At 41.4% G+C, this 72089-nt stretch overlaps 1 non-coding gene across 1 annotated transcript; it reads left to right on the plus strand.

The window, feature by feature from the left end:
• Positions 1–10441: 10441 nt before the first annotated feature.
• On the plus strand, positions 10442–10549 carry LOC120227309. Its single transcript, XR_005527223.1, has one exon. It is a non-coding gene; the product is annotated as a U6 spliceosomal RNA (small nuclear RNA).
• The last annotated feature ends 61540 nt before the right edge of the window (positions 10550–72089 follow it).

The following is a 72089-nucleotide window of genomic DNA, read 5'->3' on the forward strand; positions in this document are numbered from 1 at the left end:
AGTAATAAAAATTTAAAAAATAAAAAAAACAACCCACTTAGCCTCACCAATGGTGAGGCAAGAATGGGAGGAAACAGGTAAAATTGGTCCTGGCCAAGGTCAAAGGTGTCTTATCTGATCTACAATTTCAATCACAATTTGCATTTGCTTAAAAGACTTTTAAGTGTCCTTGTAACTGGTTCTCATAACACTCATAAGAAGATAGAAAGGATAGGTTCCCTTTTCATATCCGAGGAGGATGGTTTGGGTTTACCCAGGATCATAGGACAGTACGCACGGGAATGTTAATTTCTTAACATTAATCTCAGGTCATTCTTCTTGAGCTGGGGTACTTCCTACTACTCCATACTTGCTTGGGGAATTAGGTATTTTCTCTGAGGCCCTTTCTGCCCTAATACTTTCTGCTCTTACTTGTGGAGAATCTGCTTCTCGTTGGTCCCTCTTCAATGACTCGGTAACCTAGGCCCACTTAATGCCTATTCTCTGTAAATAAGATCTTCCTCTTGAGCTTGCAAACTCCCCAGGGCTGCACTGACATCCATGTATCATTTGGCCTTGGAGGGTCTCCAAAATCTCTCTTCAGCTGATTCTACCTGAACAGTCTCCCTGCCTGAAATTTCTGGTCATTGCCCCATCCAAGGTAAGCCAGCAGAAGCAGAGTGAGAAGAAGGATATAATCTGGGAGCTGCTTAACCAGATGCACACTAACATTCCTGGCAAATACATGCTTTTTCCTTCCAGCCGCAGGCCGGCCCTGGTAGAAATAATTTAGATTTTTCTTGCTGAGCTCACGGATTATCTGTCCATCGTTCCCATCTGCACCAATAAAATAATGCTCAAGAGGAATTTCTCATTTGTACCCAGTTTTGCTGGGTCTCCTCTTTCATGCTTTCCCTCTCTCGTTATTGAGTGCTGTTTCTCTCAGGCTGTCTGAAATCTTCTCAATCGATGAATCTGCCAATTTCTCCCTGCTGTTGTATTTGGGAGCTTTGGCTAGTAAACAGGTCAGGGTGTGTCATATCAAAGATGCTGTTCGATATGCAGGCTAGTGAATATGCCTGCATTGTGACCATTGTGTCCCTTCTTTGTACTATGTTTACATCTAGGGGGAAATTATCACCACGTTAGCTTTTTTCTAGCTCACACTCATCATAATTTTTTCCTGACCACTTGGAGACAGAGAAAGGGTAAGAGTGGTGAGGATTTATTGCTCTTTCTTGATATGTGTGAATAAATTGCATCATTCCAGTGAGATCTGGACTCCTATAACAGACTCCCCCTGCCTGCCGGCTTGGCTGTGTTCTCTGTTCTGTGGACAACAAAGGATGACAGGTTGTAAGTTCCAGCATCAGGAGAGAGCAACTGGCTTCCGTTGGCAACCTTGCTTGTTAACTGGCAGCTCCCAGAAACAAGCCTCCCTGGGTCATCTGAGGACAGGCAGGGGGTGATGAGTTTGAAAGTAGAAGACGCCACAGAGAGAGGGTTGAAATGAATTCTGAAGCACTGCTGCACCTAGCCTCCCTCTCCCCCTGCACTTCCCTCCAGAGCTCATCCCCACCTTTTAGCCCTGTCCTGGTAGAAGGGTCAGATTGTAAGAAACATAATAAGAAGTTATCTTCTCAGAAAATGCCTTTCCATCCTCTACGGCAAACCTAGCTAGCTTGGAAGTTTCTGACACTAGTAATAGAAAACCCCCATCTATTTGGTTCTGTTCTGTGGCAGACTCCCAGGTGCTCCATTTTAATCCAATATTCCAAACCTAGTTAGGTTACAAATAGGGGATCGAGGGATGCCTGGGTGGCTCAGTTTGTTAAGCCTCCGACTTTGCCTCAGGTCCTGATCTCACAGTTGGTGGGTTTGAGCACCACATCGGGCTCTGTGCTGACAAGCTCGGAGCCTGGAGCCTCCTTCAGGTTGTCTCCCTCTCTCTCTGCCCCTCCCCAACTCTCTCTCTCTCTCTTTCAAAAATGAATAAATATTTAAAAAGAAACAAATAGGAGATTGGTTATTATTTAAAAAATTGTTTTAACATTTATTCATTTTTGAGACAGAGCATGAGTGGGGGAGAGACAGAGAGTGAGGGAGACCAGAATCTGAAGCAGGCTCCAGGCTTTAAGCAGTCAGCACAGAGCCTGACATGGGGCTCGAACCCATGGACTGCAAGATCATGCCCTGAGCCAAAGCCAGACACTTAACTGACTGAGGCACTCAGGCACCCCAGAGTGATTATTTTTAATAAGTGCTTTTTCAATAAACACTTCATTTTGGAAATAATTTAGGTTTACAGAAAAGTTGCACGTACACACATACCCTTTGCTCAGTTTAGAAACTGATATCAATTTTAATACTTGGCTGAGTTTAGACTAATGCTTTAAATAGGACCAAAGCAGACTTTTAGGATTTTTTAGTTCTGCCTAATTAGCAGCAACATCTCTGTTCCTCAGTGCTAGCATCCCACTGAGTGCCTCACTCCTAAGGTTCAAGGGGAAGCCTGACCAGCACAGGAGGAATAAAGCAGTCCCAGCTACATGCTCTGGCCCTCAGCCCCACGTTTCCCTTATGGACAGCTTAGCCAGCCCTTTGGCCCTAGACCTGAGCAAATGTACATGGGACCTCTGCCTCATTTCACAAGTGTCCCCATCAGCATACTCAGGTCAAAAACTATGTGCTTACTCCTCAGCTTAGGGACAACTCCGCCCCTTGACCTTGATTTTTATCTGTCTTTTCTATGGCTCCGAAGGGCTCTGCCTGGCTCCTGCTACTTGCCTGTATGTATTCCTGAAGCTGCCTGTGGGCCTGGGTCACTACTCACCTGAAATAAGGCCTGTCAGTACCATGCTTTCCAGGCTTCATGTCTTGGCTGCTGGACTAAACTTTCTCTCGGTCCTTACCCTCAAAGAGTGAACTAATCAAGGCCTTTGTCCAGACCCCTCCAGGGCTTCTCCAAGCTCCTGAAACTGACAAAGCCATGCTTGATCACATCATGAGCCATGACGATACTAACTTTGTTGCATCATTTTTATATAAACATTTACAGCCTATTACCGTTTAGGCTCCATCACTGAGGTTTATGGGGATGAGTTCACAGTCTAGCAGAGGAAACAGGCAAGAACAGTCTCATGCAGCAGAGGCATTGATATGAGGAGGCTCACCCAGGGTGAGTGAATAGGTTGGACTCAATTCCCTCAGGGAGACACATAGGAAGGAAAGCAGATTTGACAATAACAGTAGGCACACCTGAGTGGCTCAGCCGGTTAAGTGTCTGACTTCGGCTTGGGTCATGATCTCACAGTCCTTGGGTTCAATCCTGGAGTCGGTCTCTGTGCTGACAACTTGGAGCCTGGAGCATACTTAGGATTCTGTTTTTCCCTCTCACTCTGCCTCTACTCCACTTTCCCTCTTTCTCTTTCTTTCTCTCTCTCTCTCAAAAATAAATGAACATTTAAAAATTTTTAGAAGAAAAGAACAATAAGCGGTATCATTTTGGACATCTGATATTTAAGTCACCATGGCACCTCTAGATGAAGGTGTCCATTATGCGTCAGATATAAAAGCTTGGGGAGAGAAGAGAAACATGGGCTAAATTTTTGGGGTTATCAGATATAGAGGTAAATTGAATCCTAAGGCTAATCGGAGGTCATAAATAGAAGGAAAAGGGGCTCGAAGGGGGTCTGGAAGAAACCAACCTTTAAGGGACAAAGGGAACAATACTGTGTTATTTCAAAAAGCATTCCTCTGACTTGGAGGATGAAAGGAACAGGGCAAGAGGTGTATATTCGCATCCTCTCTTGCCTGAACCTTAGCCTGCTTCCAGTAGTGTAATTTGCCCAGGCAGGCAGCAGTTTGGTATCTGTCCATGCTGCTGACTAGCATGGAGAAGTCTAGAGCCATGGCCTCTGCTACTAAGGTATGAGAGGACTCATTCTCCAAGTTGTTCTAGATATCCACTGAAGAAGAAACTGAGGAGCAACTAGACACATCCACAGGCCCTGAATAGATTTCACTATACTGAATATGGGGATAAGGTATGGGTCATTAAGTGGCATTCTGAGAAAAGCAATCTGTGCTCCTGAGACAGAGGTCCCCAGGAATCATCAAAGAGTAACTGGAACTGGTAACAGCAGATTGAAACTGGTAAGTGCCCAGGTCCCCAAAGAGCTTCTAAGACAATTAGGACCTCCAAATAGCTTGGCTAATAAAGGATAAACTCCAGAGTCTGTACTTAAAAGCTAGAGAAACAAGTATGTGTGATCTATATCCGAGAGAGAGAGAGAAATGTGTAACTGTAATAATAACACCCAGAAGCACAACAGACACATTGAAACGTCCAAATTATTTTCTGTGTTGAATGAACCTAGCTGTGATTAATAACAAACATTGTTTTAAAGCTCCAGAATACAGAAAAAAGTGGCACGATTATGGCACTGTCGATCCTGTTTGCTCCCTGTTTTCAAGGCTGGTTTACAATATATATGTGAATGTTAGTTGTTTCCCTGGGGAATTTGAGAACACAGTACAGGTTGCTCTTGGATGTCCTATCTGAAAACATTTCTTTAAAAACTCTTAAGTCCCCGGCAACAGATCAGATGTACGCACTAGGCTCTCAAACCACTTCTGCCCATCTGACCTGGAGGAGGCTCTCCTAGAGGTATTTTTAAGTTGCACAGATGGGTTATTGTATGAGTGCTGAGTTATCTAAAGACTGCAAGCAAAGACTCCCTTTATCCCGTTAATAGAGAAGCCCAGAGCCTTGATAAGACGCCCTGTATTTATGCGACTAGATATCCCAGAACAAGTTCACCCAGAGACAAACTATAGGAACAGACCAATCCCTGCTGACAGAGAGACCCACTGGTGCTGTAGACGGCACGGGGGGGTTGGGGAGCAAGTTGGAAACCAGAAGGAACTCTGAGAATTATATGCAAACATCTCCTTTCTGGAGTGCAGGGTTTTTTGTTTTTGTTTTTGTTTCTCATCAGTCTGGAAAGCTTTCATGTTCTTTGTCCCAACACATTGCTGCAATCTTGTTCCCTGAGAATATGGAAAGAAGACCCATTCTCTCATTTGATTTTCTTAGCATTCCTATAAAGAACAGATATCAACATGCCCAATTTTTAGAAGGAAAAGCAGAAACTTCATTTATTCATCCAGCAAATACTTATCAAACACCTTGTAAGTACCAGCACCTACTATGTGATGAACGTAAGATATGATCTTCTGCAGTTTGCAAATCTGAGGGAAGTAGATAAGATAATAAGCAAGTAAATGAGTAAACACTTGTTTTTAAAGTTTATTTATTTTGAGGGGCGCCTGGGTGGCTTAGTCGGTTAAGCGTCCGACTTTCACTTAGGTCATGATCTCACGGTTCGTGGGTTCGAGCCCCGCGTCGGGCTCTGTGCTGACAGCCAGCTCAGAGCCTGGAGCCTATTTCAGAGTCTGTATCTCCCTCTCTCTGACCCTCCCCTGCTCACGCTGTCTCTCTCTCTCTCTCTCCTAGAAATAAATAAAAATATTTAAAAAAAAAGTTTATTTATTTTGAGAGAGAGAGCAAGCGCAAATGGGGAAGGGGCAGAGAGAGGGGGAGAGATGGAGAATCACAGGCAGGCTCCACACCGTCAACACAGTGCCCGATGTGGGGCTCCAACTCAGAAACCATGAGATCATGACCTGAGCCGAAATCAGACGCTCAACTGACTGGGTCATCCAGGCGTCCCAATGAGCAAACACTTTCAAACTCTAATAATACTAAAGGACTGTAGTATAGTATAGACTACAGACTGTATTATGTGTTCAAATTCTTTGCTGGTCCTCTTTTTTGGGCCATCCCCTATGGGGTATCTCCCTGAACATCTCCCATCCCTGTACAAAGTATTTTCTTACTTCACCACGATCAAGCTTGGATGTGTGATGTGCTCTGACCAATGAATTGACATGTTCTATGCCACATCTAGGCAAAAGTTTAACAAACCACTGTGTGGTTTTGCCATTGCTTTTTTTCCCTCTGGCTCAAGAATTAAATGTCCTAGATTGAGTGTCCCTGCCTTTCCTTCCTAGCCCTAAACGAAGACAGCTTTCCCACAGCCAATGTGAATGAGACAAGGATGAGAAAGAAGTCCTTTGTTGATCTGGGGACCGCGATTTGGGGACTACTTATAATTGTAGCTCATCCTAGTAAAATCTGATTCATACAAAGGCTATGTTTGTGTACGGGGTGGGGAGTGGTAGGGGGGATTCTGTGATGGTCTCAGAGAGCTTATCTTAGGAGCTGATGGTTTTATTGACTGGTCTGAGGTCACTGTGTCCCTAACATAATAACTAAATTTTCCCAAGCCTATTTAGGCCATTCCTCCCCACAAATGACACTATATTTGCAGGAGGGCTGGATTCTGAATAAAATTCACACAGCATATAATGGAAAGATGCAGAACTGAATTTCTATGTAGATTCATGAAAATTCCAAATGATTTCTCAAACACTTATATTTGGATTAAGTCTAAAGCATGTTTTGCCACAAGCTCCTTGTTCCTTAATTTTAAATCTGTATGGATCTTCAGGAACATGGAATCCATATGTTTCTCATTCATTTACACTTACCTCATCAAAACACAGTTTGAAAGAATCGCTTGATGTTTTCAGCTTGTGAAATTATATTTTCCTTCCCAAACTGGCCAACTGCCTTTCCTGCGGTCTCCACCTCCAAGGAAGAAAATACATTCATCCTTTTGGGGTGTAGTGGAGGTCCCCAGTTCACATTGCTCCTCTGTCTTGGCCACAAAGAAAAGTCTTCAAAATGTGGCATCTTATCATGACCACGTTGCAATCTGCCAAATTAATCTGCAATGTCCAGCCATTGGAACAAGCCATATTTCTTTCAAGAAAATGAAAGATTCAAAGCCCACTGTCCAACATTTCCCCAGGCACCTACTTTTTTCACTGATACCCAATTCTTTTCTTTGTAACCAGGTCAACTTCAATATTTTATATCTTATTTCTAACTGATAAGAGAAGTAATTTTAGAAGATTGCTTCTTGACTATTTAGGAAAAAATAAACATTTTTAACATGGCATACCTAGCCCTTTGTCCTTCACACTGAGTTATTATTTTATTCTCTCTTCCTCAGTGCCAAGCCACTGTGATTCCTCAAACATGACCTGTTTCTTCTCCTTTGCAAATGCTGTTCTTACTAGCTGGGATGCCGTTAATCCCCTAGACTACCAGGTCCTTCCTACTCTTCCTTCCAGATTCTGCTAAAAGGTTTCTTCTCCTGTGATCTCCATGCAATTAGGTGCTTCAGCTCCAGTGCTCCCACATGGCCAGGCACATACCTCCATTAGCATGTATCTCATGGTGTTATAATTATTTATATGCGGAGTGATCTCCTCCAATAGATTTTGTCCTATTTGAGGGCAAGAAACAGGCCTTATTTGCCCTTGTTTCCATCTCATTGCCAGAATAAAATGCCTCAACCACCATTCACTGGTTAAATAAGTGGTTAAATATGTGCTTGGCTAAATGATACTTAATATGCATTATGATATCTTCACTGCAGTGAGAAAAAAATGTATATATATATTCTGGATTGGGGAGGTGGGGTTCAAAGTGTCACATATAATAAAAAAATGTCAGAATTTAGCATTTTTTCAAATTAATACAAAAAAAGAGAGGGAGAGAGAATATTCCTACTGAGGTGAAAGCAGAAAGAGAGGAGGAAAGCAAGCCAATTATCCAGGGAATTCAGACAGTGTAACATAGTCTGGATAGAGTGGGGAGTCAATCCTCAACAGCTTTCTAGGTCTGCAATGTTCCACCTAATTATGCTTTTATAACTTTTCTGAGGTTTTTCTTTGTCCCTCCCCCCCACACTTCTGTAAGCCTTGTTGCTAACCCAGTTTAAATATCTGAAAGTGCTGAACAACAATTGGACTGAAGGCATACTTTCTGGGGAAGGTAGGGTAAGAGCAGGCAGTTTTTTTCATGAGTTTTCACATAAAAATTATATATATATGTAAAACATGTTTCACATGTATATCCATACACACATATACAGATATGCAAATATATTTCATATATGTGGTTATACATAAATATGTGTATGTATTATATGGGTATATATTTATATATCTTTTATATATATTTATATTATTATATTATACATAATATTAATTATATTATACATTATACATATTGTATATAATATGCATTATATTATACATTTATATTATTACATTATACATAAGTATGTATATATATTATATGTGTGTATATATTTATATATATATATGAGAGAGAGAGAGGTAATATTGTATGTGTGCTTATGTGTGTGTGTCCATGTTCATTTAACCTTGGATGTGAATATATTTTCAAACCAATTTAAATCCAAATTGCCTAATTACCACGTTGCCTTAATGGAAAATTCTAGATTTACTTTGTGTGGAAGGCAAAAAATTAATGAATGAAGCACCCACTATTACAATAATAAGAAGCACAATAAAAACTGGTTGGATTCAAGACTTAGTATTTCGAGTAGCAGAAAGAAGACGTCAATGACTCTGTTAACGAAAAATTAAGCAAATAATTCAAACAAACTATAAGTGTGCTCTTTTGAAACAATGAAACAGTCAAAACTCCCCTCCTACCTCTCCTTGACTCAAATCTTTGAGACTCTAACAGATTTTTTTTTTTTTGCTTGTTTTGTTAAAACTATGGATGGAGGAAAGGGGCGCCTGGGTGGCTTAGTCGGTTAAGCGTCCGACTTTTGCTTAGGTCATGATCTCGCGGTTTGTGGGTTCGAGCCCCGCGTCGGGCTCTGTGCTGGCTGCCAGCTCAGAGCCTGGAGCCTGTTTCAGTCTGTGACTCCCTCTCTCTCTGAACCTCCCCTGCTCACGCTGTCTCTCTTTCTCTCTCTCCTAGAAATAAATAAAAATATAAAAAATTATTAAAAAAAGAACTATGGATGGAGGAACAGTAGGGGAAAACAGGGATGGGGGGAAGGATAAACTTCATTGGGCATTTCAGAGTCGGAAAATCTGGACTCACATTAAAAGTGTAAGCACTGAGAAGTATGAAGCAGTGATTCTTATCTCCTAAAGAGTTTTACAGTCATCAATGCTCGGAGGAAGCTGATGAACTCGGAGTGGGTGACCTTAATAGATATAACTGTGTATGGGTTCATTGTACCATGAAATTAAATTTTAAATCTGAATTGATGAACAAAAATGCTGGTTTGATATTTTCGAACAATAGTTTCAATAGTTTTGTAACTCTTTCCTTTCCATGAGAACTGATCTGAATTTGGGACTGCACAAGAGAGCTCCCCACTTCTAAAGACTGGGTCTGAGCTTTACTATGAATGAGTGAATTTAGAATATGTGGGGGATAATGGAGATGATGCTCCACCGGAAAGGTTCCACATGTCTTTATTTCTTTTCTCCTTCTTGCTCCTTTGCAGAGACTGTGTCCACTCTTCCCTCTTGTTTGTGCCATTGGTTCCCACCCATTGTCTACAGAGCCCTGTTCTGTTAATATCCCCAACAATGGCATGCCCTCAATCCCCTCCACTCTTCCTCAGTTCAGGTGTCTCCCTTTCTAGCCCATGGAAATGTCCTATTTCTCCTCCTTTCTTTCATAAGAAAGATGATTTAGAGAGGGGTCTATATTTGCTCTTCACTCTTCCATCACCTACGTATTCATTTGTTGACCCCACGTAACTTAGCTTTCTCTATAATCACCTAGGTAATGCCAAATCCCATGGTCTTTTAGTAGCCCTTGTCTTACCTGCTCTCTCTTGGCATTGGGCATTGTTACCCACGGCCGCCTTCTTGAATATCTCATATCTGGCTTCTAGGAGAAAGATTCCTCCTATTCTCCTGTTGACTCGGTTTTCCTATTTGCTGTGTTTTCCAGCATGCTCCCCAAGAGGCATTTATCTTACTCTCCTGCCTCCTGCCCTATTCCCTCACCCTCAGTGGTCTCCTCCTTTTTTCTGGCTCTAATCATCACTGCTTCATATAACCTCCAAATCTATACTCTCTACTTGGCCCCTCATCTGAGCATTTGCCCCATATTCTTATTTACCATTTTAATACTTCCACATGTATGTCCTTCTGAACATCTCAGAATCAGTGTGATTAAAAACCAAATTATCACCTATTTCTTCATACCTGTATCTCATCCTGACTTCCCAATAAAGGAAGAATAAGACAAATGGAAATAAAATTCAGAAACTTCCAAGTTCTGAGCAGCAAAGATCTGGAGTGGGGGAGGGGAGCAATATTGACGAATCTGTGCCAATCCCTCTATAGGGCATTTTGAAGAGCATCTCTTTGTTTGTATTTTCACTCACTTACTATTCATCTGCTCCCCCATTTTTCATTCATTTATTCATCCATCCATCCATCTATCCCTCCCTTCCTTTCCTCATTCATTTAAAAAGTGTTAACAGTGCTCGATTTGGCAGCACGTACATGAAAACTGGAACGATACAGAGATGGATTAGCATGGCCCCTACGCAAGGATGACATGCAAATTCGTGAAGGGTTCCATATTTTTATTTGTTACTTTGCTGCATTTGTTCCTTGATAGCTGTTTTGTGTATAAGTATGATAATCTGTTTATATCTTTTTGTATATCGCTGATACTGAATTGGGTAGAAAAATAAACTGACAGTTTCCCTAAATGGGACTACTAATTAAAATATGTGTATCCTCAAGGTAAAAAAAAAATAAATTAAATAAATAAAAACCATTAACTGAGCGCCTGGGTGGCTTAGTCGGTTAAGCGTCCGACTTTCGCTTAGGTCATGATCTCGCGGTTCGTGGGTTCGAGCCCCGCGTCGGGCTCTGTGCTGACTGCCAGCTCGGAGCCTGGAGCCTGTTTCAGTCTGTGACTCCCTCTCTCTCTGACCCTCCCCTGCTCATGCTGTCTCTCTCTCTCCTAGAAATAAATAAAAAAAAATTAAAAAAACAAAACAAACAAACAAAAAAACATTAACTATGCCCCTAATTTTGTCAGGAATATAAACATGCATAAGACTCATAATCTCTGGCTTCTTGGAATTTCATAAGAAGAGACAAGAATTGCATACAACTTTTCAGATCATGATAGAAATAGTCAAAATTTGGAACACGGAGTAAAATATGGCCAGCATCATCAAGGAGAGAGAAATTCAAGAAATCTTCAAAAGCAGGTGGCACAAGACACATCTTAAAATATGAGTTGGTGTTCATCATGTGCACAGGCCTAAGATACTGCATGAACAAACACCGAGGTCTGAAATAGCCTTGTGTCCTGAAGAGGTAGAGGGTGGAAGACACTGAGAGCTGGAATCAAAAATTAGGCGAGCCCAAAAGGTGAGAATGTTTGTACTTACCATGCATAAGAGTTTGAGTTTTATCTTGAAGTCCTTGGGGAATCACTGAACAGCTTAGGATGGTCAGTTGCCAGTTGGGGAGGAGCAATTTTATCTTCTCCTTGAGCTCCTTCTACCATCACTCCAGCCTGTTCTAGCATTGACTGTTCAGACTTTAATCTCTGACGCAGGCAAGAATACAGCCTCCCTGCCTTGCCTCTCCTTCTCCCAACTCTTGGGACAGCTGGATTCATTTCCAGTTGTCAAATAGAGCTTTACTAAATGCTAAAGGGAAATTGTTGGAGAAATGTCATCTGTAAAACAATAGTCTAGTTTCCTAAGTACAGATGTATGAGTCTAACATTCTGTTAGAAAGAGCTGAGATTTGCTTGGTTTCCAAATCTCTTTCTACTATTTACACCACTCTTATCACTGGTACTACTTCTTCTACACCACCATGGCTACTATCTCCCCAAGCACCATTCTAGCAGCTAACATATCATAAATACATATTTTGTGCCAGTCTCCGTGTTGGTTGTTTTATTGATAATGTTTTTGTTTAATCCCAACTACAATAAATAAATAAAATCAAGGAAACATTTATCAATGTTTCATTTTACAGATGAGGAAACTAAAACTCAGACAGAAGGAAAGGATCTCCTCCAAGATCATAGAACAAATGAGTGGCAGAACAAATAGTCCATATCAGCAGGTATTAGCAGGTTCAAGGCAACCAGAACCACTCAAACAGAGGAGCCTGGCTCATTGTAGCTCATACTGAATACTTACTGGACACACTCACACTCTTGTTCCCTCTGCTGCTGAGTGTCTCCTCTTCTTTCTAGAATAGAAATAGAGCCCAATAGAGCCCAATAGAGCAATAGAGCACTTGCCCAATAGAGCACTTGACTGGAATCGGAGACTAACACTTCTCATCTCAAAGCACTTCCTCAGAGCTGAGATTCTTGTAATTCTCTTGAACAGAGCATTCTGTGGTGAAGGATGGAGTGGAAGAGGTGTTGATCTGACATGCAGTCGCTTGTATGTGGCCCAAGGCAAAAATAATAGATGAGATTCAGACGTGTGTTACTTCTTGTTATTCCTTTGGATTAAAGGCTTTAGGCAGAGAGGGAAGTAGTAAAAAGACAACAGCGTCTTTTTCTTGTGTAGTTTGGAGAGGGTTTTTCATGCATTGTTGAAGCTTTTGTTTTGTTTATTTCCAATAATTTAACCAAAAAAAATGTAAAACAAAATAATCGATCAGTTCTGGATGTAGTGTAACACTGCCAATGCAAGGGATTCCAGAGGCCACATGCCTATCTCCAGACCCTACTCTCCAGGGACTCTCCAAGGAGGTCCGGAGGGGGGCTGTCCCTTTCCTCAGTAAATTAATCATCATCAACGTTTTCGAAGCACGTGCATGTTCTGGGCACCTCTTCAACTGTTTTATGTATCTCACACTAACCCTCCAGGAAAGAAATGATCATCCCCATTTTTTAGATGAATACTTTCAAATTTTGATAGTTTGGAAACTTAATACCACAGAGCTGAATTTCAAACCTAGATGGAACTGACTTCCTTGGCTGGCTTAGCATCAGCAAGTTGCTAAGTTATATACAGTTACATGAACCTTCCTTGCTATTCAAGACTCAATGCTGCTGTTTCCCATTAAAACACCTGTATTCTGTCTTTTGCTCCTTTTGTTTGTTATGTTAAGTCCCCACCCAGGCCACCTGTAGGACACCTGTACACCCACTGCCTGTAGATTTAGACTCTGCCTGTATCTTTATATGTGATTTGGAATCTCCCAGCACTGACATCAATCTTTTAACACCCCTTCATCAATATTCTCTGCCTCTTGTCCATCTTTCTAGTTTGACTTGAAATTAAAAATATTGACTGCAGCCTCACACTCTAAATTCATGGAATCGCACAGCCTCTCTTTCAAGTCAAAGCCTCGCAAGAGCATTCTACACTCTCCAGCAAGGACTTTGTCTTGTATTCTGGGCTACCCACTGTACCCAAATTGGAACCATTTCTTATCTTCCTGCCTTATTCAGCAGATACCCCTTACTGGCCCAGACAAAGAAAGCAAAGAAATGGACAATGTGGCAATGTTAATGAGAAATCAGAGATTTTGAAAAAAAAAAAAAACAACAACACACAATGATAAAGAACTGTCAACAATTTTGTTCCAGAAGCAATGACTTCACTTGCAGGGTTCATAGCTATTCAAATTGGAAGACTCAAAAGTCTGCCTTCCCTGCTGTGTGTGTATATCTGTAATTATTTACTTGAACATGGAGATGGAATCTTTAGAGAAGCAATTACCATGCAGAGCAGACAGCTCTTCCTTACCAAATTCAAATGGTGTGGAGTAACCATTGCAAATTGGCCTGATTTCCTACATCATCTCAATGCCCCAACTCTTCTTGGTGCTCAAATGCAAAGCTGCTCAAGGAAGATGAAGTATCTGCCCACCTCTCTGCCAAGAGAATAATTATTTATAGGCTTAAGAGCTCTCTGAAGCATCAGCAATAATAATGGTTTATATCATCATCACCACAATAATGGTAGTGTCTTATTTGGCCCTTCACAATGTGATCCCAAACATGTTTCCACACCTAGTTTATACTTTGATCCTTATGAAAACCATCCTGTGAGTTGAGCATTGCTGACCCCAATTTTTATATTAGGAAATAGAGGCTCAATAGGAAAAAAAAAAAAAAAAAACTACATATAATGGAACCAGTGTTAGCTTCAGGCTTCCTGACTTCTAGGTAAGGCTTATTCCATCACATCAGGCTTGGTCAGGGCTTGAAGACATTTATGTGGACAGGCAGTGTGGTTCAGATAAAAAGTTTTGGACGTAGATTCCCTGGGGTTCAAATTTTAGCTTTGGCCTTTGCTATTTGTTTGGCCTTGGAAAAGTTAATTGACATTCCATTATCTCACCTGTAAAATGGAGCTAAAATGCCTATTTATGATACTTATGTAAAATTTAAAAAAAATGCCTATGGAGTACTCAGGCTGAATACAATGCTTGATACAAAGTAAGTGCTCAATAAATCAGAATTGTATCACTGTTCAGAAATATAAAAATCTTTGCAGTCCCTGGATGGCTTATTCAGTTAAGCATCTGACTCCTGATTTCAGCTTAGGCCATAATCTCATGGTTTGTGAAGCCCTACGTGGGACTTTGCACTAACAACGCAGAGCTTGCTTGGGATTCACTTGCTCTCACTATCTCCCTTTGCCCTTCCTCCACTCATGCTCTATCTTTCTCAAAATAAATAAACTTAGAAAAAGAAATATAAAAATCTCTGAAAATAAAAAAAATATTAAATAACTTATTTTACTGTAAAGCCCAAGCTAAATGGACCTGAAATTACTTTTGTACTTCTTTTTTGTCTTTTAACAAGTGTTTTTAATTCTGGATTACCCAATGTAGTGTGAATATATGTGCATTTTGCTGCAGAAGTATTACTGCTTTTCCTGTTACAGACTCCCTGGGTATATGACATAGTATTCAGTCTATATACCATAGCACCCTTCCAAAATTCAAAGCATTCTGTATTCTGAAACACACTGTTTGCGAGGGTATTGGCAAATAACTGTGGGTCTGCACTTCCACACTGATGGTACTAGCATTAGTAAAAGCTACTAGTATTTCTGTTATGCCTGATCCCCTCAGTATTTGTTATGTGTACCTACTAGGGGTTGATTGGCTTGCCAGTCAATGTGGAGTTCTGAAAGCCTGGAACCAGAATAAAAATATTTCAAAGGGTTAGCCAGAGGGATGGTTGAACTTAAGTGGGTTGGAGAGAGGTAAGACTCAAATGTCTGAGAAAGCAAGCAAGGACTGTGAGTGTAGGAACCAGAAGGACTTGTACCAGTGTAGGCTTTCCAAGAAGCAGACAGCAGGGCAAAAGTAAATGTGTAAGAGATTTATTGGAGGAAACACTTGTATAGGGTAAGGGATGGAGAGCACAAATGCATGGGGGAGTGGGGGGCCGGTTTTCAGATTGTTATTCTGGTCTGACACTTGTAGAGGAAAAAGAGCAAAAAGGAAAGGTAGGAAGGCCTTGAGCCTTCCTGAACTGGGCTCAGGTTGCAGCCCAGCATGGGGAAGGTCTCAACCTGGCTGATGGGGAGCCCTGAGCACAAATTTGTTAGGAAAGAGCTGCACTGGGAAGAAACAGCCCAGCGCTAGTGCCTTCCCTGTAGAAACTGTGGCCTTGGCACCAACTGTACAGAGGATCCAAAGTTGCTGCAGCTCGAGGTCGTCAGATATGCTTCTCACAGCAGATCTCTTGAAGGCAGGCCAGAATGGCTCATCAATATGGCTACCGCAAAAGCCAAATTTTGTCAGAGGAAGCATTCTGAGTCTGGCAGAAATGCATCAGAATCAGAGCAAAGTAGAAACAAGTATAATAAATTGGGAATATTATTATAATAGTACCAAAATTATCAGGCGATTGCTAAAGAGCAGAGGGGATGTATATTCACACGTCACCTCTCTGGATAGTGGGTTTGTGCATGGTCCCAGCTAGCTTAGGTTCAGGGCAGAGAGTTTCCGATGCCTTAGGAATTGTCTCCATTTCACCCTACCAGACCCAGAAAAGAGAAGAAATCATTGTTATCCACCTAATTCACTGTGCTCCTGGAGGGTATTCACACCACACTACCTTCTTTCAGTCTTTACAAATGCTGCTCATGGAATTCCAATATGAGCCCTATGCACAGAAGACCCCCGGCAGGTACAGTCCATGGTCAAGTACGGAGGCTGGAAATTGTTGCTTTCCAGGTCTGAAAGCTCCTCTCAAGATAGAAGACAGTCTTTATCTCTTTCTCTTCTTTGGCCTTCTCTACCATACTGTGACTTCACCAGAATGCTTATTTAAGAATTTAAGCTGACAATGGAGTATTACTCAGCAATCAAAAAGAAAGAAATCTTGCCAGTTGCAACAACATGGATGGAACGAGAGGGTATTATGCTAAGCGAAATTAGTCAGTCAGAGAAAAACAAATATCATATGATTTCGCTCATATGGGGAATTTAAGACACAGAATAGATGAACATAAGGGAAGGGAAGCAAAAATAATATAAAAACAGGGAGGGGGACAAAACATAAGAGACTCTCAAATATGGAGAACAAAGAGAGGGTTTACTGGAGAAGTTGTGGGAGGGGGGATGGGCTAAAAACGTAACAGGCTTTAAGGAATCTACTCCTGAAATCCTTGTTTATCTATATGCTAATTAACTTGTACGTAAATTTTTAAAAATTAAAATAAAATAAAATAAAGGATAGGGTCAAATGGATAACTCAGTAAGTTAAACAAAAAAGAATTTAAGCTGAATATTTTTAAACTGGTCCTCATGTAGGGCAAGGAAACTTCTTGGAGTTGGCAGACAATACAATTCAAAGCACTGGAAATCTGAGTCAATAGGTGTTTTCTTCAAAGATCAATACTAATATATTTAGTGCTCTTGAACTTTATTAAATATGCATTGGTTCTTTTTATTCTCAGCTTAAAATCATTCTAAATGTATTTTGCATGCAAAAAAGTATTTAGAGCTGATGAGCAAGTATAGTGTCAGACTGCCTCAAGGCCCTGTCTCCAAGCACATGGTGCGCACCCTAGCTCAGTTTCAAGAGTCAGTACTGAGCTGACTTCATATGGCTCTTGGCACCCCTCCTTATAGCATACCCTCCTGTTGACCACCATGAGGTCACATGCCCTCCTAATGCCAATGGCAGTTGAGACTGTGCATTGAGCCCAGACTATGGCATTCTAGAAGTATCTGGACACTGTCATTTTAAAAGTAGGACTTTAAGGAATGAAATTCATCACGCACTTCTACAGGCCCCATGTGGCTCTCTTTACAGCCCATGTCTGGTTCTCAGCTCACCTTTCAGGAGAACAGCTCACGTCTATTTGAGCTAAAGAATACATGACTTTTTAATTACAGAAGTTCGGGTGAGTAACAAATGTATCTAAAAACTAAAGAGGACATATCTCATAATCTTTGAGACCTCTTTGAAGGCAAAATTTTAAGAGATTCCTTTAAAAAAATTGTTTTAATGTTATTTTTAAGATGGTGGGAGGAGGGGCAGAGAGAGAGAGAGAGAGAGGGAGACAACAGAATCCGAAGCAGGCTCCAGGATCTGAGCTATCAGCACAGAGCCCGATATGGGACTCGGGCTCATGAACCTTGAGATCATGACCTGAGCCAAAGTCTGACGCTTAACCGACTGAGCCACCCAAGCACCCCAAAATTTCTAAGAGACTTCTAAGTAAATATTTGGAAGGATGTTTATGCAGGAGTTTAAAAAAATACTAAATCCAAGTTGTTCAGTCCCTGCCAGGCTTCCATCAATAGATTTGCAGAAGTTTGTGCTCTGACATACAGATGTAACTGTTTGAGTTTTACTTAGAATGATTCTTTTTTTCCTGGTATACAATGTATAATGGCTTCTGTCCCTTGAAGGAAAGGGAGATGTATCCCCATCAATCTCTAGATTTCATGATAGGGCATGAAATTTGGAGTCATGGATTTGTGGTCAAATTCTGCATACCACACATCATAGGTGCAAGAAATATGGGGCTCAGATGGTTGATATGAAGCCCAAATGTGTCCATTGATACAAAATGCTTGTTAATAGAATGTGATGGGGGAAAATGGCAATTCCCCCAATCACCCAAAGACCAAAACCAGCATGGATCTTGTCATCTCTGTGATTCTCCTTAATTTAGAAGAATGAGTCTATTGGGATCTACGGAGTCATGAGAGACACAGGTAACCAAGGAGAAGCAAATGGTGTCCCCTAATCCCAGAGAATTATCTACTCAAAGGTGAAAATCATCACTCTTTTCAAGTGTGGCACACCTCTCTAAGAGGGAAAGCAGGCTTTGCACACAGAAGGAGGAAAACATTCTCCATGTAAACCTGGCAGTTGCATTAACACATGGTCCTGGAGACAGATTACATAATCCTGGAGACGATAGCCAAGAGTGAGCATCAGCTCTGAGAGATTCACAGAGAAATAATGCTAAAGTTTAAGAACCATTATACTGTCTCTGGAAGAATGCCCAGAGACTCACCTGAAAGCATAGAAGGAGCTAAATTAGAACAGGTTCAGGGCACCTGGGTGGCTTATTCGGTTAAGTGCCAACTTCGGCTCAGGTCATGATCTTGCGGTTTGTGAATTGGAGCCCTACGTCGGGCTCTGTGCTGACAGCTGGGAGCCTGGAGCATGCTTTGGATTCTGTGTCTCTGTCTGCTCTCCCCTTCTCCCGCTAGCCTGTCCTCTCTCTCTCTCTTTCAAAAATAAATAAACATTTAAAAAAAAACCTAAAAAAACGATTTGATGCTATCTGCTAAGTTTGATGGCAAATTGCCCAAAAGCCCTTCATTTCCACTCCCAGAGAAACTCTCTTGTGTACAAGGAGATACAAACAAGAATGCTCCTTAGCTCACTGTCTCAAACAGGAAACAAAGAAAAAGGACACCCTAAATGTACCTTTCCAGAAGGATGGGTAAATAAATTGTGAACTACTCACTCAACAGAATGAATGAACTAGAATTATACTTATCAATATGGATGAATTCTCACAAATATATTGAGCGACAAAAGCAAGCTGCAGAAGAATACATTTATGTGAAGTTTAAAAACATACAAAACAATTCCATGTGTTGTTTAAGAATACATACCTATGTAGAAAAAGTCAAGAATGCATAGGAACGACGCACACCAAATTCAGATAACAGTTTCTTCAGGAAGGGAATGAGAAGCATGTAGTAGGCAGATATGTGTGGGGCTTCAACTTTGTTAGTGATGTTTTACTTATTAAACTAAGTGGTGGTCATGGGCAATTGTTTATTATTGTTTATACCTTTTAAATTTATTTTTAAAAATTTATTCATTTATTTTGAGAGAAAGAGACAGCGAGCGAGCATGTGAGCTGGGGAGGGAGAGAGAGAGAGGGAGAGAGAGAATCCCAAGCAGGCTCCAGGCTGTCAGCACAGAGCCCAATGTGGTGCTCAATCGCATGACCTGTGAGGTCATGGCCCAAGCCAAAATCAAGAGTCTGACACTCAACCAGCTGAGCCACCCAGGCACTCCTACGCCTTTTTAAATATGGTTTCATAATAAAAAAGTTAAGGAGAATGTAATGGAAGAAAATATCCTATTTAAAATACAAGGGAAGAAGTTAAAATACCTAAGAATTTAAAATAATCTCAGAATAAGAAGTGATATATTTAACTACATCTTTTGGCATGGTAAATGATGTATAAATGAAATATACAGATGAGCAAGATTGAGGGATATATCCCTGTATTCCAAAGAGCTGATGTCTTTAATATAGAGTCCCTTGTCAAAAGTCATATGACCAATAACCCAGAACAATAACAGACTAAAGTCATGAACTGACATTCAGCGGAAATATAAATAGTGCTTAAACATAGGAGAAATGCAAGTAGAAACCATGAAATACTATGTTTGCCAATTAGGTTGTCAAAGATGAAAAGGTTGGTGAGGGTGTGAAGGAGTCCCTCTCCTGTGTGGTTACCCAAATTGTATGGGGTTGTGTGCTGTCATATTGTTTACAGAGGGGCATCTGTAATGATCCATCAAAACATAAAGAGCCCACATCCTTTGACCTAGAAATTCCACCTCTATGAATTTTTCCTGGTGATATACAGGCACATATGTGAAATGATTTATTACATTGTTTGTAATTGCAAAAACAATGGAGGCAAATTAAATGTCCCTTGGTAAAATAAAACAGGATATATCCATTGATGTAAATACTAGTTAGTGATTTTAAAGTGGGGTCATCTCTATGCGTATATGAAAGAAAGAGCTGCAAGATAAATCGTAGAGCTAAGAGGGATGTGTGGGATAGTACATATGCTACCATCTGCAGAGGGAAAAAACAGAATAGTGTACACGAATGCTTCCTTATACATGGAAAATTCTCAGAAGGAGAAGAAGGATGGAGCCAATAACTGTGTCTGCTTTCCAGCCACTCGCATACAGTAGTAGGAGATGCTTGAATTATGTAAGCAAAGAAACAAACAAAAATGAACTCTAAAACTAAAAAGCTAAAAATTCTGATTTAATTCAGTACTGAGGTACACATTTCAGAGTCCACTGTGCTAGCCACTGGAAAACAGACTAATGTTGCTGATCTGCAATCCTGGCCCTAATTACTTTTTCGCTAACCTCTAAACATTTATTCGGAAAGAGCCTTCTACACAGCCAGTCGAAGGAGGAGGATGGGGAGAAATGTGGTTTTGTTATTCACACGACCCCACAAATCTGGTTGGTATCCTAGAACTGCTTATCTTGTGCTTCCTGAGTCATTCTTAATGAGAGATAATGATAGCAAGGTGGGTAGGTCTCAGATGGGGGTCAGGAAAGGACACCAATAGAGGTCGGGTCAATTTTGATTCATTGCACATTCAACTTTTCACTTTTCCTTCCTTCGCACATTCATAGCCATTAGTGAGGAGTCTGGGAGCACTGTAAGCATAGGCTGGTCAGTCGGCAAAACTGGTTTTAGGTCCTTTGTGTAGGTAGCTTGGAAATGGAGATTTAGAGGGAGAGAAACAGTGTCCATTCTCAAGGAAGTGCCATGGCACAGGTGACCCTGCTCTCGGGGACAGAATGGGTGCATACTCAGAGGGCGGCTGAACAGGGGACTTTGAAGGAGGGATGGGAAGACCAAGCAGCCCTTATCAAAATACGTAAACACAGAATTTGGCCCTATGTTGACTGCATGTTGGGGGCAATGTAAAGCAAACAGAACTGGGTGAGGTTCATCAGCAGATGTCTTGTGGCTCTGGAAACGCAAGGAAGACTATGTGATTTATTTTATAGTCACTAGAAAGGTTAAGCACGGAACTTTTGTTGAGCACATTGTAGTCCGAGGGATACATCAAAGAACCAAATAAAGTCTTGATCCTCATATGGGTTACATTGTAGCATCCAGGGAAGTGGGGTGAATATGGGGAAACATGATAACCAAATAAGATTACAAGCCTATGAGATGATGATAGGTAATGATCCACATAAGAGTCAATTTGCCTGGAAGAGGGAAGAGAAAGACAAGCAGTAGCATGAGGAGAGGGTTATTTTAGAGAAAAGATCAGGGAACCCTCTCTGATGAAATGGCATTTGATTAGAGATTTGAGGGAAAGTTAAGGAGCAAGCCATGAGAATATATGAGGGAAATGATAGTGCAAAGGCCCTGTGGCTGAAACATGATTTTTACCACACAGATAAAAGGAAACACATGCAGAAAATAATGATAAGAAAACAGCTGAAACACAAAATTGTATATTCCCTGCGATTATGTGTACATAGAGTTATGTATCAACATAGAAAAATGAAAATATAAATCCTTATAATGCTTCAGTAAAGTAATAAAGATGCATATTTCTCAACGGCAAGCAGTATCCTCCAATTCTGTATCTGATCCAACCATACTTGGTATATGTAGGATCCTAAATAACATCTGATGACTGAATAAATAAATCACTACAGTTCTTTTGAAAATGTTTTCTTTGTCATTTAAAACAAATTTTAAAAGATGGCCGCCTAAGAAAAATTTAACCTCGTGGTAGCACGTTGCATGGTGGAACTTCCCAGAAAGCTAGGACTCTAGTTCAAGCCCACCCCAAGATGCAATTGGGAAAATATAGTTACATTTTACTGATTCCCTAACATCTGCTACACATTTGTACCTGCGTTGTCATGGGCAAATCTGAGAACAGCTCAAGAAGGAAGGTATCATTAGTTCAATACTATAGTCTAGAACATTGAAGCTCAGAGAGATTCAGTTTGTAGCCCATGGACCCACAGCCAGTAAGTGGTAGAGCTGAATGACAGATCTCTGAGTCCAAGTTCAGAGTTCAGTCCTCGACAACCTCTGACAGCCACAGCCTGGGGAGGTCTCCTCTAGGTCTCTTCCTTCATACCAACAGTGTTTTCTGTTTTTGCTTTTGTTTTTGCTTTTGCTTTTGTTTTTGTTTTTGTTTTGGAATTTAAGTTGAGTTGACACACAATGTTCCATTAATTTCAGATGTGCAACATAGTGATCTGACAAGTCTATATGTTATGCTCTGCTTGCCACAGTGCCGCTACCATCTGTCACCATACAAAGCTCTTATAATACCAATGACTGTATTCCCTGTGCTGTGCCTTTTGTCTCTGTGACTTATTCATTCCATAACTGGAAGCCTGGATCGCCCTCTTCCCTTCTCCCATTTTGCCTCCCCTCCAACCCCCCATCTGGCAACTACGTCTGTTCTCTGTACTTATGGTCTGTTTCTGGTTTGTTTGTTTGTTCATTTCCTTTGTTTTTTAGACTCCACATGTAAGTGAAATAATATATCTGCCTTTCTCTGTCCAACTTAGTTTACTTAACATAACACCCTCTAGGTCCATCCATGTTGTCACAAAGGGCAAGATCTCATTCTTCTTTCTGGTTGAATAATATTCCACTGTGTGTGTGTATCACATCTTTATCCATCCATCTATCGATGGACACTTGGGCTGCTTCCACATCTTGGCTATTGTGAATCATGCTGCGATAAGCATAGGGCTACATGTATCTTTTCAAATTAGTATTTTTGTTTTCTCTGGGTAAATACCCAATACTGGAATTACTGATCAAATGGTCATTCTATTTTTACTTTTTCGCAAAATCTCCATACTATTTTATGCAGGGGCTGCACCAATTTACATTCCCACCACCAGTACATGAAGGTTCCTTTTCATCCACATCCTCACCAATACTTGATATCTTTTGTCCCAACAATTTTTGAGTACGAATTTCTGCTCCCTAGTATTCTCAGAGGTCCTTCATTTTCCCAAACCCTCTCAGTGTGGCACTTTCATGGGAGCTGTTCCCTCTGCCGTCACCATCTCTGATCTTAGTGTCAACAGAACTGGGTCCAAAGTGCACGTTTCCCCTCTTGCAAGTTCGTTTCACCTTTCTGAGTCTCACTTTTGTCATTTTTTAAAAAATGTTTTATTTATTTCTGAGAGAGAGACAACATGAGCAGGGGATGGTCAGAGAGAGAGGGAGACATAGAATCCAAAGCAGGCTCCAGGCTCTGAGCTAGCTGTCAGCACAGAGGCCGACACAGGGCTCGAACCCACGAACTGTGAGATCATGACCTGAACCAAAGTCAGGTGCTTAACCGACTGAGCCACCCAGGCCCCCCTCTTTTGTCATTTTTTGACAGAGACAACTATGTATTGGAATTATGGTGCAGAGTCAATGAAATCATGCAATCAAAGTCTTTGGACCAGTGTCTGATATATATGGCAGATACTCAATAAATACTGGGTGAATCTATTTGTGGCCGACTTGTGTCTGCGTCCTGCTAATGATCGACTAACCTGATAAATGAATCCTGGATTAGTTACCAATGGTGATAATAGTATAAAATATTGTGCCTCCGCAGTAACACTGACAATTTAACATAACTCAAGTTAATTGCTGATGGTGCAAAGGCCCATCACGGCTTCCAGGGAAGACCTCATCGACATCCCTTACCTTGGTGTTCACCGGGAAGACAGCCCATTTGTCCAAAATTCATTACACTGTTGACTTAGGCTCAGAGTAAATCTAACATGTAGGTTAACTGTCATAAATTGCATCTGTAGCCCCCAAACTTAAGGTTCAGGAAAAAAATGAAACTTCAGAACACTCTAGAAATGAGTCAGTCTGATGAGCCATGTTCTCTGAAATCTAGAATTTGCCTTTTTATACAACAATTTTCTTTTCTTTTTAAAAAAAATTTTAATGTTTATTTAGTTTTGAGAGAAGAGAGAGACAGAATTCGAGTAGGGAGGGGCAGAGAGACAGGGAGATGTAGAATCTGAAGCAGGTTCCAAGCTCTGAGCTCTCGGCCCAGAGCTGGATGAGGGGCTCGAACCCATGAACCATGAGATCATGACCTGAGCCAAAGTCGGCTGCCCAACTGGCTGAGCCACACAGGTGCCCCAACAATTTTATTTTCTTTATCATCATGACTGAGATCAGAAGAAGAGCATCAATACAGAGCCTGAAAATTGGGCTTTCTAGGGCCTAAAACAACAGAGATTTCTTGTCTCCCAGTTCTGGACTCTAGAAATCTGAAATTAAGGTGTCAGCAGGACAGCACTCCCTCTGAAACTTGTAGGAGAGACTCCTTCTTTCCTGCCTCTCCTTGCTCCCAGGTTTGTCTACAAGCCTCAGCTTGCAGGTACCTCTTTCCAGTCTCTGCCTCCCTTGCCACATGGCATTCTCCTCCCCACTATCTCTTCTCTTTGTAAGAACATGGGTCAATTTGGATAAAGGGCTCACTCTACTCCAGTGTGAACTCATCTTAACTAATTACATTTACAACATCCCTATTTCCAAATAAGGTCACATTCTGAAGTATCCAGGGTTAGGAGGACTTCAATATACGTTTCTTAGGTGGACACAACTCAACCATAACAGTGGGTAACTAGCCTCCTCAGGACCTAGAGTGATGCACACAGGTGATTCTAGATTTTAGTTGTTGCAGAGGGACTGTGCCTCATATCCCAGAGCCTAGGATGGCATTAGAGGGTTAGAAGTCATCTCTCTTCTTCTTTTTATCATGTGAAGTTTGTCTTTGTAGATGCCACAGATATCAAGCTGGGCTGCCCCACTCAGCATATCCAAGAGCCATAGAATGTACAACTTTGGGGATCAAAGTTGGTGACCCTTCTGTTGCCATTTCAATAGCCAGATTCATGTATGAGAAAAAACATATGAAGTGCGCTTAGTCCTGATTATCCTATTTTTTTAAGTTTATTTATTTCGAGAGAGAGACAGAGAATCCCAAGCAGGCTCTTCATTGTCAGCCCAGAGCCCGACATGGGACTCAAACCCATGACCCTGAGATCATGACCTGAGCTGAAGTTTGACGCTTAACCGATTGAGCCACCCAGGCGCCCTGCCCTACTTTTATGAAGTGAACCATATAAGGTTTCCATCCTCATTGATGAAAAATGGTTAAGTATTGGCAATTTCACATTGTTTGGCCTCTGTATACCATTAGACACCATCATGGATGAGCCCTACTTGGTCCTGACTATTTAAATTGGTCCCCAGGGGCACCTGGGTGGCTCAGTCGGTTAAGCGGCGGACTTCGGCTCAGGTCATGATCTCACAGTCCGTGGGTTCGAGCCCCATGTCAGGCTCTGTGCTGAGAGCTCAGAGCCTGGATCCTGTTTCAGATTCTGTGTCTCCCTCTCTCTCTGACCCTCCCTCACTCATACTCTGTCTCTGTCTCAAAAATAAAATAAATGTTAAAAAAATAATTTATAAAAAAATAAAATAAAATAAAATAAATTGGTCCCCAGACTTCAAATTTTAGACTGAGCTCAATCCTGCCCTTATGTCCCTCTGAGGCATCCCTGAGAATTTATCCATCCTACCTTATCTTGCCCACAACCCTGTAAAAGGCACATGGCCAGGAAAGAAGCAAGGGTTTGGGGATTAAAAAAATCTGGATTCAAATGACTCCTTTATTATTTCCAATTTTTGATGTTATGGGGGCAATTACTAAGGGTTTGTGTGTGTGTGTGTGTTAGAATCCTTCATTTGCACAATGGGGACAAAACCTTGTAGAATTATTGTGAGGATTAAATATATATTATATATACATATATATAATGTATATGTACCCAGTATTTATTATCTGCCATATGTATCAGACACTGGCCCAAAGACTTTGCTTCCATGATTTCATTGACTTTGCACCATAATTCCAACACATTTTGTCAAAAAACGACAAAACTGAGACTCAGAAAAAGTGAAATGAACTTGCAAGAGTAACATCACGAGCAAGAGGAGAAGCATGAACTTTGGGTCCAATTCTTTTGACACTAAGATCAGAGAAGGGGATGACAGAGGGAAAAATATAATATATATGTATATTTTACATACATACATTACATATAATATAAAATACATATAATAGAATACATATATTGATCAGTCTTGTATATTATATGTATATAATATACATATATTACATATATGACTGACCAATATATGTATTCTATGTATATATATATTATATATTATAACCAACATGCAGTAGTGTTCAACAAATTTTGATTCTCATTACCCATGACTTCCATTATAGTCCTTAATAATCCCAGGAACTGTTCAGAGACAAACTGAAGGAATTGGAACATCTGTAGACCTAATAAAAGCAACTAAGATTAAGTAATAATGGGACAAATAAATAGATTGCTTTGCATTCAACCTGTTCTTTTGGATCGCACAGCAGACACCAGGCTCAAGAGCTATATCATGAAACTCAGTTACTGAAAGTATACATAATTATGTCATCTTTTTTCATCTCATAATAACTAAACTCGGTTTGAATTGCATACCTGATATGCCTGTGTTTACCTTGAAGATCATTTTCTAGCATACTTGCTCTCAACCTCCCCTCCTCCCCCGTGGGGGCACACACGTGACATTAACATAAATTAGCATATACAGCATTATCTCTGGTAGGTCTTCAGAAATCCTCTAATTCCCATAGCCACTCCTTTCTCTCCCTCTCAAGTAAACATACTGGAAGGGCGCCTGAGTGGCTCAGTTGATTAGGTGACCAACTCAGCTCAGATCATGATCTCATGGTTCATGGGTTTGAGTACCATGTCAGGCTCTGTGCCAACAGCTCAGAGCCTGGAGTCTGTTTTGGATTCTGTGTCTCCCTCTCTTTCTCTCTCTGTCTCTCCCCCACTCATGCTCTATATCTCAATCTCTCTCTCACAAATAAATACACATTTAAAAAAAAGAAAACATACAAACATACTAGAAAGGAGATGATGAGGGCTGTAGAACTAACCTCCCTAATTTTTGCCCAATTAAATTTTGTGCAAACTTGAGCCATTTAGCCACAAAAGCTATGCTTGTAACCCACCTAAAAACCTCTGTGCAGTACGATAGTGAGGCTGGGAATGAGTCTTCTGAGAGGTGTTGTTCTCATGGCCATTCGGAATGGTTAAAAGACTCCAAACTCGCTAGACAATTCAGATCCAAGGGGACAATGGCAGCCTCCCACATCTTATCTACACACTCCGAGGTGCTGTGACCCTGAGTGAACGCACAAAGTCTGGATAATTCTCCACGCACACTGAACAAATGGATCTATTTCAATGTCAGTGTGTTGGCACAAATGGTACTCTTGCCTCCAACGTCACAGAGGCAAGGCAATGAGGTATAAATCAAACTACCCCAGGTTCCTTGTTTTCTAGCATATTCTATATGTGCACTGTGGTCCATATATGATCAATGCTATCTAACCACCAGAGGTACTCTCTCACATCTTCAGATTCTTAAGCATTCTATTCAGCTAATCTACTCTCCCCTTTGGTCAAAGCCATTTATTACCAATTGTAAGTAATGTGACTATGGGGGGTGCTACCTAGGGCTCCTGGAAGTCTGCCATGGTTTATAGCCCGTGTAACAGACTCAGACATTGTAAGTTAAAACAAAACAAAACAAAACAAAACAAAACAAAAACCTTTTAAGCCAAACCCAAACCTTATATAATTGAAGTTATAATAAATCACACCTCCTAAATCTTCCTGGAGGGAGGACACTGGGAAGGTCTCCTCTCTCGCTCTGCCAGATTGCTCCCTAATAAAGGAGACAGATCAAGAAAAAGAACAACAGGGCCTCAGCCATATTCAGGGCTAAGGTAGGGAGTCTAAGATTTGGTCAGTTGTTAAGAAAAGGAGGCCAGGCATAAGGGTAGATAGAAGAAAAGGAAAAGGTAGATTGGAGTATAGTACTTCTCAGGTTTTCCAGTCAATAGCTTCCTGTTGCCTCTAAGATAATGTCCACACACTAGAGCATAATATATATGGGGCCCTCCAGGATCTGCCCACACCTGACGTGTCCTTCAACTCTCTATCTTGCCTTCCCTATTAGACTGTGAGTCTCCTGAAGGTAGGATTAGTAAATTTTAATATTTAGTACCTATCAGAAGCCCAGTGGATGCTTCAGCAATTCTAACTAAATGAACAAATTGACCCCGCACTAAAGCTGTCCACGAGCCAAGAGGGCAAAGTCAAGAGAAGTGAACCAGTTTTTGGACGATCTGAAGCACTCATGGGCACACGCTTCCCCTTCTGGATAAGACTAGAGGCCATGGCAGGCAAGGCCAGTCCAAAACAGTGACTGTGAAAGGAAGGAGTCCCACCAATGAATCTGGAGCTATGATCCCTTCTAAGTGCTCTCCTTGGGTGGCTATGTGTAGATTCCAAACCCAGCTGCATTTGCTCAACGGGTCTCTTTCAGAATTGTGGTCAGATTCAGTTTATGTGCCTTAGGCAAAAACCAGTCTCATTTCTTTTTAGGCATGTTATTTCCCAAACAATGTTTCCTCAGCTTGATTGCCCACATCATCATTGGACATAACTTTGGGGCAAGTTTTAGTAGCTTTTAACAACAAATCCTCTCTCCGAGGAGGAAGATGTGCCACATTTGAAGATATTTAAGAGAGAGTGCCAATAGAGTACATACATAATTCTGAAGAGGAGTTCCAAACAGGTTTTGAGCACTTTCTATTTATTTATTTATTTATTTATTTTAAATTCAACTAAATTAACACATAGTGTAGTATCAGCTTCAGGAGTAGAATTTTGTGATTCACCCTTGCATATGATAGCCAATGTCGAACACTTTTGCGTTATGTTGGAAATAGTGTAAATCAATCAAAGAGATGACTCAGTAGGCAGTAGGAGTGCTTTAGGAGTATATATTCTAACAAACCAAGCAGTGTGTCCATGTGTGCATGCCTGTATGTACGGGTGTGTATTTTCATTGAATTGTCCCAATGACTGTCTGAAAATAACAGCAAGAACAATGGTTTTCATCCAGTGCTTACAACAGGTCAGGCACTGCCCTAGGGGTTAGTTCATTTTGGCTCCCATTTTACAGACAAGAAAATTGAGGCATAGAGAGAAGTTAAGTACCTTGCTAAAGATTACAGAGCCAGTAAAAGAACAGATTCATATACAAATCTGTCTGACTTGTTCTTAATCACTCTGATATATGCTGTTAAAAACTGTGCTCTTAACCACTATGATATGATCTCTGCATTTTTTTTAATGTTTTTTATTTATTGCTAGGAGAGAGAGAGAGACAGCGTGAGCAGGGGAGGGTCAGAGAGAGAGGGAGTCACAGACCGAAACAGGTTCCAGACTTCGAGCTGGCAGTCAGCACAGAGCCCGACGCGGGGCTCGAACCCACAAACCGCGAGATCATGACCCAAGCGAAAGTCGGACGCTTAACCGACTAAGCCACCCAGGCGCCCCATGATCTCTGCATTTTTATTAAAGTATCAGTGATATATGTAATATATATCATATGTCAGTGTGTGTGTGTGTGTGTGTAGAATGTATATACATATCCATTTTAACTCATTTCTTTTTAATCTAAACATTACCTAGTTCAGGGCTTAATAAATACTCACTGAGTTTACAAACCTATGTCAGTGACATTGGTCCAACCAAGAACAAGGACAAATAAGAACAAAAGGCCAAAAGGATACAAGATAGTTCAGTTCATCTAATCCTCATGACAAAAGCCATGCTTATAGGACAGAGCTGTGGGAGTCCTAGAAACTGCTTGGAGGGCCTTATGCAGCTATAGCTTGTGTCTTTACGATATGTTGGCTGCTTCTGTCCAAGTGAGGCCCTGCAGAGCCCTGGGCCTCAGTCACTCCATCCATGCCTCGAGAATAGGTACATTCACCCCTCTTCTCCAGCCTTCCCCTATGAATATTTATATGGGCCTCTTGAATCCTGGTATCCCATAAAAATGCAAAGTACGATTATTATTAATAATACAGTTAGCAAGAAGGACATTTGTTATTTCTACTCAATTGGTTTCCCCTGGGAACAGAAACAGGGTTTTTTTTTTTTGTTTTTTTTTTTGACATAGTATTAATGTGCCGGCTTTGCAACCTTGATCATCTGTCATTTTCTTTTTGAGAAAGTTGTGTGCCACTGTTTCAGACAGCACCCTGCCTTTCCCTTTGCAATATGGGCACTACCTGAGCTCAGACTGCTTCATGGTTTAGACGAGGCCATGGATATTTAGTTGATTTCTGGTATCAGGAAACAATTTATTAGGATCAAGGCAGTTAGGCTACAAGACTTCCTTTCTTGCCTGGGTAGTCCCTAGTTGAGCAGGCAGCCCTGGCTCATAAATCTAGTTTTATTTCCCCATCTATTCACCTGGAAGCAAGTGATTTTTTTTTTTTTAAGGCAAAGAGGAGAACACATTTCCTTATGTAAGCACGCTTCCTCTAGCTCCTAATCACCATTGTTTCTTAGACAGGCTATGGAGCAGCCGAAGCAGGGAGCAATTTCCATTTCTGGGCACCACACTTGTATTTTCAGAGTTTACAGAAAAATACGGCAGCTGATTTGGGATTTCCCTGTAATGATCCACTTCCTCTAAATAAATCAGAAATGATTCAAATGTGGATTTCAGAGACAAAAGGGCTCTCTGCAAATATCTCTTTTCCTATGCCCTTCAGAGACTACCTTGGCTTTCTTTCTGCCCCCATCCCCCGCTCAAGCCCTCCCTCAAGCCCCCCACCCCGCCTTCCCCTCCTTCTTAAGAAGACTTTCCCAGGTCCCTCTTGGCTGTGGTTGAACGACATTGGCTCCTGTCCATGCTTCAACAAAGACCTGGCATTCCAGCTGTCTGCGTCTAATCTCCAGTGTCAGCTCTCGTTAATGTGTGAGCGTGAAATCAGAGGGGGCAGAGCTGCACGGAATATTAAAACCATGATCAGCATTCCACTGAAACGCTGAGAGTCTGTGAGCACCATTAGAGGAGGCTGTCAAATCACGGCTTCGCATTAAATAAAAGAAAAGATTTCTATCAGAGGAAAGTACAATCAGTGAATCGCTGAGCTAAATTAGCATTTTTTCAATTGGAGATCGAAGTTGATTTATTGTTCTACACGACATTAATGTAACTATGTGCTTGACCTGCTAAGGCAGCTAATTTTTCATTTAAATGGTTTCTTTCCTTCCCTGTGCAAAGGCTGCAATCATATTTCAAGTTTGCAGAGTGATCAGAAAAGTCATGGAATGCTGCAGAAATATCTCATAGCGGCCCTCCCTTCCCCTCTCTTCTCCTTCCTTTCCTTTTTCCAACTCCAGCGCCTTCCTCCTCCCCTCCCCTTCCCCCCTAACCTCATGGCTGGTGGTCAAGGTCACAGAGGAAGAGTAATCTCAAAGCCACCAACTTCAAAGCCGCATCAAAGAAGGCCCTACGTAGCCACTGAATTAAAAGGGAATGGGGCGGGGGGGGGAGGGCTGTGGGTTCCAGCGTTCTTGTCTATAAGAAAGGGCCCTTTAACTGCCCCGTTGGTTCAGCCCAAGCTGGGGTGCCCTGGGCCCAGTTTCCCCCTGCCAGCTCCTCGCTCTGTGCTTCTCCTCCTCTACATCAGCTTCCCTCCCCCGCACACACATCGCCCCAAGATAATATACATTTCCAATTAATAGAGCACATTCTAGTCATGTTCTCTTTTATTGCCCTAACTATCTTCCTTTTGCTAAAAAGTTGGGCTGTCATTAATGAAATCCTGCAGTTCTGTTAATCCAAGCTACAATGCTTCTTTTCTCTCTGTGACTCTCCCTAACATAAAAACTACAGTTACTCAAGCTCCCTTCTTCTGTTTAGATGCCCTGTCATTTGTCTTTCATTTCATATCTGATGTGGCAGAGTAGCAGATTGAAGTTCCTGGACATAGAGGGAAAGGATGCGATTATATACGTTTCCCAAAGCCCTGTTGGCAAAAGCAGCTGTCAGTGTGTGTGTGTGTTTGTGTGTGTGTGTGTGTACGCGCATGTGTGCGCGTGCAGGTTCTCAAAGCACATTGATTTTAATCCTTGGTAGTTGATGAAAATGTCTTAGGGTACTTTGGGAGCCCTAACATTTAGCAAGCTTTTTAGATTGTAAACTGGTTGGAACTCCTGAAAGAACCCTGATACATTTGTCTTCAGCCTTTCTCTGAAATGCCTCTGATGAATTCACTCATTGTATCCCACAGTGAGAAAAAGGCAGGCAGTGGGAAGTGGGTGGTGGGAAGTAGGACTGACATTTGCCGCCCTTTACCAATGCAAGTGCTACTTCTGAAACAAAAAGGAAATTGAACCAATAACTAGTATTTATATGTTATCTTTCTTCCTCCCACCCCTAAACATCCAGCTTCTGAAATGGCAAACAGTAATTTTCTGTATTTGGGGGAGACACAAGGGCATTAGATCTGAGGGACATGAGGATGTGCGGCTAAGGAACAGAACCAATCCCTGCACACAGGGCTGCCTGTGGACAGATGAGATGGAGAATAGCCCCCCATCTCCCACCCCCATTTCCTCTAAGACAGATGGAGTCACCCGAAGGGTCAGCAGAATAGAGGAATCTTTCCATCCTGCGTCCACCACAATTGCACCTAATTGGCCTCCCTCAGTCAGCCAAGAGACACGGAATGAATGGTCAGGAGGCTGCTCTTTACTCTGACCCAGTGAGAGGGCCTCTAAATGGGTCAAAGGTGAGAGCCTTGGCAAATGACTGCTTAGGTGGATGCTGGAGACAAGTACCACTTGTTACTTCATACCTGCCGCCATTTTGTCCAAGTCGCTTACCCTTGGCTCACCGTTTACTCTCTTTGCAAAGTAACCCCATCTCTCCCTCATGTCGGTTTTCGCTCAAATCAACCGCTCTAAAAAAGAAGTGTGCATTTTGTTCTCCAAAGGCAATGATAACAAACTTCCCCATCAGGCACACTAGCTCTCTCCTGGATGGTTTCCACAGTGGTTCTGTACCAAGAGTCCATGTTAGTTGATCAGGGTTCTCTCTGTCGCCTGACAATCCGTGTTTATTAGTCAAGAAGTACTGTGAGAGTACGGTGCTGCCATGTTTCTCAACTGCAGAGCAATCCAATTCGAAGCCTCCTGAAGGCCCCAGATGCAAAGCTCAATTATTTCCTGCACTCACTGTTCCCACGATCACTTGCTCACCAAGTGTAATACGCCTCTCCTTTACATGAATATCTTCTGAATACTTCTATTCATGAATTACAGACCTGCAAATGACTTTGGTCAATTCCGGTTCACTAATACACAAAATAGAACCCCAGCACCTGGACGAGATAATGCAGACATAATCAGCCAACCCCCATGACCTACAATGGGCTGTGAACCAAGCAAACAACATGAGCCGCCAAGGCTAGAAGGGACCATGTCTGGAAGAAGGCATGTTTTTTAGAGAAACAGGAAACAGAAAACACAGGAGGGGGATTAATTTGGTGGTAGAGGCAGACTTTATGGAAGATAGTCAGACCACCTAGGACACCATAGTCAAAGAGCATGGTTAGCTCTGGAGACCCAGCCCTCTGACCATTTGGAAGGAGGGAAGGGCAAAGAATGGAATCCCGAGAGTAACCCATTCCACACAAAAGCCCAGCACGCAGGATCCATCCCAGAGAAAAGAATGCTGTCATGAGGAAGGCAAGAGCAGAGGCTTGCCCCCAGCTAGGCTTTGGGGAAAAGACTCAGTCTACAGGGGAAATGGAGCTGCTACCAGAATAGGTCTGCAAAGACTGAGAAGCTTCTCTTAGAAAAGGGATCATGATAGTACTACTCCATAGGGCTACAGTGAAGAAGAATTAAGTGATTAAACGTTTAGATCTAGATCTGTATGTGTGTGAGTGTGTGTGTGTGTGTGTGTGTGTGTGTGTGTGTGTGTGTGTGTGATCATCCCTGGATCACTGAAAGCCACCATCAAAGTGTTCAGGGCTCATCCCAGGTGGGTCAGATTCAATGGCCATGAAGGCCTTTAAAAAAATAGAAGAATAGAGCAAACCTTTATTAAGACTGTCACACAGGATGCTGGACACTTCCGTGTTGCTTACTTAACTCAGATCTCACCACATTCATGTGAGCATCACAGCAGCCCCATGAGGAGCAGATGATCACCTCTCACTTTCAAGTCAAGGCAAGAGACAATCAGGGACGTTAAGTACCATCTTCCAGGTAAGATATCCAATGGTAGTAAAAATACTGAAACTCCAATTCTGAGTTTGAACTTCTAATGACTTACTTTTGACAAATACGAGAAGAACTCAAAGTATCTGTCTCCGGCAGTTGGTTTTTGTGAAATGGAGCCTCAAAGAATTCAGATAAATCTGATATGAAAGTACCAGCAGAGTCTAATGCTACAGTTAAGCTCCAGGGAGGAGTCACTTTATCTAGAGGATAACAACTAATAACCAGCCTCCCTTGAACATGTATTAAATGACATACAATGTTCCAAGTAATTCCATGTATTAACATATTTCATCCTCACACCAGCCTTATAAAATATGTTCTATTATTATACCCATTTGAAAGGTGGGAAAACCCAGCACAAATACATTAAATACCTTCCCACAGAGTAACACAGTTAATGAATGGCAGGGCCAGGTTTTGGAGCCAGACAAGTCTGGACTTCGAATTCCATGCTCTTAGCCACCATACTACACACCATTCTGGAAGTGTAGCATGATTCCTTGTCCCTATTCTAGTTCAGTAATATATTTTGAGAAAGGTGCATGGGAGCAATGCACCTATATTTGAACCCAAAGAGATTTTCAATGCAAAAAAAAAAAAAAAAAAGAAAATACAAACTTAATTGTGAGAGTCCCTTTCATGAGGTTTAGGCCACTAATATACTTCTTCCTGTTAGAATTTTCCCAGAGCTAGGGAAGAGCGGGTCCTATATGCTGGGGAGAGGTGGAAAAAAAGAAAAGCAGGAGAAAGATGGTGGCAGAAGGCAGTTTTGTTGCCACGTCAGGGAAGCACCATGCTGTAGGAGCACTGGAAAAAGAATGATTCACTCTCACTGTGATGAGGAAGGGGAAAGATGAGAAAGAAAATGCTTCCAAGCTGGCCCTTAAGGTATGGGCAGGATTTCCCTAGGGAGAAAGTAGAGTGAAGTACATTCCAGGCTGAAGCGCCTGTCACAGTGTCTCTGGCAAAAGCAGAGCAACTAGGGGCTCCTCAAAGACAGGATGTGCATGTAGCTTGTCTCTGCCCTGGGTCACAGCAGGTGCACAAAGAATGCTGAAAGAACGGGATGGGTGATGCTTCCATTGATGAGCAAAATCAAAGTGCCACATCACAGCAAGTAGGTCCACATCACAGCAAGTGATCTGGCATGGCTGATGTTGGTGTGCCAGCGTGTATCTTACTGGCCCTGGAGAGCAGTTTTAACAATGAGAAAATTTGGTTCCTGGTGGTCCCTGTCTCCTGTCTCTCGCCATGCCATGGCATCATTGTGATGTGTGAGAGATTTGTTTGGAGTGGGGGAAGCATATTTTTGTTTGCATTTGCTTAGCACATTGCTGTCTCACATTTTGCTATGAGATGTAAAGTCATCTGCATGCACCGGTTGTACAGTTAGAGAAAAGTCAAAACAAGTGTCAACCGGGTTGTCAGCCACATGGCCTAGGCAGATTGTCATATTCTTTTGCCTATGATTGGTGCCACCTTATCTCTCCTCTTCTCCCACTCTCTTCCTCATTCCTGAATCCCCACACGTATATAAATATCCTTAACTTCCAAGGTTTAATTTCTAAATTGATATAAGTATGTAGCAGACAGCATCTATGGAGACAGCAGATCCAAATCCACAAGGAAGGCAATGCCCACACCACACATACCTCTGGTCTCACTGAACAAACTTGGCATCAGTCTCGACTACAAGTAGGTTTGTGTTGAGAACTCTTACGAACCCATCCCACCCTGCGTTATAGTATCTCCTGAAAAATGAATTTAGCAGTGTGTACAGGCCAAATGAAAATATCTTCTTTCTTTTGATCATCTGGGTATAACCCTATTCTTTCAGATCCATCTCCATCCCTAGTTATGAAGGAAGCAATCATATCCAGAATGTCCAAATCAAGATTATTGAGAGAGAAAATTCTAGTAGCAATGCTTTATTTAGTATTGGACATCTACTCTGTGTTCGATTCTGGACAATACAAGGGAATAATCTATATTTCCTTAGAAGAGTTCATTGTCCAGGGTGCCTGGTGGCTCAGTCAGTTAAGTTCCAACTCTTGATTTTAGCTCAAGCCATGATCTCATGGTTTGTGAGTTCGAGGCCCACATCAGGCTCTGTGCTGACAGCTCAGAGACTGTTTGGGATTCTCTGTCTCCCTTACTTTCTCTATTCCCCTTCCCCATTTACTTTCTCTCTCTCTCTCTCTCAAAATTAAATAAACATTTAAAAAGAGTTTATTGTCCAATGGGAGAGATAATCAGGTAAATAAGTAATTATGAGTCAGTGTCATAAATGTTATAACAAAGGCAGGTTTAAGATGTTATTGAGGCAAAGGAGAAAAATTATTAACTCTGCCCAGAGAGTCTCAGTTTTGTCTCCATTATAAACCTTTGTACTAAATATACAGGGAAGTGGATATTATACAGGTGACAGAGATTTTATCAGAAAGAATGAGGGACTAACCTTAACCAATTGAGTACATACATTCAAGCTTCCCACCCAAACCCTGTCTGAGTCAGAGAGAGTCAGTCAGCAAACATAGAATCAAGGAGATAGCAAAGCAAAGATGGTATCATAGAGCCAACTAATATAGGACTTCCTGATTTGATGGCTCTGAATACTAATTTTGGTCAGGTAACTGACAGTTGTTGGCACCTAGCATTTGAGTGGCTACCTTCACACCCATGACTCTCAACAATCCTGAAGGTTCTTTACATTGCCCAGATTTATGCAAGAGGAAATTGGCCGTCAATGAGGCTAAGTCACATGTATGAAGTCTTGTGGTAAGTGGAAAACAAGAGAAATTAACTCCCCACTTCTTCAGCATCAAGTCTGTTTTTTTATGACAAAATTCCTAAGAGTATAAAAGAAATAAAAAAGAAAAACTCTAGTTAATAATTTTTCCAATGGTGGATGATGAGAAGGGGGGATAGCCAAAGAACATAGCATGTAAATAATTCATAAACTGGATAGTAATGAAAGAACTGCATGAGGACTTTTTCTCCCACAAAGCTTGAAGTGATTTAAGGGCAGACCTATCCCAATCATAACCCCAAAAGTACAAAAAGCATCACTGCCCTTATTTGATATGTGAGACAATTAAGGAATAAAGAAAAAGAATAAAGAAAAAAAGAAAAAGTGGATTGTTCCAAAGATATTTTACAGGTTGGAGATAAAGCTCTTTCTGCTCTCTGTCAGATAGGAGGATCCCCTCCTATGCAACTTCATCTTGCAGGGGTCACCAGGGTCCCACTCACCTGCTGTGACTCACTGAGTAGACCTCTCCCACCTAAAGCTGGGTGTTCAGTAGAAGAGAAGAGAAGAGAAGGCGTTTCTCCAAAAGAAGTGCTCCTTCAAACCATGCCACTTTTGAAAGCAAGGAGAAACCCAAATGGGATGACTGTTTCAGGCATCCCCACCTCAATCAAATTCTTTATATAGTACCATTGAGAAGGATCCAAAAAAAAGGGGAGAGAACACACAATAGGGGTGGTTATGTGACCTTTCCCAGCCTCTTGCCTCCCCATTTCCTCTGCCTCTCACATTCCTTGTGTTCTAGCCATAATTTCTTTCTTGAGTACCTTCCTGCTCATGACTGAAGAGATTTCTACCAGAGAATCATCAAGCATCTGATGACAGGACAAGTGGACTAGATTTCTCCTGTTTTTATAACATGAAGGAAGGAGCTTAATATACACCAGCCCCTTGGGAACCCTGCCCAGTAGACTGTGCATCAGAGAACTTTCCAGAGACTGCTTCGGAGAATGCTTTCCATCCTAGTGGATTATTCTTTGATCAACTAACCAATTGCTAATGTCTGTTTCATGTCATAGTGGCTTCTTGCTGTTGACCCAGGTTTGTTCTTTCTTTCATTTTATTGAACGCTTTCTGCAAGACAAGTTGTTATCCAAAGCTGTGCTACAGTGTGACTTCCTCTCATCAGAGGTCGGCAGGCAGTACAGAGGAAGGGCTTATACCACTGATCTATTTTTGTCAATCCACAATGTTTGTGGGCAATTGCTCAGAGAGGTCCATAAGAGGTCTTGCTCAACGGACATGGCCAGAACATTCTGCAAGGAAATTTTTTTTAAATCAGGTTTCTTCCTCCTTTAATATGGTCCAGTCTAGTCCAATTATTTGGCTTCACAATTCACTGAATTTAGGCAAAGGTGCTTTTTGTGGACAACCCTTGGAGATGTAAATACACTTGAGTACAGAGGCCCCAAGAAGGGCACAAGGTAATCCTGTAAATCAGTACTTCTTCAACTTGAATAATGTCTGGATGTCTTTCAATAGAAAAACATTTTCATGGAGATCCATGTTGACTCCAGTTCTTTTTAGTTTAATGTTCCTTAAACACATGGGGCACCTGGATGGTTCAGTCAGCTGAGCGACCTACTTCGGCTCAGGTCATGATCTCACGGTTCGTGGGTTTGAGTCCCGCGTCGGGCTCTGTGCTGACAGCTAGCTCAGAGCCTGAAGCCTGTTTCGGATTCTGTGTCTCCCTCTCTCTCTGACCCTCACCTGCTCACGCTGCCTCTCTCTCTCTCTCATAAATAAATAAAACATTAAAAATTTTGAAAAAAAACATGTATAATCATAAAACTAGGCAGAAACTCCTTCTGCATATAGTCCTAGGCAATACAAAGTTAATTTACAAAATTAAATGCAAAGGAAATTTAAAAATTACTAATGAAATTACCACCATTAATTTAGTATGACACATGACAGTTTGATCAAAAGGAATTATTGCTCACAATAGAAATGTGGTCCCCAGTGCTGTGGGGCACCTGCTTTTGAGTTTGATTTGCTTCCACCATCAGTGTGCTGGGTAGATACTCTATCCCCTAGCGCTGCTCTTTATGAGAATTCTGAAAAACCACCATTTCTTTAGCACTTTTTTAAGTTTATTTACTTGGGGCGCCTGGGTGGCTTAGTCGGTTAAGCGTCCGACTTTTGCTTAGGTCATGATCTCGCGGTTCGTGGGTTCGAGCCCCGCGTCGGGCTCTGTGCTGATTGCCAGCTCAGAGCCTGGAGCCTATTTCAGAGTCTGTGTCTCCCTCTCTCTCTGGCCCTCCACTGCTCACGCTGTCTCCTCTCTCCTCTAGAAATAAGTAAAACATTAAAAAAAAGTTTATTTACTTATTTATTTTGAGAGAGAGAGAGAGTGCAAGCAGGGGAGGTGCAGAGAGAGACGGCGAGAGAGAATCCCAAGCAGGCTGCATGCTGCCAGCACAGAGCCCCACAATGCACGGCTCCATCTCATGAACCATGACCTGAGCTGAAATCAAGAGTCCCATGCTTAGCTGACTGAGCCACCCAGGCACCCCTCCTTAGCACATATTGATGTCCTCTGGTCCTCACTATGGTGCAAGTGAGTTCTACATCACTGCATTTCTCATTGGTGAGGCAAGGCAGTGCTACTTGGCCCTAATGCAAATACAGTTGGGGCACTGGAACTACATGGTCATATTCAGTTAAAAGAAAGTCTCCCAGATGTTTCACAGTATGTTCACATGTGTTTGTAAAGTCATACAAATGAAAATATAACATGGAACATTTCTCATAAAGAACTTTTGACTTTCTAAAAATGTGCCTCCACCACCCTCTCCCCCAGCCCCAAGAATGCACACATTCTTACTTGAAAAATACAACTATGGAAACACCCTAGTTTCTTCTAGCAGAGACCATAATGGCATGGGTCCTACACCACTATCTGGGCAGAGTTGACCATGTTGGCATCACAGAGATGTGGAGGATAAAGCAAAGCACATGGTTGCTCACACTGAGCAATTTCAAGAATCTTTCAGATGGGAATCAGGCAAAAACCCAGTTCATTTGGAATAGTTTGCACTTGCCACAAATGGCCCAGAGATTATTATGATCTAACTCTGTGTTGGATGTTTTTATGGGATGTTGTAAAAGAAAAATACACACACACTAGCTAGCAAGGGATCCTGGATGTCATAATGGCCTATTTCATCTGTAATTTCAGTGATTATAGAAATGATGAATAAAATCCAACCTACAAGTGTTTTTTTTACTATCTTCTCGTTGGGGTAAGATCTGAAAGCTTGACCCCTGGAACATAATATCCTCCTTTAGATATACCCAGCGCCAGAATAAAGCTAGGAATCTGGACTTTGACCTGAAGCTCTTAAAGAGAATATTGCTTATCACTCCCCTGGGGACAGAGAGATTTTTTTACAATGAGATCATCTTACACTGGAGGAGTTGCATAGACGACTCTTAAAAATCAAAGGAACCTATCCCAAAATGGCTTCTACTGGGGGCAGCTGGGATATTTGATTGGCGGTTCTGAGCTATTCACCCGAAGCCACCTATCTTGAGTGGGGTAGAGAAGCACAGAGGTCAAGTTGCTGATGTTCATGACAAGGAAGCAGGCAGTCTTGTCTCTATATTGAGGTCATTGGATAAGGCCAGACCTAAATCATTCTGCCCCAAAATGTTTGAACTCAGATCAAGTCCCTAAAAGCCAACGTGCCAACAGCTAAGCAAACCATCTAACTATCCTTTAGTGAAGGTGATCAAAATCTGGGCTCTTTCCAATAGAGTGGAATCTCCGGGTAATACCCTTGATGGTCCAGTATCCCAGGAAGTATTGCATCATGCTTGGCTGAGGTTGTTTATGCCTGTTGCCTGTTAAGCATTTGTAGTTGAAACCAACTACACTAGCACTTCTAATCTACCTGATCAAATCAAGAAGTCTTCTTTTAGAAACGTATGCCTATCTCAAGGTATGATCTAGGTATCAGTAACTCATCAGCCATTCAGATAATTTGGGGCCCTGTTCCCTATCAGCGAATTCAGCTATCAGGCACTCAAAGCGGGGGGTGGGGGGGTGGGACAGGGCTGGGGCAGGCAGAATTAAGTAGTCTTGGTAGAAATGGCCAACCAAGAGAAAGGGTTTGCTGATCTCTCACCCCTCCAATGGTAATACACAGTACCCATTAGAGAGATGCGTAATCATCTGCAGCTGTCAGATCCAAACTGCCCTCTTTTAAGAACCAATTTGTTTTCTTGCCAGATCAATGCTCTTATCTGTAATTGTGTGGACCACCAGCGACAGCCAATAACCAGTTAACATGCAATTCAATTTCAGAAGAAAAGAAATGTCTTAATTCAAACATTTATTGTACAAGTGTGAAAATGCCCTAAGTGAAATTAATTGAGGCTCCGAAACTATAACTTATAAATCAGTTTGCCTGACTGGAGTAAGACGATAGATGGAAATAATACAGGTTTTGGAACAGACAAATGCAAGTTTGCTTGGATTTTCAATTTTTTAACCCTTTACTATACTGTGGTGATAATGGTCTGGCCCTATTCAGTGCCCTCTGGATCTTAGCTAACACAACAGCTGGAAAAACATCCCAGGTTTCCAGTGCCCCTGCAGCACGTAACTTCTGACCACGATGATGCTTTTCTGCCTACTCCATACATCTTCTTCTTCTCTTCAGCTGCAGAGTCTTGGTTTTCCAACAGGTAACTCCTGATGTCTACTCATTTATCATTAGAACCCACTCTTAAATTTTTAAAATTTTTATTTATTTTTTTTTTGAAAGAGAGAGACAGACAGACAGAACAAGAGCAGGTGAGGGGCAGAGAGCAAGAGGGAGACACAGAATTTGAAGCAGGCTCCAGGCTCCGAGGTGTCAGCACACAGCCTGATGCGGGACTCAAACTCATGAACCACCAGATGGTGACCTGAGCTGAAGCTGGAGGCTTAACTGACAGAGTCACCCAGGTGCCCTGTATATGAAATAGATGCAAAGAAAAATTTCTACTTATTGAGATACTCTTGAGTTGTACAGGGGGTGTGGTCTGATCCACATGTTTGTAAATAGCTGAATCTTATCTCACTAGCATGTTCTAATACATTTGCTCATAAAGCCAAACACCAGTGACAGTGCTCTAAGCAAGTAGAATTGTTCAGTTAAGAAAACATAGAATGGTTAGCTGTTCCCTAAGCTTATATCCTCTTTTTCCTTGTCACAGCACTAGACTATTCCACCTGCCTTTTCCACTAGGCGTGGTCATGTGGCTGAGCTCTAGCCAGTGGATTTTGAATATAAGTGAAAGGCTTCACTTTAAGACTTGGCCCTAAAAAAACTCTCACATACCATTCATCATGTTCTTTCCTCGTCCATTAGTTTGTCATAGATAAATGATGACAGTTTTAGAAGCCAAATGTTGATGATGGAAGAAATCTGCATCCTGGAATGACTATTTGGAAAAGAGCACTGCATCAGTCAGGAACACCTATTAAATATTTTATCTGAAAGAAAAGTAAACTTCCTCCACATGTGAGCCTTTAATGTAATTTCGGGTTTGTTTGTTACAGCAGCAAACATTAGGAACAATAATACTAGGTGTGCCACTGAATGTAAAGGGAACAGAAGGTGGTATTTCAAGATTCCTAACAGTTTTAGGATGTTTTTCTCCTATTATGAGTGTCTAAAAAAGAAGATATCATCTTCATTTGTCTTGAGATTCAAGTTTCTTGTATGAGGTAAAAGAGAGAGAAAGAGAGAGAGAGAGAGAAATTTTGGATTAAATCTTCATGAACCTATATAATGTCACTACATTTGCTCATATATAAAAAATCCTCTTTTTTTAAAGAGAAACAATGAAAAGTATAGGACCATATAATGAAAAATCTCCATTTTGCAAGTAGGATGGAGGAAAGTCAGGAGGCCCAGTCAACACAGAAAGTGTAATAAACACAAGATCTGTTAGAATTAAACCAACTAGTTACACTAAAGTCACCTGGCTTTAACATTAATTCTGAGCCTTTTACTGTTACACAGAACAATATAGCAAAACAGTATAATATGAAGAGAGGGAAGGATGGAGGGAGAAAAAAGAGAGGGAGGGAGGAGGGCAGATTGAGTGTTGAACTCCAGTAAGAAACAAAGCAACACTTAGCATTCCATCCGTGACTCTAACCAGTCAACTCTGCTAGAATGTGACCCCACCTGTTAAATGAATGGAAAGTGCTACTGTTTGCTTCATGCTTGCTCAACTAGTGCTCTTCCAACAACAGATGAATCTCCCACCTATGTAGACACATAGGTATTCCCATCCTAACACACTTAGAGGCAGGAGGTTAGAATTTTTCTTCGTATGAATTCCAAGAATTGCTACACTGTTCAGTTCTGTCATACAAACAAACAAACTTTCTACAACACCCAGCTTCACATGAATCCCCGGTACAAAATATAATTTACATTAATGTTTAAAGCATTCCCAGACACACCTTAATCCACGAATCCTTTCTCTAATCAAGAAGGGTCTTAATAAAAGTTGACTGCTAGTTATCAACCCAGTAGAGCAGAGACCCACAATCCAACAATACAGCGTTTTCACGAGTTGCTCCCCTGGCTTGTGGTTTGTGGAATGACACCACAAAGTTGGGTGGAATGCCAAACACCCAACTCTTTGGATTAAAACCATAGTAATTCCATGAAGTTTTCTGCTGTGAGTTGAGAGAATGGTTCTGTAGTGACTCACACTTCTTCAGGCTTATCAGAGTAGCCTTATGTCAAGGGTTTCATAGAATGAACTTTTTTTTTTCTTATAATGAAAGGGGAAATTTAAGGTGGTTTTGCGGATCTCTCCTTTAAACTTTCATGTTTAAAACTAAACTAAAACTTAGTTTTCATGTCAACAATTAAAAAGATGAAAACAAAAACAGCAACGGATCTTTATGGAGAAAGAATCTGCCTAAATCTGGCATCACAGCTAAAAGAATTTCAGGCACTAAGAAAGGCCCTCTTATTTAGTCTATTAAACACTGAGCGTGTTCAAGATTTCCAAGCACATTTTTAGATTTAGGAAGTGGAGAACGAAGGGGCGCCTGGGTGACTCAACCAGTTAAGCATCTGACTTTGTTTCAGGTCATGATCTCGTGGTTTGTGGGTTCGAGCCCTGTGTCAGGTTCTGTGTTGACAGCTCAGAGTTCTGTGTCTCACTCTCTCTCTCTCTCTCTGCCCCTCCCCCACCTACACTCTGTCTCTCTTGCTCTCAAAAATAAATAAACATTTAAAAATGTTGAAATAAATTTGAAAAAAAAGAAAGTGGAGAATGAAGATTGGAGTAGGATTTGTCCATGCCTCCTCTCCGAAATGTCATTGCTCTCTACCCAGCACTGATGTATGGGCAAGAAGAGCTACAGATCCCAGGAGCTCTGAGCTTGACTGGTCATTGATTCCTGAGCACTTTCTGTTGGGCCATTTAATCAGATACATAAGAACACATCCAGTTTCAAAAAAGAGGTCTCCAAGGGCAGGTTCTGGACATGGTCTGGACTCAAACCAAAGGGAATTGAGTGTGGAAATCATCAGGACATACAAATCACATTTTCCCTCATTTCTCTTGCTTCATTCCACAAACTATTGAAGCAGTCCCTGGAATGGGGAAGCAGGAAAAAAAAAGTTTAAATTATAAAACAAAACTGAAATTTTGGGGGGAAAGAAAAGGGCAATACAAATATACTAGCAGTCACTTAGGTGCTGTGACAGTCATGTTTAGTCCTGGCAAAAAGGAAATTTAATCAAGAGTGTTCTCTTTATTCATGTTTTTTGTCTGACTGGGGTTCTTGAAATTTTAGAATTTTAGAAGAAAGATGTAAAAAATAATTAAAAAAAAAATCTGTCATCCCATCACAAAGAGATTTAAAACTGTTAATATTTTGGTGTGAAGGGGCACCTTAGTGGTTCAGTCAGTTAAGCATCCAACTTCGGCTCAGCTCATGATCTCACAGTTCTGTGAATTCAAGCCCCATGTCAGGCTCTGTGCTGACAGCTCAGAGCCTGGAGCCTGTTTCAGACTCTGTGTCTCCCTTTCTCTCTCTACCCCCCTGCTCATGCTCCCTCTCTATCAAAACTAAATAGACATTAAAAATTTTTAATATTTTGGTGTGTTTTCTCCCAGTTTTTGTCAATAGATAGATAGATAGATATTCTGAGCATTCTATCATGTCATTAACTACTTTATGCAAACATGATTTGTAATGGTCTTAAAATGTTACCTCATAGGGACACACCAACTATTCCAGACCCCTCCTTATTATTGGACATTTCACTGCTTCTAATATTTTGCTATTATAATTATGCTGAAGGTGAAAAGCCTTATAATCCATGCAGACATTCCTCATAATTTCCTCAGGACATATTTCTACAAGTATCATTACCAGGACCAATGGTAGAAACTTCTCTGTGATTCTTGGTAACTACTGGCAAATCACTTTCTAGAAGTTAGTACTCATTTAAATTTTAACAAATGATTTCACAAGACTCATTTCTCAACAGTTTTTTAAAAAATTAAGTATTATTACTTTCAAAACTCTTGAAAATTTGATGGGTGGGAAATAGTATTTCATGTTTTCATTTTCTTTTCTTTGACTCTGATCAAATGGGATTTATTCTCCTATATTCATTAAGCATTCGATTTATTCTTGTGAAGATAGCCTATTTGTGTACTTTGCCAGCTTGTTTAATTTTTAATATTTTTATCAATTTATTTTGTTCTGTTTTTAATATAGGCTTTTTGTACATTTTACTCTCTATTTATATTCTTGCTATGCTTTAAGTGGGCTCCTTTTAATATAAATATGTTTTCCAAATATTTATAATAGGACAGTAATTGAATACTGTATTTGTACTTTGTAACCCACCACTTGATTCAATGCTTACTTATTCTAATATTTTTCCAGTTCATTTTCTAAGGATTTCAAATAGACAATAAAGTATTCTGAACATTATGAGTATTTGGTTTCTTTCTTTCAAATAGTTTTACTTCTTATTTCTGTTTCATATGTAAATATCCTCCTCCTTGCCTCCTGCTAATTTTAATAAGTGTGACTATTTGTCATTGGCTTAAGATATAGACTCTCTTTCATCCTAAGAAAGAACACTGTCCTCCTTTACTATGATTTTCTTTGTCAATACTGGATACTAAATTTTATGAGATGTGATTGATTTGATCATGTAGCCTTTCTTGTTTTGACTTACTGAGAGGCATAATATTTTAATAAACTTCATCCAGGAATATAGTCTTCTATGTCGAAATGTTTTTTAACCATACTATTTATTAGTTTATTTCATGTGTTATTTCCTTTCAGTTATTTACCTATGTGTTATACTACTTATATTGTTATTTACTTACATATTTTATTTTGAATTTTTTATATTCACTTTCATAAATTCAACACAAAATTTTATAGTTTCATCATATGTGTTGTAGGTAAGATTTTTGTATTGGTGTCATTTTAAATGGGTTAGATGTGTTCATATTATTTATTAATTTTATTTAGGTTATTATTTCATCTCCTTAGTTGATTATTCACTTTATTAAATGAATTAAGTATGTTCAATATTTTTCTCTGCTCCTCAACTTTTTGCATTTTATATTACTTTTGGTGTTTTTTAAGGAACCCATCCGTGGAACTCTCTGTTCATTAAAAGTTTCATCTGTTATGCTGGCGAGGATGTGGAGAAACGGGCACCCTCCTACACTGTTGGTGGGAATGTAAACTGGTACAGCCCCTCTGGAAAACAGTGTGGAGGTTCCTCAGGAAACTAACAATAGAACTCCCCTATGACCCAGCAATAGCACTGCTAGGAATTTACCCAAGGGATACAGAAATGCTGAGGCATAGGAGCACATGTACCCCAATGTTCATAACAGCACTCTCCACAATAGCTAAAACATGGAAAGAGCCTAAGTGTCCATCAACAGATGAATGGATCAAGAAGATGTGGTTTATCTATACCATGGAATACTACATGGCAATGAGAAACAATGAAATCTGGCCATGTGTAGCAACATGGATGGACCTTGAGGGTGTTATGCTGAGCGAAATAAGTCAGGCAGAGAAGGACAAATATCATATGTGTGCACGTATAGGAGGACTAGGAGGAACTTAACAGAGGACCAACCGGGAGAAGAAGGGGGGAAATGGTGGGGGAAAGGGAGAGAGGCAAACCATGAGAGACTCTTGAATGCTGACAAAAACTGAGGACTGATGGATGTGGGGGGGAGGAGGGATGGGCATGGAGGAGGGCACTTGTGGGGATGAGCACTGGGTGTTATATGGAAACTAATTTGACAATAAACTATTTGAAAAAAAATTTAAAAAAATAAAAAAAAAGTTTCATCTGTTAGAATAATTTCATGATAATTCTTTGAAATTTTTACCATATTATTTCATAGTCACAATTTCCTAACAAGTTAGGAAGAGTCCCTTTTGGCTATAGGGACCATGGCCATGGTGTGTCTCAGGCTTCTGGGAAGCCCATCTGTAGGCATGGGCTTGCCTTTGTCTGTTGTTTGTCCTGGTGGCAGTTTTCAACAACACATTCTTCTAAGAAAGGACTCTTCAGACTTCAGGACGAGCTCTTCCTTACAGACTTCCCTGACCACTGCCATGGGAGTGATTATTTCCATCCCTGAACTTCTTTCCCACATAATGACCATACTAGCCATTTGGCTTCCAACACTTAATGCTTTCTACTAGTTTTCTTCATTGACAGAGTCTGAGGTCTTTGAAGATAGATGGAAAACTACTTCTTCATCACCCAAAGTTTCTAGCCAACATACCTTTCACATTGTAGGTACTGAGTAAGCATGCTAATGCCTGAAAGTACACGGGTTTGGATATGTGTGTATAAAATCACACCACACCAATGCACATTTCAAAAGAGTCTTCCCAAAACAAAATCAGAAGAAGGGAGGTGTGGGGGATTTGTGCAGGGAGGGTGAAGTGATTCCAACTCAAAAATTTCTCCAAACACCCTCAACTTCACTTCCTTCCACTCCGCCCTAATACCCAGAAACAATGTTCTGAAAATATGGCCCCCCTTCCTTCAGGAAAGAAAAACACAATCAGTTCTTTACTACCAGAATATTTCTATGCTTCCTCACATTGGGATTGGAACATTTCTGTTTCCTGGAGAAAGTCTAAAACACCCTCCTAAAATCATCATCAAGAGTCAAGGGAAATTCTTCGAGATGAGCACGTAACCCCATCAGCTCCCCATATGTACATAAATCTAGACTGTTTTCTAGAACCGAGAGGAGGATAGATAAACCCAGTCACATATATGTGACTGCACATATGCGTGCCCACACACACGTGCATATAGATGCGCATTCCTCTCATTGACTGGAGACACCGTGAGGTTGGAACTTGAGGGCTCTGGGAGCACAGTGGGTTTCTAATACCAGCTGCCATCCAGCACTGATCCAGATAGGCAGAAGGACCATGTGGCTGAATTTCAGGGTAATTAAGAATGTTAAAGGGAGCCTGAGTGCCACTGGGCACTTAGCAGCAAGTGCAAAATTCTCCCAGCAGGTACCCAGGTGGGCACGAGGCCAACAATCTTCCCACCCCCTGCCTCTTTTGGCAAGCGAAGCTGAGGCTGTTCTGGGGAACATGAATGTACGCGTGGTGGTAGCGAGGACAATTTGCATTAGGCGGCCGGCATGTTTGCTTTCCACGCTAACATCCGTTCCATGCTGCTATCCCTTTAATCTGTCAGCTCTTCTCAATAGTCTGTTGGGAAAGCTCCCTTCCTACCCGGCCAGCTTGTCTGCACAAACAGTTGTGAGGGAGATGTGGTCAGCTGCAGTAGCTCTCTGATTTACCATCTGACCAATGTTCCACTTCGCGCGTTTCCATCCTTCTCTACTGCTTCTGTCCCTCGATTTCTGATTGCTCCTCATTGTCGCAGGACCCTCCCCCAGCATCAGATAACAGAGAAACTGTTAATATTTTAACCTCCTCTTAATATTAATATTAATTAGTTAATATTAATTAATATTTTAACCTCTTCTCCTTGCTTCTCATCTTAACTCAGAAACACTTTCATTAAGAATTAGTAGCTATGGAGGCGCCAGGGTGGCTTAGTCGGTTAAGTGTCCGACTTCGGTTCAGGTCATGATCTTACAGTTTGTGAGATCGAGCACGGCATCGGGCTCAGTGCGGACAGGTCAGAGTCTGGAGCCTACTTCAGATTCTGTCTCCCTCTCTCTCTGACCTTCCCCCACTTGCATTCTGTATCTCTCTCAAAAATAAATAAACATTAAAAAAATAATTAAAAAAGAATTAGTAACTATGCCACCGATGGTAGAATTTTAGGTTTGTGAGCACTGGAAGGAAGAATAATTTTTAGAATACGATTTTCCTGGAGCTATTTGATTATTCATAGGGTTGATTCTGATACCTTTATTCTTTTTTCTACTCTCACCTCTTTAAAATTGCATTTGTCCTCCATTTGCCCAACATGTACCAGAGGGTACAAGTCAGCTTTAACATCCATGCTTATATAGGTAAATTGCCAAGATGCTCTCTTCTTCTTGTTGTTTTTTGGAAAAAACATTCTAAGAAAGAATGAGAGAGTTGAGATCCTTAGTACAATAAAAGAGACCTTTTGGTATCAAGCTCCTGTCTACTTCTTAGTTTCAACATCAGCTGCCCATATTATACTGTAGCCACACCAAATTCCTAGCCATTCACTGCCTCTATGGCTTCTTACTGGCTATTTCCATGACCCAGAAATGGTCTTTCCCCAGTCTTCACTCTTTAGATGACCTCATCTCAGAGCTCCTGTAGCATCCTATGCACAACTTTCCCATAGCGTTGGACTTTAGGAACACAAGGACAATCAAGTGGTTTTTTAGTATTTTAAGACTTCTCTTAGGCAAGAGTATGAAAAAATATGTTCATGGAAACTGAAGGAAGTAGGAAGTGGCAGGAAATGGGTGAGCATGAAGACTGTTGTCTATCAGTTAGGAACATATTAATAGAAAGTGGGTAAGAATGAATAATTTGTCTCAGTCTCGTATACAGGTCACCTCAGGCTTGCAGCCCAAGGGCTAATATGATGATTCTATTCCAACAAAGCTCCCATACCACTTCGGTTCATAGTTCTACCCTTGCTTTCATATACTGTGGTCCAAAATGGCAGCATCCTCCAAGATGGCAGATGCAGAGAAGGGGAAAGGAAAAGAATTGAAGAAATATGGACTAGCCACCCCTGGGAAAAATCCCTAGAATCTGCTTCACATTTTGGCTTACACTTCAATGTCTAGTCACCTGTGCACCCCTATAAGGGAGTTAAGAAATTAGTCATTATTCTGAGAGAGGATATACTCAGCTAAAATGCTGTTACAATGAAAGAAGGGTGTATGGGTATTATCCCTACTTTAAATCAACCTCACTAGCCATTCATATGAGGTTATGCTAGCACATTCTATACTTATATACAAATATATCTTTTAAAACCACGTATATGTCCTCTTTTACCTTTCCTAGTCAACATTGTACTGGAAGCCCAACCTAGAGCAATATAACAAGAAAAAGAAATAAAAGTCATTTAAAACAATAAAACAAACACATATATATTTTCCTAACCAATCATTAAGTATTTATTGAGAGCACTGTACTAGATTTTATAAATGCAAAAGTCTAAGAGAGTCCTTTTATGCAAATAATTTAAGCTATTTTTCTGATGAAAACTGTGCCCAATGATCCATAGGTAGTCAAGAGAAGAACTAATGAATACCGTAAAGCCAGTTTTTCAACACATCTCTCTGCACAACCACAGATTTGTGCATTCACCTGCCTATAGAACGTGTCCTTATGGATTTTCCTAGATACTCATGTGTGACATGGAAATAATTGCTCCTCTGCCAAGACCACTTTGTTAGAGCTCCCTATCTACAGCTAACAGAATCGCCATCCATTAGATTGTCCATAGAAGCAAGGATTTACCTCTGGCTCCCTATTCTGTTCCACTGGTCTATGCATCTGTTTTTATGCCAGTACCATACTGTTTTGATTCCCATAGCTTTGTAATATAGGCTGAAATCAGGAAGTTTGATACCTCCAGCTTTGTTTGGCTTTCTCAATATCGTTTTGTCTATTCAGTTCTTTCATGGCTCCATAGGAGTCCTAGGATTGTTTTTTCTATTTCTGTGAAAAACGCCACTGAATTTTGACAGGACTTACATTGACTCTGCAGATAGCTTGGGGTGGTATCGACACTTTAACAAAATTAGTTCTTCTAGTCCATGAACATGGATTATCTTTCCATTTATTTGTGTCTTTTTCAATTTCTTTTGTCATTAACGTAGTTTTCAATATGTAGATCTTTCATCCCCTTGGCAAAATTTATCCCTAAGTATTTTATTCCTTTTGATACGATTGGAAATGGAATTGTTTTCTTAATTTCTTTTCTGGATAGTTCATTGTTAGTGTATCTAATCTCCTGTCTTACAAGGACACTAGTCTATTAGATTAGGGCCCTAATGACCTAATTTCTAATTTAATTATCTCTTTAAAGACCCTATTTCCAAATACAGTTATATTCTAGGTGTTATGACTTCAGTGTATGAATTTTGGGAGGGCTGGGGCATGGGGGAGAAAGACAGAATTCATCCCCTAACAGGCTATTGTACTTCAAAGTCTTGGAGGAAGTAGGCTAGAAAAGTAGGTAGGTGTCAGATTATAAAGAATTCTAAAGATTCAGCTAAGAAGTTTGGAATTTTTCCCAAACTAATAGACAATAGTTTTAAGCAAGGGTGTGCATTGATCAGATGCGTGTCTAATATAAAGAACAGTATGAGGTGTGTAGTCCAGACCAAGGGAAAACGAGTTATTAAGGTCAGTCAGGAGTCTATTGTAGCAAGGTGAGATCAAGTTGTTGAAGGTCAGAGTGGAAACACTGTCAGTGGGGAGTGGAAAAGAGATGACAAATTGGAGAGACTATAGGATTGAGAGGACTTGAATGAGAATTTTAGAGACTACCAGGTTTCTTGCATGGCTGACAGAGGAGGGTAGTGTCATGAACTACAACTGATAACACATATTGAGTATGTAGTCTGACAGAATATCCAAGGGAGAACATTCAGAAGGAATAGATCTACAACCTGAGTTGAACATATAACACAGATGTGATCATTGAATCAGAGTTGAGATCCATCTGGAAATGCATACAGGCCAAGAGAAAAAGAAATCTGAAAGAGGAACCATGGAAGAATGTAGCACTTAAAGGGCAAGTGGAATGGAAGAGAAGTGAGAGAGGAAGAAACACAGAAAAGAATAGTGTCCCCGGAATCAAACAGGAGACTTTCAGCAAAGAAGAAATCAAGAAGTCAAGTAAAAACAGTAGAGTGAGAGAATTTTAAAACAGACCATTGAAGTCAGCCTCCAGAAGAGAAGTTTTAGTGGAGAAACAGAAATTAAAACCTGACAACAGTGGGTTTGGGTATGAGGGGAAATCTGGTGGTGAGAAGACAGAATGCAGGCCATTTCTAGAAGAAGAGAGGAAGGAGTTAGGAGGTACTGAAGGGCAATTATGAGCTATTGTCCCTGCCAGGTTTCCTTACTTATAGACTATGTAATTGCCCTTGGGAAATTCTATCCTGCACTTATATCAGAATGACAAGCAATATAGAGCCTCTCAATGTTTTGCCACAAGGATTTTCTCTGTGCCTCACAGTGGACTTAGATACTCTTGTCTCAAGTTCTATGTCCATGGTGCTTGTGCACAAGTTTATCTTTCCATATTATATCATTAACCCCTCAAGGGCAGAAACCATGTCTTATACTCCCTGTCTTGTATGTATTTTATAAATTCACAGAGAAGAAGGGACGCCTGGGTGGCTCAGTCAATTAAGCATCTGACTTCAGCACAGGTCATGATCTCATGATTGGTGAGTTTGAGCCCACATTGGGCTCTGTGCTGACAACTTGGAGCCTGGAGCCTGATTCAGGTTCTGTTCTCTCTCTCTGCTCCTCCCCTACTCATGCTCTCTCTTTATCTCTCTCAAAATAAATAAACATTAAAAATTTTTACAGAGAAGGAAAGAGAGGAAGAAGGGAAGAAGGAAGGAATAAAAGAGGTAACACCAAGGCCAGTTACTGTGCTAAGTATCTTTCCTGAACTAACTTTACACCAACTATATGAGGTAGAGCCTATGATTATCTCCATTTTACAGCTGAAGAAACTGAGGCACCAACCTGCCCAAGGCAGAATAGTTAGCAAACAGCTGAGCGTGTATCTGAACTTGGGCATTTGGAATCAAAAGCCCACATTCTTAACTGTGTGAAAATCAAGTATATTATTTTTAAAACATGAGCCTACATAAGGGGATATATTGAAGTTGTTTGAAGTGTTTATTTTCTAAAAGAGAAAGAACAAAAGCCAACAAGAGTTACATTGGATCTGATGAGTTGTATCTCAATTGCCTTGCATGGTACAAAACAGAACATATGATCACCCCATCACTCCTGTAGGGCGGCATTATGTTCAGCTGTTGGGTTTGTTGGTTTCCTAAATCAACCAGTCACAGACCATCGCCTAAAATATTTTTCACTGTCAGGTTCTAGAGCATAAAATTAGTCTTTATTGCTTTGACTATTACTGACTTTGAAGGCCAAGGAATGACCATGTAGCAAAGGCAGCAGAGCCTGAACCAGAAGGGTTCCCGGCTGAAATAAATTTTTGCTGATGGCTTTCATTTGAGCACTGATGTGAAGGAATTGTCAGGACTCTGGGATGATTCCTTAGGCCTGGGAAGGCCAGGGATAAGATGTTGGCTAAGTGGCTGCTTTTCACTCTCAAACTTCCTCCCCACGGAACTGGGCCATGTCATTGGGCCCAGGCACTAGGTGCATAAGGGAAGTCTTCACACAGCCAGACCTCTGTTCAGGGCTTCAGGTGCTGAAATCCTGGGGATCTTTAGGACGAGAGTCAAGTCAGTCTGAGAAGCCTTTGAAATAGTGTCTCCTGTGCATCATGTAAGAAGAAGAGAAAGGGGAGCTTGTTTCTTCTACTTTAAACAGTACTTGTTTTGAATATAAGGAGACCTTCCAGTTCCATTTATAACATCAACCTTGGATAAGCCATGGTTTGAGATGGAAAAAAGAGCCAGAGCATGCCTCAACTTCTCTTCTTTGAAAGCCACTTACTCGTGATTATTTCCTAATTAGCACTGTCCCCACCACTCAGGCCTCAGAAGGATTTCTGTACATATGGCACCTGCAGTAGATTTAGTGACAAAATCTCATGGGAAAGGTGCATTTTGGAGGATCAGAGTGGTGAAACAAAGCTGACTTGCTCTTCACCATGTAGATGTTTTCCTTAATAAGGGTCACCTTTTATTGAGAGCTATTTGTGCAGCATCATGTCTAACACTTCAGATGTGTCCCTCCAAATATCCCCTACAATAGCTCTTTGATGCTATTGAAAATCTTTACTTCCCATATAAAAAACTAAAGCTGAGAAAGGTTAGCTGCTATTATGGGTTGAATTGCATCCTCTCCCCAAAAATATGTTGAAGTCTTAACCCTCAGCTCCTGTGAATATGACCTTGGATGGAAATAGGGTCTTTAGAGATATAATCAAGTCCAGATGAGGTCATTAGGGTGGACCCCAATCCAGTACGACTGGTGTTCTTACAAGAAGGAGTAATTTGGACACAGAGACAAACTGCACATAGGGGAAGACAATGTAGAGAAATTCAGTGAGAAGATGCCCATGTGATAATGGAGACAGAGATTGGAGTAGTGCATCTACAAGCCAAGAAATGCCAAGAATTACAGATAAACACCAGAAGCTAGAAGGCACAAGCTGGGGAGTGTCTCCTCAGATCCCTCAGAAGGGTCAATGCCTGACAACACCTTGATTTTGGACTTCTATCCTCTAGACCTGCAGAATGATACAATTATGTTGCCTTTAAGCCATCCCAGTTTGTGGTCCTTTGTTCCAAGAATCCTAGGAAGCTAGTATAACGGTCTTCCTCCAAATTATAGAATTAGTCATCTTCAGAGTCAGGATTTGAATCCATGTGTATCTGACCCCAAAATCCATTGTCACAGCTTTTGTTTTACTGCCAATGGGCTGAGGTAGCATCTAGTAGAAGCAATCAACTTTACCTCTTTTACAGAGAAGGTGCCATTGAAGTCTGTTTCTGGGGATGGGAATAAGTTTTTTGGATGAGGAAGGGAGGGAAGAAAAACGTGGAGAGAAATACAAGCCACCTATGAAAGACATAAATGGGTATGCTGTCTTTCAGGAATAAATGTGGCTCATGCATGGGGTTAAAAGGAAATGCGATCAAGCAAAATACCTCCATTTTCTGGAAAGTCCCACAGGTGTGCTTGCAGGTACATTTTCATGGTAGAGGAGCATCCAAAAAGAGGGGATGGCTACAGCCTTTGCCCGCATCATGAGGGCTCCTGCCCTGCAATTTCATGTTCATGCTTTCATGGCAATGAATCCTTCTAGTGTAGTCAATTGACCTAGCCAGGGTGAGCTGGAAGATTCCATTAGCAAAGGAATCTGCCAGCTAAGAAACATTTTCCTTCCTTGTCATTAAGCACTGTCTCTTAATTAAGTTGTCTTCAGCACTCTTGATCAGAAGAGAATAACAAGAAGTCCTTTTCCAGGAAAATGCTCATTTCTCCTCCCATCTCCTCCGCACCCACCTCGTTTTCCCACCCTCAATATGTTACTCAGCCACGAGCTAGTACCCAGAGGTAAGTAAGCCCGGGGACTGGGAAGTGAGACCTATTTATCTCAGGATGAATGCAGATGTGCGTGGCAGGAGAGGAACATGGCCCAAACCCCTGGTAGGTGCAAAGAGGGTGCTCAGAACATGAATCACAGACACAGTCACGTTGCACTCCCTAGTCACTGCAGTGAATGATTTAATCCATGCATAGAGAGAGGAGGTCACATGCTCGTTATTAGAGGCCATCGTTATTGCACTTCTGGATTCCAGGCTTTCCCTTGTTTCTACCAAAAGAGATTCTTGTACATTTTGATCCAATTCAGGTAGTTCATTTAAATGGGGTGAAAGAGGATATATAGGCAGTGGCCATGGGATTAGAACATCTCTAAATGAATAAGAGAAAGAGAGTGAGACCTCAAAGCCATTTTATAGCCTCTTTTCTTTGGGTTCCCTGCCCCATAGCCAGGTGGTTCCAAGATGCCATCAGTTCTTTCTTTCTTCTCCTTTTACATTTGTCTCTTTCTCTCCATTGCCAGTACTAGTTGAGACACATCTATTCATTCATAGGTTACAGCTCACCAGTTATCTCTCCTATAAATGCTTCCCTGACCTTACCAACCCCCCTTCCTGCACTATGTGGCAGAGTCAGGCACTTCCTTCCTTTGTTCAGTAGCACAGTGTCAGCACGGCTATTATGAGACTTGTCACCTGTGCTGTCATTATTTACTTACCCTCCTCTATGACCACATAATAAGCCACCTCAAAACTGAGGGATTTTGAACAACAGCAATATTTAAGATTACTGTTACTCCCTCAGATCCGGAGTTTCATGGGGCTCAGGTGGGCAGTTCTCACCCAGTGTCTCTCCCCAGCTACTGTCTGGGGGCTGGGATCATCCCCAAGGCTTCATCACACTCATAGCTGGTGACTAAGCTGGGTAGACTCAAGCCTCCAGGGTTCTTTGGGACTCTCTCCTTCCCCACGTGGTCTCTCCTCACAGGTCTCTCCCTCACAGTGGCTTCAGGGTAGCTGCCTATAACCACTCAGGGCTCCAAATGTTCCAGAAAATAGTGAACCAGGCAGAAGCCACTTTGCCTTGTGTCACATAGCCCAACCAAACAGGGCCTCTTTTGCCACAGTCCCAAGCCACTGAGATTCAGTAGAGGAAGGGAAATGACTCTTCTCTCAGCCGCATGGACGTGGGTCAGATCACATGGCTAAGAAGAACAGGTAAGATGGGAGAGATCTGTGCAGCAGCCATCTTTGGAGAGTATGACCTGCCGGTCATAAACCCAGGGTCTGGCACTGGACTGGGCACTTAGATGGTATCTCTATAAATGTAATGGCTGATCGAATGAATGACACTTATTCCCCAAGTAGACCTTACTCTCTTATGCCAGCTATTGACAAAAATTCCATTCTTGCCTCTCTCATTAGCCTGTCTTGTATCCAGTTTATCCTTTAGCCCATTTTTCAAAGATCCACCTTCCAAACCACTGCTTTTCAATGTTTCAGTTTCAGAAGCCTTCGGCAGCTCCCAGTCACACGTGGCAGTAGGAGGATGTTGTCTGAGCGTGGGATGCTCTGGCGTTACTGCGATATAATGCACACAGACATCTCCATATATAGCCATTGTGTGTGTGTGTGTGTATATGCATATGTATATACACACATTTATATACGTATACATATACTTAAAATATACATTATTTTTGTATAATATATACAAAATTATATATTTATATTTTTAATGAATATTTTATTTATTTTAATAAAAATAAATAATTATTTTAATAAAAATATGTTTTTATTTAAATATATTTATACTTATATATTTACATATACATTTAAACTACATGTTATTTTGTATAATATGTACATTATATATATTTATTTTAATAAATGCTATATTTATCTAAATAAAAAATAGCCATTTTAATAAAAATATTTGTTTGTTTATAGATACATATAAATTTATCTCTAGACTGAAGAAAGGGTGAATATGGCACAGGAACATGGTACTGGCTTTCAAATGTGCAGCTTGTGTTATTTATTGAAGTTGTCCTGAATTCTGGTTCATAGTGACAGATTAAAACCTTATGTTTACTTCTGCTCCCTTTTGTTACTGTTATAAAAACAACAGTAGATGGATACAGGGCGCCTGGGTGGCTCAGTCAGTTAAGCCTCTGACTGGATTTTGTCTCAGGTCATGAACTCAGGATTCGTGACTTCAAGTCCTGCTTCAGGCTCTGTAAGCTAGGGGTCTGCTTGGGATTCTCTCTCTCCCTCTTTTTCTCTGCCCCTCTCCCCTAATCACTGTCTCTCTCAAAATACATAAACTATGTTTTTAAAATAACATTAGAAGGATAGAAAGAACACAAATCCTCAAGATATTGGAAAAAGAGATACAACTTCAGAGATTTGGAAGCTGGAAAGGCAAGAGAGAATAGTAGCTGACTTAGATGATTTGCAACATTATAAAGGGTTTTTTCTTTCCCAAATAGCTTCATTAGGGCCCAGTAATTAGACACATGGAATCCCTCTCAAACCAAGGGAGAAGGTGGGCTTAAAAATGAAAGAGTTGAAGTCTACAGAAGCAGTTAGTGGTGGCGCCTGGGTGGCTTAGTCCGGTTAAGCGTTCAGCTTCGGTCAGGTCATGGCCTCACGGTTCATGGTTCAAGTCCTGCATCAGGCTCTGTGCTGACAGCCCAGTGCCTAGAGCCTGCTTTGGGTTCTGTGTCTCCCTCTCTCCCTTTGCCCCTCCCCTGTGCATCCTCTGTCTCACTCTCCCTCAAAAATAAACATTTAGAAAATCCTTTAAAAAAAAGAAGCAGTAACTTTCCGTCCTTTAACCTGGCACAAGACTGAAGGTTTGTTCTTTTGAAGAGAACAAACCAGGATATCTCTGGGCTGAGAAGGTCAGGCAAGCTGATGGTGGGAGGTATTACTGAAAAAGACAGAATAACATAAAACCTGTACATGGAATAGTGAGATCCTTGGGCGCTTTTTCCTCTGAGGTCAATGAATACTAACAGGTTTGGGTCCATGTACCTCTTCCTCCAACCAGTCCAGAATTTGGAGGCTATCTCTCTGCAAAATATAAAATATAAATAATAAAATAACAAAATAATATATAAAATAATAAATAAAACAGAAATAAGTTGTCATCCCATGGAAAGAAAAATACCTAAAGATTTGACCACAGGGGTCAAGCTACCTACCAGGAAGCTTACCAATATATACAAATACCTCCTAGATTTAAAAAAAAACAAACCACAACTTCCAATAGGTTTTTGTTTTTTTGTTTTTGTTTTGTTTTTTTGATGCTGAAATTAGTAAGAAGAGAGAGTCAAAGATGACCATATACTTGAGGAAAACCTCCTGACGATGGAGCATGGGGTGGACTGTGGACAAAGTGCAAGCCAGCTCACATCCTTAACCCCACCCAGGTGGCATGTGTGTGATAGTCCTCTGGCACTCCTGGCTGCCCAGGGACAAAGGAGAGGAAAGAAAAGAAATGGTTAGCTGATAGAGATCACAGTCACCCAGGACATGGGTCTCCATCAGTTTACAAATGTCTTGGTAAATTACAAGAAAAAGGCAATCTTATCAGTAGCCCAATCTCCAGAAACCTATAGACTCAGTTTCCTGGAGTCCCAACATAATCCCTCCATAGCGATGTGGGGAACAAAGGCAAGAAGGAAATGGCAGGTAAAATTAAATTTTCTCATAACCTGCAGCCCATTGACAAATGCTGGAGGCAAACACAGAGTATGACATTTCTCCAGGAACCCCCCACCTTCCTAATGTTAATACCTTACTAGAAGGAAAACACCTTTAGCTTCTCCACAGCAAGGCCTCAGGTATCTTAGGAGTCCTCTTTAGCATATCAAAGTCCCTCTGGAGACCTTGCTTTTGACTTTACCTCCCTATCACCAGAGTATAACCAGCCATTCTTCATAAACCCAGTGCAGCTCTTTCTGCCCAAGGGTCCTGTCCCTGTGCTTTAATAAAATCACCTTTTTGCACCAAAGACATCTTCAAGAATTCTTTCTTGGCTGTTCGCTCTGGACAACCCCCATCACACCAAAAACCTCATCACTCTTGATAGAGATCAAAAGTTAGTAAGACTAGGGGCGCCTGGGTGGCTTAGTCGGTTAAGCGTCCGACTTTCGCTTAGGTCATGATCTCGCGGTTCGTGGGTTCGAGCCCCGCGTCGGGCTCTGTGNTCTGACCCTCCCCTGCTCACGCTGTCTCTCTCTCTGTCTCCTAGAAATAAATAAAACATTAAAAAAAAAAAAAAAGTTAGTAAGACTTAAAAAAAAAAAAAAAAAAACCAAAAACCAAAACAAAACAAATACCCTAGAAGAAATAAAGACAGTGCTGGAAGTAATAATAATATAAAAAGTGGGAGGAGGAGGAGAAAGAAAACTATAATTAACAACTTCAGGAGGATAAAAGAGGGTAGAAGAGATATGAGATTTAATGTAATAATTGAGAAGTAGGGCTAAAGAAGGTGGAACTGGGGCACCTGGGTGGCTTAGTCGGTTAAGTGTCCGACTTTCGCTTAGGTCATGATCTCGCGGTTCGTGGGTTCGAGTCCCGCGTCGGGCTCTGTGCTGACTGCCAGCTCAGAGCCTGGAGCCTGTTTCAGTCTGTGACTCCCTCTCTCTCTGACCCTCCCCTGCTCACGCTGTCTCTCTCGCTCTCTCCTAGAAATAAATAAAAACATTTAAAAAAATAAAGAAGGTGGAACTAAAAAGACAAAGATGATAACATTACTGAAGGATTCATGGCCATCTAGCATCTTAAGGAGAAGAGTTCCAGAAAAAAACAGAGAAAACATAAGGATAGTTGAAGAAAATTTTCTGAAACTGAAAGTTTCCAGATAGAAAGGGCTGTAGGTGCCCAACAAAATTGATCACCACAGTTAGAACATCCTGTAAGAGAGTTAAAACCAGGGAACCTCAAAGGAAGGCAGATCCTAAAGCATAGAACCTCTCACAGCGATGCTGGAAGCCAGAAGACAAAAAAATGCCTTCAAAACTCCAGGGGAATAATATTTCCAATCTAGAATTCTATACTTAGCATCAATAAAGAGTCAGAGTGGAGTGAAGATGTGTTCAGACAAACAAATTCTCCAGAAAGCAGTCTTTCTGTATGCATTCTTCAGAAAGAATTCTTTGTGCTTTACCAGAATGAGAAAATAAACAAAAAAAAGGGGAAATGCAAGATTCAAGAAATAGGATCTCCAACTCAAGAGATGGGTGCTAGGAATATCCAGAAGGATTGAGGGGACATGCCAGAGAGACACCGTGTAGCATGTCTAAAAAGCATCTAGTCCAAATTAAGCAGGAACCTAGGAGACTTGAGAGGTGTGTCTCCAGGAAAACTTAAAACAGAGGGTACCTTATCTGTTTGAACAGACATTCTGAGAAAAGATTTAGCCCTTAAGTCTAGCCTGCTGAACATAAATTTTAAAACAATACAATTATTAATTCCAGAGAGGAAAAATATAACCCCAGCACCCTACATGGCTGCACCACGAATGAAATGTACATAACAGCAGTTGGGTAAAATCTGAAACTTGAATTTGGAAAAATAAAAAGAAGAAAGGAAGAGATGGGGAGGGAAAAAGAGAAAGGGAGGAAGCAAAAGACACATTTGGTAAAGCGTTGCTTCCATTCAAACATTTTAACAGCCCTCGCCTACAAGAGAAAATCAAAATCCTTTTGCACGATATTCAAGGTCTTTCCCAATAGCTGCACAGTAGCTCACTATTGATCAATAATACCTGCTATTTTCTTACACTACAACTGTGCTCATCTTTCCCTTCCAGTCTGGAAATCCCCCTCTCAGCCATTTCCCCCAAATCTTACCCACTTCCTATGGTCACTTATTTTCTCACCACCTCCATAAAGCCTCCCTTGACTATCCCCCATTGAGATACCTTCCCCTTCTCTAAATTCCCATAACAGTTACTGTCATAACAGTTACTGTCGGTACCCAGTGAGTTAATTGGGCTGTTTGCACTCGAGCTTTTCAAAGTATTACGGTTTGTATAGTGGCTTTACCAGTTCCTTGAGGACAGGTTCTCCCATGGTGGACTCATGCGGTGCTGCAGAGCTATCCACACAGTAAGAACATTAGCAATTTTTGAACAAATTAATTAATTAATAATTAAGTTACTCCTCCTCCTGCCTCCCTTATGCTAGGCTTTTGTGATTTCTCCCTCTGAGGGACAGGGGTTCAATGTAACTTTCCACTGATCTCCTCCTCCTGAAGTTGCTGGGCTTTGGCTACCGATTCAGTCACTGCTTGGACACCAGTCCCCTTCCACAGTCAGACCCGGGAGCCCAGAAGGTAAGGAAGGTTTGGATTCAGCTGGAGCAACCACACCGCAATGCCTTACTGATGTCGATTTTATTTTGAAGATCCGTTCCTGCCGAAGCCAAGTGGGACCAGATGTGGCAGGTGGAGGCCTGTAGCCCAATCAATGTTTAGCTCCATTTAATGAAAAGAAGAGAGAAGGCAATGACTTAAGTTAACTCTTTAAAAGCAATTTTCTGGAGATACTGGAAAACTCACACGTACCCTTTCCAAACACAGGCACTTCCCTGTTCAGAGATGTCACACCAGGAGCACCCACATTTAAAAAAAAATTAATGTTTTATTTATTTCTGAGAAAGAGAAACAGAGTGATCAGGGGAGGGTCAGAGAGAGAGGGAGATACAGAATCTGAAACAGGCTCCAGGCTCTGAACTAGCTGTCAGCACAGAGCCTGACCCGGGGCTCAAACCCACGAACCATGACCTGAGCCGAAGTCGGACGCTTAACTGACTGAACCACCCAGGCGCCCCAGCACTCACATTTTTAAGAACATTTGCTTTGCTCCTTGGAGACCTTCCAGCCTCTGCCTGTAGCCAACACACTCCATCTCCTACTCTGCTTGTCATATTCGGTCCCCTGAAGAGCAGGAAGGCAAAGAGGATGAATCCCGTGAGAGAGAAGCAAGAATAAAATGCCTACCTTGTGGCCCCAAATTCTTATATCTGGGTCATAGTTCACTGAGACTTAGAACCTAGGAATTGGGAGGGACCCTAGAGACATCATCTATTATCTTTCTGTCTGGGCTGCACTTGATGACAAATTCCTGTGGCTCGTTGACACCCAAGTGTCCTGTTTTTGCGTGCATATCACTGCCAAGAGGAAGGGCCTCCCTTAGCAAATCACTGACAAGACCTTGACACCTATGTGGCATATGACAGGGACTCTCTGATGGTAGAGGGGTTTGCCTTACATGCAGTGGTTACAGTATATCACGATCACAAATCCCCAAGAGAATTGAAGAAAGCTGTAGACCGCCTCCACTAGCAATGAGCCTAGACACATGATATTTTGGACATATTCTAATAGGTTCAGAGACCCCTTGAAACCTACCCACAGATGCCAAATTAAGATCCATGTTTTAATGTTGTTTTTATAGACCAACCACAGGGTACAGATCCATGGACTAAACTAACAATTAAATTAGCCTGCCCTTGGGGGAAAACCATCAAACCATTGAAACTGAAAATTTTCATTTTAAGCTGTCACACCAGGCATTGTTCTCAGCACCCAGCTGGATCAACTGTGTCTCAGAGACACTGAAAGCTTAAAAACATTGAAAAAATAATAATAAGTCCACTTTGCAAGTATTGGGGAGGAATGCATATTTCCTCGATGTGCTCACCACACAGTGGGAGAAATGACACACTCTTCACAGTCATGTCTGCAGCTCCTAGGATTCTGAAGGAGTTAATGATTTTATGCGCCCAGAGCTCACACATGTTCCACCTTTCAAAAGCTTCATTTCTCTTTTGTTTGAAGCACTTCCCAATGACTTTTAATTAAGTGTATTCTCTGTTGGCAGGAATGAGACAATAAAGGGAAAGAGTTGTGTGCATTCTTGCTCACAAAACCAATGCTACATTTTTGCTGGTTGCCGATTGATTGGTGGGAAGCTTCCAGCTGGAGCTGCAAAGGAAAACCCACAGTTAAGTGCTCCCCGTGAAAACAAGTTTGGGAAGGCGACTCTTACAGCACTTGTGCGGTGTATTCCATGGTGGATCTGAACTCTTCAAACTTTTTTAGACGTCAGGATCTGGGTCCTGGGAGCGTGTGCTTCCTGTAGAACTCGGTGCACAAGGAGTCATTCCCCCTGTATGCAGCAGCGTTGCTAGTTGGACCAGATGTTTCAGAAAGGGCAGAAATGTAGGGATGATTATCAGGGAATAGCACTTGTGACACCTCTTACAAGCATGGAAAAGAAGTTTTTTATTACACAAGGTGAGAAGGACAAGAAGCAGATCTCTCTTCTCAATATTAACTCCTTGGTTTGAAAGGAACAAATCTTGGTCTGAAAGGAACAAATCTGCCTCTAGGTAACACAACAGTCAAAGGGATTGTTTTGTGTTTTTGTTTTTGTTTTGTTCTTTTTTTTTTTTCCAGCATTTCCAAAGAAGGACATTCCAGCCTTCCTTAACCTTGCATTCCAGTCTCAGGGTGCCTATACTCAGGAAATACTTCCCTCTCCCTGCAATGGGAGACCTTTGCTATTCTCCAAGGACCTGAAGAACAGCTGCCTGGCCCCTTGCCGGGTGTACCATTCCATGTTCCCATTTTTCAGGGGAGGAAGCAGCTCTGGGCATTTACTGATTCACTCCCTGCCACTCAGCAGGAGCCCAGGTCTGAATCCCAGGGCTCCTCAGAGGAGTTTCCTTTGCATTCCAGGGCACCCTTCTCCCAGGACTCTAAAATGATCACAAATGAGCAAGATTGGTTCAACCAGCCATTGCACAGATAAGAGGAAGGGAAGCCACAAGCTGACCCTCAAATCATGATGTGTCAGGTTCAACACTCTTTCCACTAGGCCAGAGGTGCTTCCTGGGGAGTAAATAAAGCTCTGGTCCACCGATCATATATTTCCTGTTTTCCCAATTCTTAGTCTAAACAGAGACAGACACACAAGGAAATGGGCAGAGAGACTCACTGAAAATCATGAACACACATAGAGTCCTCTGTCACAGGGATTGTGAAATCAGTGTCAGTGTAGACGCAGGAAAGCTTTGCGGTGTGGACAACTTTGCAGGGTGGTCAAGGGCCCTCTGAAGACAGACAGATGTGATCCCCAGTCCCAGCTATGCTACATGACACAGAACAGGTTCACTTACCTCTCTGAACTTCAGTTTCATTATGTATGAAATGAGAACAAGAATACCTCTTTTGCAGGGTTATTTTGAGGAATAAATGAGATAATGAATATAAAGTGCTTAGTGCAGAGTCTGACAGATAGGAAAAGCTAAATAAATGTCGACATAGTAACTATTCATATGATGGGGCCAACAAAGCAATGAAGCTGAATGGAGCTAAATTAAGAAAGGTGTCATGAAGGAAGTAAAAGTGCAACAGGAATTTGAAAGCAAGACTGGGGCTTGGTGAAGAAGACAAGAAAGAGCATTATTTCTCTTCCTTCGGCCTCTCTGCCACACCCCATAGACAGGTCCGTCTTTGAATGTGGATGGTCAACCTGTCTGTCTCCACAGACTTTCAGGTTTTTAAGCACATTCTAGGACAGTAAAATCTCAGGATGCCACAGGCGAGGCTGTGGATGGATGGCTTATGGGAGACATGGGGAGATGCCAGCATTAAAAGAAATTTTCTCCTAGAATGAAGAATAGCTTCAGTATAACTCCATTAAAAAATTAAATCTACTATAATGTTAGCTGTTCTCAGTGTGCATAACTTTTAAAAAGGTTAAGTCTAATAATTTGGCTTCCTTGCCATAGATCTGTTGCTTTTGATATAGATGAGAGTGATGACCTCTCTGAGACTCCACAAATTATTGGAAATAGGGAGACTGCAATTCTTGGAAATTTCCTATTGATCGGTTAAGTAAATCATCTGCTAAATGGAAATCTAATCTGAAAGGTATATGTTTAATGGAATTAAACAGATGTTAGAAGGAACCCCAAAATGCCATACTTGATTGGAGATTTATAAACAGGCCCCAAAGAGTAAGGACACTGAGAGGGAAATTACTGGATGGCCTCAGGGACTGCTTTTGATATCTGCCCCATCCGGCATGGATTTGTGGAAAATAAACCACACTCACAATAATCTCCAAGGGCATAGAAATCAGGATATACATCTAATCCATGCATGACAAACCACGTAAGGTGCCCTGACTAGAAATTGTAGGAAGTGGCCCCTGTGCACTGATTCCACCAACTCACAATGTAGATTTCTGTGGCTGGTGACATGATGCCAGGTGGTTTCACAGATGTCACCCTGCATGTGACTCCTGTTTGGACTCTGTTGGCAATGCCAGGGGAAGTGTTGGTCTGGGGAACCAGGGCTTTGGAAGGATGCTCTTTACAAACAGGTGCTGAAATAAGACACTTGAGAGGAAGGTGGAGAGACAAAAAGTCAAATTCACTTGTAATCTCCTCTGTGCTGGTGGCTTTACCAACATTGTTTATTTAATCTTCCTGGAAGTTCTGCAGGGCAAGAATTACTGAGCTCATTTTATAAATGAGACAGCCTAGTGGCAGGATCGGGGATTTGAACCCAGGTCCGACTGAGTCCAAAGTCTACAGGTCCAAGATCTTTCCACATCACGTGGTTGCCTTAAGAAAACAGAATCTAGTTTAATTTCACTGAGACAGGAGGCTATGTATGCTGGACTAGAATGAGCAAGGACGGCAAAGTTGCATCCAGATCACAGAGTACATAGAATCACTGAGCATCATGTTAAGAGATTTGAAGTATATCCCATAGGAAACGGGCATCTAAGGAAGATTCTAGAAAGGGGATAAAGACGGGGAATAATCAGAATTTTCCTTCCTACACTTATGAGTGGGATTCAATATGGAAAAGAGTAAGAAGAGACCAAATGGAAAAACAAATAGAAAAGAGGGGAAAACTCTTAGTTCTGGCAAATTTAGTAATAAAGCTTTGAACCAAGATGGAGCTCGAGAGTATTATGCTAAACGAAATGAGTCAGTCAGAGAAAGACAAATACCATATGAATTCACTCATCTATGGAAATTAAGAAACAAAACAAACAAGGGGCACCTGGGTGGCTCAGTTGGTTGATGTCCGACTTCGGTTCAGGTCATGATTTCACAGTTCATGGGTTCGAACCCCACGTCAGACTCACTGCTGTCAGCCTGTCAGCTTGGAGCCTGGAGCCTGCTTTGGATTCAATGTGTCCCTCTCTTTCTACCCCTCCCCTGCTCATGCTCTGTCTCTCTCTGTCTCTCAAAAATAAATAAATTTAAAAAAATTTTTAAAGATCACAGAGGAAAGAAGAGAGAGAGAGAGAGAGAGAGAGAGAGAGAGACAGCCAAACCAAGAAACAGACTCTTAACTATATAGAACAAAGTGATGGTTACCAGAGTGGGGGATGGGGAATGGGGGAAATAGGTGATGGGGATTAAGGAGTGCACTTGTCATGATGAGCACTCGGTGTTTATGTAGGTATGTGTTGATTACTAAATTATATACCTGAAACTAATATTACACTGTGTGTTAACTAACTAGAATTTAAATAACTTTAAAAAATTAAAATAATTAAAAAAAACAAAAAAAGTGAGCCCAGATGGTAGTCAAAAGACTTAGAAAAAAATTGTGACAGATATTTTTTCAAAAATGGCTATAACAATATTTCCCATTCCACATTCTCTTAGAGAGTCTTCTCCCTCCACATCAAAATGTAGAGTCTTAATAGCATATGACAGGAGTGACACTATTGACTTCCAGGCCAGGTCATAAAAAGTGACATTGCTTCCACATGGTTCTGGCTCTCTCAAGATGCTTGTCCTTGGAAGCCAGCCATTGTTCTGTGAGAAAGACCAGTCCACATAGGCCCGTGTGGAGAGAAACTGAGGCCCATAGCATTGGCCCCAGCTGAGCTGCCTGCCAACACCGAGCACCAATTGACTAACCATGTGAGGGAAGCATCTCAGAAGCAGATCCTTCAGCCCCCAATTGAGCTGCCTCAGGTGACACCCCATGGAGTAGAGTCAAGCTGTCCAAACTGAGCCTGGCCTGAATGGCCAATTTGTGAGCAAAATTAATGATTGTTGTTGTTTCACGTTACGAAGTTTTGGGAGGATTTGGTAGGCAGCGATAGATAACCTGAAATTAAAAAAGGTCACTAGAAGATGAATCCCAGCCAGATGGCCCATTTTATTTATTTGGTCGTGTCTTCATTGCCCTGAAGAATGAACATAGAGCTGGAAATATTTGCATCACCACTGACAACCAGATAACAAAGCACTAATCATAGCTTTTCGACAGTATCCACCCTAGGAGATGGAGGTGAGGACACAGATAATCATTCACACTAACGAAGGATCCCATGGAAAACAAAAGTGGCTTGAGAGTCTACTAACATTTTAGGCAAAATTTTAGTTGTACTATATTTCACATTCCTTTCATCATCCAGTCCTAGGGAAACGCCTGCAGAATCTTACTTCCACTTTACAGGGTCAAACAAAGGTATAGAAAATTGACTTTTTTTAATGTCACACTTATGAGGAGTAGGGCCAAGACTCAAACTCAAGTGTGATCTCAGTGCTCAGCCTCTCTCTGTTACACCATCCTCCATATTTGCCAAAGACGATTTCTCATTTGAGTTTCGCACATATGTGCTATTAGTGGTTTTGGGGTGTTTGGATCGGATTCCTTTTTCTTCAGCAGTAGCATATTTACCTTTCTTGGCTACTGTTTAAAAAAAGAGAGAATTTGTATTCCTGAAGCATACACAATTCAACGGTGTTGAAAGCAGATGGTTCACAAGTATGCTGTGAGACGTGGGGAATCCAAATTAAAAGAAATTTTTGCCACATTTATGGAGTGCTGTGGTGCACTGTATAGTCATACATGTTATGCAGTGTATGAGTAGAGGTGGCTTTTTCTTCTTTGTTAAGCTGACCATCATCCTTATTTTATTTCATTTTTTTAAATATTTATTTTTGAGACAGAGAGAGAGAGAAAGAGAGAGCATGAGCAGGAGAGGTGCAGAGGGAGAGAGAGACCCAGAATCCAAAGCAGGCTCCAGGCTTCGAGAGATCAGCACGGAGCCCAATACAGGGCTCGAACTCATGAACTGTGAGATCATGACCTGAGCTGAAGCCAGACACCCAACCGACAGAGCCACCTAGGTGCCCCTTGGCCATCATCCTTATTAAAGGTGATTTTAATCAAAGCGAAGACATTTTGCCCCAGTGCATGAGTGTCTTGTAAGTTGAAGGGTGGAACACAGCATTAGTTGTGCAAAACATGTGAATGTTTGCCCTCATTGGTCTGCTTTAGAGTTCTGTTGGAGGCTTGAAACAGAATGGGAGGGGTTCCCTCTATCATCTCTTGGAAGGAGAGGTTATACAGGGGCAAGAGGTGTGAGTCTCTTCCTCTGAGTGTCAGAGTATTCAGTGGCTGGGGGAAGTGGGCATCCAGGCCTCTCGCTTCTGTCTTGGCACTGCCTCTGGAGAACTGTGACCTTGTTGAAATTCTTAACCCCTTGTTTTTCTTATTCATTCCAAAAGGACAATAACACCATGCCGACTCTGCTGAAAAGGACTCAGTTCTTCTGAAAATTCATCAGTACTTGGGCCAATCCAAAAGCCTGTTATTATAAACGATACTTTTTCCATTTCCCACCGCTCCCACCAGCAATGCATGTCTTTCCACAGCATGCCATTTTCATAACCTTTGACATTTCACCGTGCCTCATCATTGCCTTCACCATGGCTCATACAAATTTGTCAGTTTTAATCTGTCTAAAAACCTGCCTCTGCCAGCAAAAACCTTTTTATTTCTTATGTGTTGATACAAAGATTTCACACATTGATTTTTGCGTAGCTCTGATTTCATGCAAGCTAAGCAAACAGTGACAGGTTGGTACTTGGGATAATGAATGCCCAATCAGATTAATACAAATCAATGACATTGGCAAGTTTCGAATGAGGTGCAGGGGATGGGGTCTGGACAGCATGAGCTGCCAGAACCAGACAGATGGTCAGAAGCTGACACTCTTACCTCTTTATCTTGATGGGCTCATTAGCAGATTTCTCTCCTTTGGGTCTCATTTGAGTTTCTTGGCTTTAAATGGCACCCCATAGATTGCCTATTATCCTGGAAAACAACTGACATAACCTTCTCACGACCTGGCACAGAGAATATTCTAGTGCCCAGAGCCTGTTTAAGCAGCCTTGGCTAGGACTTAGGTCAATGGAAGCTGGAGTTACTGTTATCCAATAGGACCATTAGGATCAAAAGAGTTAACATGTTGCTGGTAGAACCTACTTTTCTAAGGGGCTTCTGGGTGGCTCAGTCAGTTGAGCATTTGACTTCAGCTCAGGTGGTGATTTCACAATTTGAGAATTCAAGCCCCACATAAGGTTTGCTACTGTCAGGGCAGAGCCTCCTTTGGATCCTCTGCCCCTCCCCAACTTGTGCTCTTCCAAAAATAAATAAACATTAAGGGGCACCTGGGTGGCTCAGTCAGTTGAGCGTCCAACTTTGGCTCAGGTCATGATCTCATGGCTCGTGGGTTTGAGCCCTGCATCTGGCTCTGCACTAACTGCTCAGAGCTTGGAGCCAGCTTCAGATTCTGTGTCTCCCTCTGTCTCTGCCCCTCTTCTGCTCGTGCTCTGTCTCTAAAAAATAAGTAAACACTTTAAAAATTTTTTAAAAAATAACCTACTTTTCTGGAAACTACCACTTACTGAAAGTGAAGTCCTGTAATATGTGCATTATTTTATTTAATTCTCACAAGAGCTTTAAGAAGTAGAGTCTATTATTTTGTTGTTGTTATTGTTGTTGTTGTTGTTGTTGTTCAGATTATTTTACAAGTGAGAAACTGAGGATTAAGTCATTTGCCCCAGAGGGCCAGCTGGTGAGTGGAAAAGGCAGAATTTGTCTCCGAGTCTCTAGGACTCTGAAGCCCTGAGGTTAACTACTGCCATAACCAAACCTCACTTTGACACCACTGGTGTCATAGGCAGGGGCAGCTGGCTGAGGTTTCAGGCAGTGTTTTCAATTCTAAACTGACTCCTTCGCATCCTTCCTGTCCTTCCTTCCTCCAGGCTTCAACAGCCCTTGGCTATCTCTTATCTGCCTTTTCTGAAACATACCTCCATCTTCATGTTCTTTGCCCTCTAAAGCTGGCAATGAAGCAGGGGGGAGTCTCCTTGTCCCCTCTTTCCTCCTCTTGCTCCAAATGACCACCGTCACCACCATCACAGGAAAAAGTTATAAGAAACCAAAATCAGAAATACTTCAGGATTTTAATAATCATTGATCCATCAAATAGAGGTCCTAACAAGGATGACTTTTTCTTCCCCTTCTTCTATTCCTTCCCCCCTTCCTCCTTCCCTGCCCCTCCTCTTCCTTCTTCTCCTCCTTCTTCCACTTCCTGTTTTCCTTCTTCTCTTCCTCTGTCTTCTTCTCCTTCCCTTCTCCTCCTCCTCCTTCTTCTTGTTCTCATTCTCCTCCTCCTCCTCGACTTCCTCCTCCTCCTCCTCTTTCTCACTATTCTTAATAATTTCCATTCTACGTAGTGTCTCAAGTCCTCTCTTAACTGACTTCGCTATTTATATTGGAGGTGAGGAGTTTATCCTGACAAAGCCACTAAGTGTGAGGGTCTTAGGATTGATCTAAGCCTCGTTCATAATCTTCACCCTGAATATGAGTTAATTCTGCATTTCTTCATTCCTTTGCTCCTGGTCAGCTTCTCTGACTGAGAAGAACGCTGCCATCTCCAGCCCCAAAAGATCACGCAGGAGGCTCCAAACTCCAGCCTTGTGAATGTTTTCTCATACTCGGAGCAATTCCTTGGCCCCGGCTGCCCATCTTCTCTCTATATCCTGGAGGTTTGCCAACAGTACCCGCCCTAGCCAGGTCCAAGTACTGTTTCCACCTGCTGACTGTACTGTTCTTGGTTGTCTAAAGAATGAGCCCACTCTCAGCCTACTCAGTCTCTGAGCTCTGCTACATCATCTCACATCACAACCAGCCCCACTTCTT

The sequence above is a fragment of the Hyaena hyaena genome, unplaced genomic scaffold (assembly GCF_003009895.1).
Source record: "Hyaena hyaena isolate Hyena2069 unplaced genomic scaffold, ASM300989v1 scaffold_2166, whole genome shotgun sequence".
NCBI classification, from domain to species: domain Eukaryota; kingdom Metazoa; phylum Chordata; class Mammalia; order Carnivora; family Hyaenidae; genus Hyaena; species Hyaena hyaena.